Source organism: Stegastes partitus, unplaced genomic scaffold, assembly GCF_000690725.1.
Source record: "Stegastes partitus isolate 25-593 unplaced genomic scaffold, Stegastes_partitus-1.0.2 Scaffold85, whole genome shotgun sequence".
In the NCBI taxonomy this organism is placed as follows: Eukaryota; Metazoa; Chordata; class Actinopteri; family Pomacentridae; genus Stegastes; species Stegastes partitus.
In genome coordinates, this window is record NW_007577816.1 from 334,779 (window position 1) to 398,859 (window position 64,081).

General features: G+C 40.5%; 2 protein-coding genes across 2 annotated transcripts in view; one reads left to right on the forward strand and one right to left on the reverse strand.

Moving 5' to 3' along the window:
* washc5 (WASH complex subunit 5) overlaps nucleotides 1-10,357 on the reverse strand; it is a 14,304-nt gene extending 3,947 nt beyond the window's left edge. Inside the window, exons 1-20 of the mRNA XM_008276987.1 lie at nucleotides 10,294-10,357; nucleotides 8,573-8,837; nucleotides 8,112-8,257; nucleotides 7,800-7,884; nucleotides 7,478-7,578; nucleotides 6,882-7,074; nucleotides 6,567-6,719; nucleotides 6,266-6,379; nucleotides 5,670-5,841; nucleotides 4,260-4,387; nucleotides 3,743-3,872; nucleotides 3,308-3,420; nucleotides 2,641-2,807; nucleotides 2,125-2,200; nucleotides 1,871-1,981; nucleotides 1,420-1,560; nucleotides 863-943; nucleotides 615-716; nucleotides 295-474; nucleotides 2-126 (exon numbers count right to left, since the gene is read on the reverse strand). Of these exons, the coding sequence (XP_008275209.1) occupies nucleotides 2-126; nucleotides 295-474; nucleotides 615-716; nucleotides 863-943; nucleotides 1,420-1,560; nucleotides 1,871-1,981; nucleotides 2,125-2,200; nucleotides 2,641-2,807; nucleotides 3,308-3,420; nucleotides 3,743-3,872; nucleotides 4,260-4,387; nucleotides 5,670-5,841; nucleotides 6,266-6,379; nucleotides 6,567-6,719; nucleotides 6,882-7,074; nucleotides 7,478-7,578; nucleotides 7,800-7,884; nucleotides 8,112-8,257; nucleotides 8,573-8,758 (2,504 nt within the window). The 5' untranslated portion in view covers nucleotides 8,759-8,837; nucleotides 10,294-10,357. The remainder of the gene's footprint in view (nucleotide 1; nucleotides 127-294; nucleotides 475-614; nucleotides 717-862; nucleotides 944-1,419; nucleotides 1,561-1,870; nucleotides 1,982-2,124; nucleotides 2,201-2,640; nucleotides 2,808-3,307; nucleotides 3,421-3,742; nucleotides 3,873-4,259; nucleotides 4,388-5,669; nucleotides 5,842-6,265; nucleotides 6,380-6,566; nucleotides 6,720-6,881; nucleotides 7,075-7,477; nucleotides 7,579-7,799; nucleotides 7,885-8,111; nucleotides 8,258-8,572; nucleotides 8,838-10,293) is intronic.
* An 11,476-nt stretch (nucleotides 10,358-21,833) lies between these two features.
* LOC103353829 (exostosin-1a) lies at nucleotides 21,834-60,508 on the forward strand. Its single transcript, XM_008276988.1, has 11 exons — nucleotides 21,834-23,737; nucleotides 46,993-47,086; nucleotides 51,174-51,281; nucleotides 51,792-51,911; nucleotides 55,196-55,328; nucleotides 55,978-56,096; nucleotides 57,184-57,279; nucleotides 58,325-58,414; nucleotides 58,576-58,736; nucleotides 58,828-58,999; nucleotides 59,418-60,508. The coding sequence occupies exons 1-11, from the start codon at nucleotides 22,785-22,787 to the stop codon at nucleotides 59,601-59,603; spliced, it is 2,232 nt and encodes a 743-aa protein (XP_008275210.1). The 5' UTR covers nucleotides 21,834-22,784; the 3' UTR covers nucleotides 59,604-60,508.
* The last annotated feature ends 3,573 nt before the right edge of the window (nucleotides 60,509-64,081 follow it).

Sequence of the window (64,081 nt, forward strand, 5' to 3'; positions counted from 1 at the left end):
CTTGGGATCAGTGATTCGGAGGATCTCTCTGCAGAGGCGACCAATGAAGGTGGCAGACTCATCCACAGAGGGAAACTTGGGAATAGGGATGTGAGTCGACTGGTACACACTCTGCCAGTCCTGGATCTGAATGGAAGCGCAGAACAAACCAATCAATAAACTCCTATTAGTGACAAATAGCCAAACAAACATTTCCTATTGATCACGCAGGGATGAACTAGTGTCAGTACACTATTCAGGGTCATTCCCGGAAACAAACAAAAAAAAAAAACATGCTAGTGTGTGAAGCCTGACCTTGGTTCGGAGGAAACTGTTGCACTCTTGTTCAACATTGTAGTTGATGATGCGGGAAACTTCCTCCTGCCAGATTTTAAGGCCATAAATGCTGACGTAGTCCTGGATGTATTCAAACGACCTGTAGAAGCCATCCATGGTGGCTGCCATGTCCTTTAACTTTGGCATCAATTCGCTGGGCTGAGAGAGTTGAATATTATATTGTTGTTTAGTCTAATCTTTTAATTTTGCATGGCTCTTATCTTTGATCCTCACAGGACAAGAAGAGGAAAAGGTTTAAATACATAGGCTATCAGCAGATAATAAATCAGATGCTTCACCTTAGCCTTGGGGTTGAAGATTAAGCCTTTGTGCAAAGCATAAGCCACCCTCTTCACCAGCTCCTTCCTGATGCCGTCTTCCAGAAGCTGCTTAGGGTCCACCTAAAACATCACAACGTGTTATCAAGAAAACTGTACAGTAGCACCAAATTCCTGCTTGTACATTGGAACAAAGTTTTAATATTCTATCAGCTTGCCAACAGTGTAGGCTGACATCTTTTCCCAATTAACTTTATGAATGCATTTACCTTGATGATTCCAACTAAAGTGGTCTTCATCATCAAGATGCCCTCAGTGAAAATAGAGATGTCATGAGTGAGTTTTGCCACCTGGAATCAGATGACAGATAACAGATACAATCAATCAATCCTTTCATCAATCACATTGGTTGCTGTTTTGCTTTCAAAATTTAAATTGAAAAGTTACACTCGTGCATTTGACTGCATTTAAAAACACATCTCACAAAAATTGTAATTTTACTGCAGCAGGTCAAATTCTAACTAGTGCTATCCAAGTACATCTGCTTGCACAATCTGTTTCTACATCAAACTTTGGTCTTTAATTTCAGTTTCACATCAAAGGCTGCAGGTAAGATTAAAAAATGTTCAGAAATGCCAGCTTGGAGAATTGCCTCAGACTCCCCTACAGCAGATGAGTCGACATCAAAACAGAACAACATGGGGCCTCTCATCTATGTTCTTCATTTTTAAAGTAGATCTGAGGATTTGTTTCTTCTTTGTGTCAGTGACATTTTGAACAACACTCAAGGAGCAGGAGTCATTTTCAACCACAACAGTTCTTTTACTTCATAGCGAGCGCCCAACTGGGAGTAGTCCTTTAGCTTGTCCTTATCCAGCCGTGTGGGCACTTCCATGATGTCGTGGATCTGAAGCTTGATGATCTTAGCCAGAGAGGTGAACATGCTCTCTGGGATAATTTGCAGCACCTGGAAGCAAGAAGATAAAAACTCAAACACCAGAGAGTGATATCATCTTAAGGTAAACATCCCATGAGTATTTATTGCTGGGTAGATTTGCCAAACAGATGGTTCTAGAAACATTAATCATTACAGCAGCTGTTACCGCACAGATACCGATCAACACTTTGCAGCATGCAGAGCTCATTTGTTCAAGTTGTGAAACCATGTTCAACTACGAGCACCACAGAGAATATCAGTCCTCTCTGACAACAACATTTGCAAACAGCAGGCGCTTCTGTAAGATCTCAAGTGCAAAAAATACTCCATCACACAGCACCTTTCTGACATAAGCCACCAACTCTCCAGAGTAGAACTGTGAAACACTCAGCAGGTCAGCACTGTTGGCCTGGTTGATACGCAGCAACGGAAGATCCAATGCAGATGCCAGCTGGTCACACACACAAAGTAATTTTTTTAAAACGCCAGGTAACATTTCTCCCTATCAAGGCACAGCTAAGAGAATAATTTATGATTTCTTATTATTCTTTTATCAGCATCTGAGTATGTGCGTTGGACACAAACAGTCGTCACCTTCAGAAATGTAGCTCTCAGTTTGGTGACCATGGACGGGTTGACTCTGATGCTCTCCTGCATAATGGATGTAAAGCTGCGGAATAAAACATAAGCCGAGAAAAACTGGTGAAAGCTGCTACACAGACAAAAACAAAAACACAAGTGAGGTAAATCAGAACCACGGCAGCACTGTGGTCTTTTTGATGATTTAGGATATAGAAAGGTAAGCAGAACGGGTCGCTGCTGCAGCCTACTGAGGAGCTCTTAAGTGATAATAGCAGTGGTGGAACAAAATGTGCCAGAAAATCAGTTATTCATGGGCATTTAACTGGTCTACGAAGCAACTGCATTACCAAAGATTTACCTTCAGTTTATTTAGGGTTACTTTATTGTGTTTAATCTATTTTAGAGAAGCCATACTGATGATAAATCAATGCGATACAGTGTCTATATCAATACATGACACTGTACAAGTGCATCACTCTATATGGTCAGTATTTTGTATGCATTCATCATTTATCAGCAAGTACGTACCTGTCAATTATCTGCCATGCGTAAGACAGGTCTCCAACTATCTGCATGGTGATAAGGACTTCTTCTTTGATGTTGATGGTGCGAATCATTTGGTGCAGGAACTTCCTGGTGTCGGCAAGGAACTGACAGACCTGCAGGTTAGATTCCAGCTGGTGGAACTCCTGGACCTGAAGACCGAGTGAAAAACATTTTAAAGATAGGCATTATACTGTTCCCACTACGTGTTGTATACGCCCAGTATGTCAACGTAGATGAACAGCAAGCCAAACAGCACAGGCATAAATGTACAAAATACTAAATATTCCAGTCATACCCAAACACTGCAGACCTTTTTTTTTTCCTATTTTCTTGATTAAAAAAATATTCTCCATTGGTATTCATCAGATTTTTGTGTTTCAAGACTTTATATTTGGCGGTGGGTTAGAAAATGAGGTCATTGCAATCCATAAAGCCAACAACACATTTGTTATGCATTCTTATGTGTTTAAATTTGTCTTGGTTTTGTTACTACTTTGAAACAATGTCCTTTGAGTAACTTTTTATCTATACATGAGTCTAAATTAAAAAAGTATCAATGTGCAACCAAAAGGGAGTAATAACATCAGTATCTTTGCCTGATCTAATCTGAAAATGTAAAGCCATAGTGAAATAGAATTATCCTGCTCACCTCAACAAGAGCCTGTATCAGCTGGACCGTCTTCCTCCCAGCCGCCGTAGAGTCCTCATAGTTCAAAGACTCGATCTGCTTTGAGATTTCCCTGAACCAGGCCTGTAAGTTCTCTGTAAGGGATAGTATAGGTGTGTAAAACAAATGGATAAAAAATGTGTCTTTGTACTTGAGCTAAAAGTATGACTGGTGTAAATTTAATCCACCTCTTCCTGCATGTGTACTTTATTTACTTCTTCCCCCCATTGTGTTTTCCTGCCGAAACATTTTCCTTTGAACAGCTTCAAGCTTAAATTCATTTTAAGCATTTGTATTCCAACGTCGGAAAAATCCACACACACAGCACGGCTGAGGCTCCTGTAGTCAAAAACACTTTTTTTTGCCCTGTATGCATGTGTAATACTTCCCTTTATCGAGCCTAACAGTGTAACTCACCGTTTTTCTCCACCCTGGTAAGAGGTTTGACACCGGAGAAGACTTCGGCCAGCTCAGTCATTCTCTCTGATCCCTCCTTCTTGTAGCTCTCCCATTTGATCTGCTTCTCTGTCAGCATCTGTTTGAACATCTGGAAGAGGGACAGCACAGATGCCAAGTCGATGAGGAAGGATTAGTCAGATGAGATGCGTAATTAGAACATTACATTTGTGTCCTCTCCTAATGATGGACGGGCTGGCCATATGCGATCTCACGATATGCTAATATGCAAGCGGGCGGATATACCTGACAAAAACCACAACTGGATGGATCACTTTGGAATTAGTCAGGTAATAATTTCACACATTTCCTCTAAAAACGAAACAATGTGCTTTGAGGACGCACAACCCTTTTTCTATTACTGTATGTTATCTATGAATGTATGTATGCTTGTAGTGACAATTAACTGTTAACTCCTTATCTTTCTACGTTTTTCCCTGTCATCATTGACGTTACGTAATCCTGATTAAAGACTCACCTCTTTGAGTGTAAACTCAAACTGAGCAGTGTCGAGCAGTAGCTGGAACAGGATCTTGGGGTTATACTTGGAGTCATTGAGCACCTGGTCTTTGATCTGACGCAGCCGCTTGTTGTTTGGGTCATAGGCTATGAGACAAACAATAACCTGCTTTAGTAAAATACGAACCGACACACTAGTTTCATTAACATCAGTTTTCTGAAAGTATAGCCAAGTTTGGAAATACCTGGACATGTGCTGTAAAATTGACTCTGGCGAAAAATCAATCTCAACTAAGACAGCTCAAGCTAATTAAAAATTGCCAGATGTGATATGAAGGCTAAGAAAATGTGAAAAATAATCATTTCATTACCTAAAGTTTCTACACTTAGAACACTGAGAGTTATTTGGAGGACTATTAAAACATCACAAGACACATGACACTTACAGTACAACCCTGTGTGATGTCACTTCAATGTCAAATGATTCAAAATTGTATCACCTTAGAGTATGTATGTTACTTCTAAGGTGAACAGTTGTGTGTTTGCTCTTAAGTCAAACTAAAAACTAAAAACTAAAAAACTGTAAAGATAATAAAAATACAAACCCCACAACAGCAACTTGATGCAACAAAAGTCATTATAGCTTTTATCACTGAGATAAAATCTTTTTATTTTATGACCATCTCTACCTTTGATGACTGACTCAATCCTCCTCAACAAGGAGGATGCCAGTGTTGAACAAATTTCTGGAGAGATGTCTCAGAGACTATTTTTTTTTTTCAGCTGCTCTTTGCTGGAGGAGTTGACCTGCTCTACGTTTTCTCTTCAAAATCCCTGAGAGGTGTTCTCCTGGATTCAAGTCAGGCGACACACTTGGCCAGGTCATAGTTTTCTCTTTTTCAGAAACTCTGGTCGGATATTGGCAGTGGGCTTTGGGTTGTTATTGTGCTGGAATTTTTTTTTTGGCAAACTGTGAGTCATCTTGTCAGCCAGTATTTTTGGTATATCCACAGGCATTCATGGTGCCATCTATAAATGTCATCTCCCCAACACCTTTTGCACACTCATGCAGCCCCATATGATCACACTCCCACCTCCTCACTTCACTGTCAGAACCAAGCATTCACTCCAGTGGTCTTGACCAGTTTAATACCAAACATGCCGGACTCTAGAATTTCTCTAAGTCAGTAATTACAGATGTAGTCACTTTTGCTGCATGAAAATACTATTTTTGGGCCTGTATTTTTAATACAGTTTGTAAAAAATATTTGCTTGTTATTGTTCATATGACAAAATACTCCACTTAATACTACTCAACAATCCAACTCTCGAGAGGTGATACAGTTTTGAATCATTTGATATTCAGCCCATGTTGCACAGGGGTGTACTCACCTCTGTTGTATAATAAAGACATTTGACCAAAAATCACCTGACTCTGCAGAGTGCAGCATCAGCCAGCGAATTGCAACATTGCAGTCCCTCAGACAGTTGAGTAGTTTGGGAATGTTGTCCAGGATGATCTCCTCCCTGAGGAATCCTTCCTTTAGCAGCTGCTGCACCTGAGGCCTCAGGGTGTCCATGCTGGCTGCATAGCGAGTGGCCTAAACACAGAGATGGTAGTAATGATACAAAATAGCATCTTTCATTCTGGACAATTAAATAATCAAACATTCACTGACAATGTCTATAACTGACAGACTAAATAAGGACTGCATCCTCCAGCGGTGAGTGCAGAAGTCTTCAGAACTCTGTGCAGCTTTGTGAGCATCCATACAGCAGCTCATGAACATCCACCGTCTTTTTAACTAACTTTTTAAGAAAAGTTTAGAAATGTCACTCTAAAGTCACAGATTTAATTAATACCCTAAAGTTTCAATTTAAATTCTGCACAGCCACACCAGATGACTTATAAATTCTGTAGACACAGTCATCGGTACCAGCAGACAATAGATTAACGCAGTGAAGGACTGTAAACTGAGGAACCTGATGACTCTGTGACATTGAAACTAATCAATTTTTTAATACCTGCTCTTTGATGTTAGCAGAGTCCAGGGTGTAATTGAGAGCAGTCTTGGCAGCTTTGTATGGTTCCCAGGCCTCCACCAGGTTCACTGTGATCCCCATGTAAATACTGATAACCTGCAGACAGATAACATAAACACCTCAGGAAAGTATTGTCAATAAAAACTGAGACAGAACAGGAACGAAAACTTATGGAATGCCAAAACATTTCAATGAATGCTTATGTTCAGCTCTAATCCATTAGCATGGCAGAGTAAAGCATAAGCATGGAGTGGACACTTCTATCACATAACAAATGTCTTACCCAGTTGTCAGGGAAGTACTTGTCCACTATCTCCCTCATCTTGGCCTGCTGGGTCTGCAGTATGGAGGGGCTGAAGAAGAGGCAGACGTACAGCATGGCTGCCTGGTTAGCCAGCGCAGTGCTACGATGTTCTGGTAAAGGATAGGCAGAAACCTGTTGGACAGGAGGAAAATTAAAGAAGGACATTTTCTACAATCTACACTTACTTAGGTCACAGCCTCAGAAAATATGTCACAAATGAAAACTCTGATAAAAGGAGACAACATCTGTTACTGACTTTTACTACAAACTTGTATATTACTACATGCTTCTCACTTGGTTGTAAATGTCGTCTGAGCGCAGCCTCCCGATGACCATGCTGATGAATGTGCCACTGATGGGAACCCTCTGGAAGTAGCTCTCCGGGTAGTTGGATGGTCGTTTGGCTCCAGGCTGGCTGGAGTAGCCGGTGCTGCGGAGGAGCTTGCAGATGTCATCCAGGTTGGAGTCAGCTGATGAACGGGCAGCACTAAAGATAAAAGTAAATTTTGAAAAAAAAAAAAAACTGTATGTATTTTTGATACCCATAAACACAAAAATGCAACATACGACAAGAGCAATGACAAAAATCTGGGGCGAGTAAAGTCAGGTTAGCATGGTATTTACTGGTAAACATAAAGACTTTATGTAAGAATTTTTTGCCCAAAATGATTTAAATTCATTTCTGTTCCATTCAGCACGCCTCTGCATGTAGCTTCAATGCATGTGTGTGTTTTTCTTTGCACCTGACACAGGGGCGAAACTATGCATGAGTCAAGTAAGTGATTCGATTTTGGCTGCGATCGAGCTCACTAGCCAACAAGTAATTTGAGTTGTGAGTCACCGAAAGAATGTCATACGTCTGCCTGGGGGTGTGTGAGTCACAAGCGCACCTGTATCTATAATAGGAAACAAGCATCCTTTCCCTGACCTCCCCTTCAATTTTCTGGTCAATAACCAGCAGCATGACTCCGTACAGGTAGAGAGCTTCACACTAGGTGGAAAAAAAAACAAACATAATCAACATATGCAGGATCTTTCTGCGTTAGAGTAGGGCTAAACATTCACATGAATCTGTAAATTAGCAACACATTCAGCTAAATCGGAATATGGACTGATCAGAAACAGATGTTTAAAAGACATTAGCTTATGTGTAGTAATAATGTGTTTCATAATGTTACAAAATAAGGATGAATTTGCATTTGTGTTACTCACTAGGAGCTGTTTCCCATCCTCATTTAGAAGCACAGTCTCCAAGGTCTGCTGAATATAAACACCCTCATATAGGTCATCCAAATATCTGGAGAGAGGAGAAAATAATAGAATAACATTTTTAATAGTGTTTTTTTAATCATGTTTTTTGGTTTGAAAAGGAAAAAGAAAAAGGGAAACAGTGCGCCTCAAGGTCAAGGACTATGTTTTTATTATTTATTTGAATGGGACGAGTACAAAACATATTTTTGTATTCTGAAGAACTGATTAAGCTAAAAATGAAGCAAACCCCGAAAAATCTCTTTCCTGTCTTACCTGTTGAGATCCACAATGTATTTGTGGACACTCTCAAAAGCAAGATAGAACCTTGATAGAATCTCAATGTTGTTCTCTCTAAACTCTTCATCCAAGTCCTGAAGCTCAGGTTTGGCCTCCAGCTTTCCCTCGTAATACTCAGGACCCTGGAGAGGAAGCAACACAGAAGCAATGCAGTGCAGATGCAAATAATACTTACGTCTTTTGAAAGATTTACACAAAGCTACCCACAATAAGAGCAACATGATACAGCTGTTCCTATCAGTGAGATGACACATAAAGCTGCATTTTGTCATGTTTTACTGGGAAACCTCACAGCTGCCCAACAAAGTCCAAGCTGAATATGTATTTATTCGAAAAAAGGAACTCCCTCAACTTAAGCCATTATAACCCCTTACACGGACTAACTGAAAACTGAGAATGCATCACGTGCATAGTCTTCTCAAACATATAATCCATACCTTGAAGTAGCTGAAGTCACAGATAATGTCTCCATATTTCTGCTGGTCACTTTTGTCCTTTAGTCTATAAACTGCCGGGATGAAGTCAGAGAGACGCAAGAGTTCGGCAATGATGGCATTTCCTCTGGAAACTATCCTGAGGATGGCCTGGCCGCACAGGTTGTTCTCCGCCAGGAAGTCCACCATAGTGGCAGGAGGAGGAGGAGGATGTGCAAAGTAACCAGACTTTGATGCTGCTTTTTCACAGCAAGTACTCCAGATATTCCTAAAACAGAAAAGGGGGGAAAAAGAAGAATTTTGAGAACAATATTGAGTTTACTTCGAGATGATTTTCTTTTTTTCCCCGCAAACATCCACATTTTTGAAGTGGCCTCCTGAGCAGGACACTAAATTTCTACCAGCGCCCAGACTGGTCCTGAAGCCTGACTCCTTCTGAGACAGCCAAACAGAAGCGAGCTGTGAGTTGCAGCTTACTACATAAGCTTTGGCAAATGTGTAGTGCTAGCATAGTACTTGCATAGAAGCTCAAGAATGAATGTTTTATCACTGGTAGACATTTGAAAAAGCTGCTCTCACACGCCGAACTGGAAAAAGTAATTCACACATTTGATTTTCTCCAGACTTAACCACTGTAACTCCCTCCTCTCTGGCACAAACCAAAAGTCACTCCCTCGTCTCCAGCTAGTTCAGAAACTGGGCTTCTTACTGCTTTTAGCAGATGACATCACATCCCTGCAATCCTGGCCTCTCTCCGCTGTCTCCTCTTTCATTTCCGAATTGATTTTAAGATTTTATTAATCACTTTTAAAGCACGTCTGGGTCTGGCCACAAGCTACAGGGCAGAAATGTCGACTCCATACGAGCCGACTCGCAGCCATAAATCCTCAGGTCAGGTGCCTTCTGGCTGTTTGGAAATCAAGCATCAAGTCTAAAGTTGCTTTTGCCATCAGGGATCGTCACCTTTGGAATCAGCTGCCTTTGAAGACAAGGCTTCTTCAAAATCACTTCTTAAAACTAATTTTAAAGACTTGTTTGAATATCGATGTAGTCTATCAAATGCTTGTTAGGTATTGGTTCGCCTTATTGTTTAATAATACATTAATATGAACATTTTGTATTTTTGCTTTTCTTGATTAAAGTTTATCTTAAACTCCCCTTAATTTTGCCCTGCTTATTTGGTCCTGCTGTCTGGCTTTTTGCTTTTATTTTGCCGCAGAGGCATCCTGTTTTTGCCTTGTATTTCAAAGCACTTCGTCAGCCCTTGTTTTGTGTGCTATATCTTGACATATACATAAAGTTATTGGTAGTAGTAGTAATAAAACTACATGATTTATTTGAATGTATACCTGTCATTTTAGCACAACTTAGCACAACTTAGTCCTTTAGAGTGTACTGTTTGCAACATGAGAACACTCTCTAGTTTCCTAACTGTCCAGTATTTGGAAGACACATAAAAAACGTAATTCCGTGATGAATGAATGGGTTGTTTGGAGGAATTTGGAGGACTGTAGCTGTTACATGGTCATGTATTACCTCTCCCCACCGAGTTAGCGTTAGCATGTAGCCTGCTAGCTGCTCTCACTGACCGTGATGCTGCAGACGGCACACGACCACGTATAAAGGTGCAAACGTCTTATAACTAACTAACTTTTAATATTTCAATTATAATTATGTCGCATAGTAAAAGACTGCAGGAAATAACATTTTAAAAAAGTCCTTACCTTATTGGAGCTCCTCTTCCCTGTTTACTTCCTCATGACCGACCACATGACTTTGCTGCTGGGTGTGTTGGATTCTCTTCACGCAGCGCTCCGGGATGAGACGGGCGGGAACAACTGTGACAAACGCTTTGACCTCTGGCAGAAGTAAATGAGCAGCAGTTCAGAAAGCATTCTTCTTTATTTTGTCGTCTGAAAAAAAATCGGATTTTATTAGCTGATCATTTTGAAAGGCCAGAATCAATGATTTATTCTAGCTGCTTTGCATTCTACCTTATAACAAATCCAATTGTTTTTAGCTGTTGAAATTACATTAAAGATTGGCTCATATAATGTTTACCTGTAAAGTTTCTTTACCTGTCAAATAGTGACAGCAGCCCATGCATTTAAAAAGACATGATTGCTAAGAAGAGTTTTTTTTTATTGTTGTAAAATACATAAATACATTCATAAATCATGTTAATAACAGTCTAAACAAGAATATTAGACAGACCAAACACATACAGCTCAGACATCAGACATAATACTACAATATTGCCTATAACCTAGGGCTGCAATGATGATTTTTATATTGTAGATGAATCTGTTAATTGTTTTTCTCAATTAATCACATCAGTTTGTGGTTTGTAAAATGTCACAAAATGGTGAAAAATGTCAAACACTGTTGCACAAAGCCGAGTCCTCAGATGTCTTGTTTTGCAAACAATTTTCATTTTACTATCATTGAGGATTAAAAAAAACAGAAAATATTTAAATTTGATAAGCTGAAATTTACTCAATGGTTACATTTTAATTGTTGCAGGGCCAGTATCATCTTTACTCTCAAACATTTCTTTGCTCACAATTATTCAGTGACAAAAAACATTGTGTGCTCTCACCACAGACATAAAGTGATGTGTATTTGCATTTTATGACTGTTTGATCCACATAAAAGCAGCTGTAGATGCACATAAACTGGGCGGTAATCAGTTTTTTTGGCAGAGGATCAGTTTTTGGCACCTGTTTTCTCTGCAGCACCAGGCAGGATAATGGGTCGTGTGTTCAGATTTCTGTAGGTGGCGACAGAGATCCACTACACCCTCAACTCTGTCTCTCTCCCTTTCACTCCACCACACCGAGGGCCTCTGTGTGCAGATTTGTGGCTCCACAGGGGATGCAGTGATTTGCAGGGATCGAGTAGATAGAATAAGCCTGAAATGAAATTAAACCAACCTACTGTCTCAGAGATCAAACCGCTGTGAAGAAATGTAAAATCCTCTGGCCTTCAGGAAAATATCCCACTGAAATATACTTTCTTAAAGGCCTTTGAACTGGACTTTCTTTTCACTTCAGCATCAAACCATTCATTATTCATCCATGCAATAAAAATCAGCTTGACTGCAGTAATATTTGACCTTGCATGTAAATACCGGGGTGTGCTTCGCAGTGTGTGTGCTGAATAAAATTACCAAACCTGCATGACCATCATGTGACCAGCATGAATGAGTAAGCATAAGCCCTCATGTTTCCTTCAAATTCTGATTGAATTGGACTTTTATTGCCAATAAGTCTAACGCGCTGGCAGCCACTTCCTTTAAACAGTGTGAGCCAGAGGTTAATAACAGCCATATGGTGGGAGCTGTTTGTTTGACCCGTCGCTTCTCCATGCGCCAGGACAAGGTTTCATCTCAATCTTGTACCAGTTGATTCCTTTGTGCCCTGTAACAGATTGTATGTCCTCATCATTCAACTTTCATGCCTTAAGTCTTCTGATACCACCCTGCTGCTTCATCTTAATTATGTTTTATCTTTGACACACAAAGGATTCTTTGCTCCGGGGTATTTTTCCACAGATTATCTTCAACACTTTTAACTTTATTCATTAGTGCAGAGTGATGATTGACAGGAAAATGGGAGACAGAGGGTGTGACATATGGCACGGTGAGCTATGCCTGGCGTCCTGAATAAACGTGCGTCTTATCTCACCGAGCCACCGCTGCACCATTATTTCAATGCATTTTATAGTGGGGACATGAGAGACAGACAGACAGAGACAGATGCAATTTAGATTCATAGCTTGCCTCCTCATTGACCCGGCTGTCCACAAACTACACACGGTGTCCCTGCAGCCGCTGGATTTATTACCCGTTTACCATCACACCAAGGTCACATTCTCAGCATCACCTGGGTCAGCTATATGGGCTTCCTGGGAAGCATCATGAAAGGTTTTCACTAATGAGGTCTCTTATTACACACCTTCTTTATTAACCTTCTGTTGCCTTGAGGGCTTTCTCTTCTTGTTATCTTGATTGGTCTTGGTAGGATCTCTTCGGAGAATTCCTCGTAAAATGCGAGATTGTTTGCGATGAATCAAACGCATGCAGTTTGCAGGTAAAGTGCAGCATATAAACACAGCAACTGTGCAATGTTATACCTTAGAGCAATACTCCAAACACCTATTGTATATTCATTTACTCATCAACAGAAGGGTGACCAAATGACCCTCATGTCTCTGCCTATTAAGGGCTTTGGCAGTTTTCATTCTCATTCCCAGAGTGGCCTGGCGAGCATTTTGCATCGAGTAATTATCGTACGTCAGTGAAACCCCTGAATTGGCTGACAAATGAGAGTAGCCTCCTAACTACTTTATGTGTTAACTAACTTATCAAATTAAAAACTTTTGAAAAACAGTGATTCAGAGATTTATAAATTGAAGGGTATTGGCTGTATTCAGCAGCTATACATGGATAATTGGAAGGACATGTATGTGCATGCATGTGCAAATGCCAGGGCACCCACGGGTGAGTGTGTGTACATGTAGATGCAAACCCACATGTTTGCAGGTGTCCCCCTGAGGTCCTGTGTGCCCTTTATTAGCAGCAAGTTAACTCTATTCAGCGTGACTAGTGATTAAACCTTTTCATGGCTGGAACTTTCACACCGCTGTGAACTGTGTAAGGTGATTAAAGGCTCCTCGATTTGTAGTCCAGTCCCACTGCTATTCTTCCTCATTGATCTTTTTCAGGCCCTTGAAGTGAGAGCTGAGCACAGCAGGCTCCTCACATTGGAATAAGACAGGATGCATACTCTGCCTTATTCTGCCCGTCGCTCCGTGCAGCAATTACTTCACAGTCATGCATACAATCTAATTATAGTTATAATTTGGTGCCATGTGCAGTTGGTATTTAGCTACACTTATGTGATTAACTTTGTTGTTCTTTCTTTTGATACTGTTGTATGGATTGGAAAAGGTAATTACTACGAGTCCTGTAACTCATAGATAAACGTTACAAGCAAAGACGACTGATGTGTTTTGTCAATACCTAGATTTTGCATTGTCTATGAAGAAACATCAGGAATCAAGGTTGGACCCTGACAGGATAAAGCGCCACACACTGAGAAAAATATTCCACGAACTTTTCATTTCACTTTTCTGTTTTTTTTTAAAAAATAACCAACAAAGAGCCTAAAACCTGCTAAATGCTAACACCAGCATGCAAACATGCTTACAATGGCACTTCTGACATGCTGATGCTCAGCCAGTATCATGTTAACTATGTTCCAACTTTTATTTTAGCATATTAGCATACTAACATTTACATCTGATGAGTCTGCACATTTTAATCCAACAAAACCTTGAAAAACACAGATGTTATCTTCATGGTGTTGCCAGTCTCCATAACATCAGAATTTATCCTATTGGCAACATGTGTGTACAAAATTTCATAACAATTCATTCAATATGTTGAGGTGTAATTCATTCTGACACAGTTTCTCTGCACATATGGCAACTGTTACATGTCTATCCATCCCAGAAGAGGGATCAATCCTGCCTCAGCTGCTCTTCTTGAGGTTTCTCCCCTTTTTCCAGTTTTTTAGTTTTTCCATATATGAATCAAAGGTCTGAAGACGGAGGGTTTAGTGCAGTATGGTGTACATATTTTAAAGCCCTCTATTGGGATTTTGGTCCATATAATTACGACTGAATCGACCTGACTTTATGGAAAAATCTGTCAACTTTCAATTTCCCCAAAGTGTGTGCAACTGAAACACAAACGCAACACTGCTACACACTGCAGAGAGACAAGAAAAGGCCAGAAGAGGAGTTATTACATCACCAGCGCGAGATGCCAAAACACTTCCCACAAGGAGTTACGAGGCTAACAAGTGGTTTTCAAGACAAATAGCAAAGGCTGATTGTGGTAATGCTCTAATATCAGATTCGATCAAGCAGCAGATGTCTTTTTATTGCAAGTCATTACTGCTGTCATACTTATTAGCATATAAATGGTTTCTAGGCCCACGGAGACCTAAAAGTTATTGCATGTGTAATTGAACCTGATCTCTGCTCTGTGATTGAGATGTTCCGACAAACACACAGATTGCCCTGCATACGGTGGTGAGCATATTTTCCGCAGGCACAAATGCACCTTTTCACGTACAAGGGCTTTTATGTTTTCCTCTCATTTTGTCAAATGTACATGTATGGTTATATTTTAATTTTCTCACTGATATATAGCCTCAATACAAGCACAGAAGAAGAGGAAGAAGAAGAAGAGGAAGAGAAAGAAAAACAGGGAAGAGCAACATAATGATAATCAAGTTATAATAAACACATTAGTCTCCTGTAGACTGTTTCTAGCACAGTCACATGAATAACTCGTGATGATGACGATGGAAACTGCATTTTTCTCTGCATTAAACAACATTACTGCCAAGATGGATCAACAAAGTATAAGATAGACAGACTATTAATGGTTACCAGGGGATATTTCTAATGGATTTTATCAACAGATTGTATTTAGTGACACTTGCAGGTCTAAATTTTTGAGTATTTAGGTCAAAGCCCCTCAATGCCTCGATACAGAACCACAGAAACAACTGGCAAAGCCTTTAAAGCAAGAATATATGAGTTAACCAGTAAATGAATGGCTTTAGCCAGCAATTTAGAACCATTTAAAGTTTATGATCTCTGCAAATGAATTGGCCTTTACTCCCAAATGTATTAATATATTCATTAAACGCTATTATAATCAACATAGTTCACTAAATCAATTTGAAACAATTCTAGTGACACTGATGACTGGCAATCAGTGTCTAATTCTGAGGCTGTCTTTGCAACATAAAATAACTAAATTCTGGGGTTACCAGTCTAATGTTACATTGATAGCACTCCTGTACGTGTCTAGTATGAAGCTATGACCAAATGATGCTTAGCTTAGCATAAAAATGGGTAAACCACCACACTGACTGTGTCCAAAGGGGACAATAACTTTCAAGCAGCTCCTCAAAAGCTCATGAATTAACAGATTGTATGTAGTTTGACTAATCTGTCTAAACCCCGAAGTGGTAAAATGCTGAGAACAGTCGGACTAAATTTGTCTAAGACTTCATATTTAATGCTCTGATATAGGAGCAAAAAAAAAATGAGTGCATTTCCCCAAGCACTAAAGTATTACTCAGATTAAGAAATGGAGGTTACCAGACTGAAATATTGATCTGCACGACTCGTTCCCATGTAGACAAAAAGGTGCCAGATGCACAGTAATATTAAGTAGCCCTGCGCTTAAATCCTTGACGGTGATCACACTGGCCCTTTCCGCAACAAGACACACACATTTGTCACATGAACCCTTCATTTCACTGCTCGTCTTGATAGGCCGAAATGTGATTTGTGCATTTCAGTGTCAACACAGATGGATGAGGCTCCTCACCAAGGCTGTCAGTCTCAGTCGGGAGGAGACATTAAATTATCACATCCAAGGCTGCGCTCTACATGAAAGAGGCGCACACATACATAGCATTCACACAACCACAAATGTCTGTGTGTGCGTATCCATGCACATGTCCGCATGGGCCTCACACATACCGCGCATTCATATTTTATAATTGAGCATGTGGGTGGAATCTGAATAACAAATCTGCAGCGTATTACACTTATTAACAAACAGCAAATTAATGAAGTCAAAACATAGTCAGAAGGAAGTAATAAATCTCCATTTGGCTGTTTAGTTGCTTGGCTGGCTGACTTGCGAGCTGGCTGGGAAAACTATGCTGACCTGGGTGCATCCAAATTAGATATTGGCATGGTTGCATGTATTACACAGTGGGAGTGCTGCTCTGCCTCAGTCACCCTGCTGCTCTAAATCTGGCCAGTGCTCAGCTCAGCAAACACAATACAACAGCAGGGAGACGGCATCTCCACATTCATTAAGCTGCAGATAATAGTTAGACAAAAGCAGAACCCCACCGTTTTTATGCAGTTTTTCCCCGCAAACCAATTGTACGTATTTTTGTTGATGTGTCCCTTCCCTATCATCTCGTTGGTTTTGAAGTGAGGCATCTGAGCTCAAAAATCATTTTTCGACCGTTAAGTGAGAAACTCTCACTATTCCACATGGATGAACTGCTTAAAAGAGCTTGAATTAAAAAATCTGTGACTTATAAACAAAGCACATCTGATCGTCTTCGTTGCGAAAGCTGAGGAACATCAGTCTGTTCACATCAGTGGCACCAGTGGCACCCCCCCACCCCTCGTAAATCAGTTAAAGGGATGAAAGAGAGGAAAGATGGAAAGAATGCCAGAGAGCAGAAGAAGGACTGATAGAAAGGGTAAGAGGGGGAGAAGGCAGGAGTGGGGTGAGTGAGACAGAAAGAGGAGAGACAAAGAGAAAGGGAGGAGGTAGAGAATGAGGAGGTGGCCGTCATATCCCTCCCCGTCTTTGATCAGTGGTCCATGGGGTACCGAGGCAGTGCAGATAGCTGGTCCACAGCTCCTGAGGAACGCAGCTTCACATTCCTCCTTGCTCTTTCCCCGCTTCTGCAAAATCACTTCTAGTCTTTCAGACTACAGCAGCTGTGAAAACACATCATGGCTTACTACATGCCAGAAAAGACCTGGCTAATTCACTGCAGTGCCATTGTCCTGCCGGTCCTCATTCACCAGTGCAATTCCTCTCAGGGAGAACTCCATTCTCTTCTTGCCTAATGTTTTCTATTGTATTGTATTTCACTTTAGATTGAAAAGCATGGAGTTCTCTTGTTGTTTAACACCCAGCGGAGGGATCAGAGGTGATGTTCAGTTACACAGCAGCACTGGACACTTTAGCAGGACAGGAGCATGCTGGACTACAACTGTCCATTACAATGCATTGGAAGGTCCAAGAATCACCCAAATTTTGCTTTTAATTCTTTCAACAGACATATATCAATCTCTCAGCTGCAGAAACACTGGTCAATATTGGAACCTGAAACCAAGCCCTCTTTAAGGCATAACGTCACTCCACCAGCTCTCTTCCTGGATGGTTTATGGTGACAGAGCAGTGCTACAAAACTGTCCATCCTGCATTATTATGGACAACACTTTTGTCAATCTCGCTCCATTTAAAAAGCACATAAGAATGATGTGTTTCATTTCATGTCGTCGCCATATAGTTCCAACATTCTTTACAATAATCCCACTTATACATGTTAAAAACAAAACAAACAATACTGTATAATACGCTTTAGAGATGTGGTCTTCTGTCTGTAATGAGTTTGTGTGGTATTTTCTGTAGTTAGCAATCTGTTTTAACTAAAATGTAATGTAATAATAATGCTTAGAATAGTCCAAGAGGGATTTCATTTACACCAAATAATTCCGGATAACAATTATATTTAGTTGTTTTGTATTGTGGAGATTGTTTTGTCACATATTTCTATTGACTTAGCAGACCACTAGTTCTTTACTTAAAGACCGCCACAAGGGAAAATCAGCTTGTTGCTTTTATATTTTTTGTTTTTTATCTTGTTACAATATTCAAAATTACACAAATGTAGGGAAATCCCAATGCAAATAATCAATATTTTCACAAAACTACTGGATGTAAATGCAAAAATAATTCAACAAAAATTATGCATCACTTTCTACCTAAGAATATTTTCTCCTTTCTGGCTTATAAGCAGGAAGCAACAGAACGCTAGTCTTTAAAAGAGCATGGGAATCCACTCTGAATTCTAACTGGGTCATGACGGGGTGAAAGCATTTAGTAGCTGTCTCTCAAATTTATGTGACAGGCCTTCATGACTGCGGTGCAACACACAATTGATGGGACTGCTGGGAACACGAGCAGATCTTTCAAATCCACTGGAGTTCATCTTTTATTGTGGCCTCTTTACATTGGATTTGTGATAATGGTTCAAATTCAAGCAGTAAAATGTTAAGATTAAAATCCCAGAGATATCTTGTGGCCACGTCAGGTGTGGCAATGATGGTCTGTCAGTCTGTCAGTCCAGCACATTGATCAAGCCTCCAATATGTCAACAACTGATGAACGGATTGCCATCTGGCATTGCCGACATGTATTGTTCCCAGGGGAGAATGTCTACTGATTTCATTGACAACCTTCTCTTAGTGAAACCAACAGGTCAATTTTTTTAACATTTAATTTGTTGTTCAAAAAAAATTGATCACCCCTTAAACTTGTCCTCCAGATAACCTCAGGAATCTACAAGAAGTCATGGGTGTGCTCAGAAATAAATGAAAATATTACCATCCACAATTTCACTGACAATTGGGCAAACTCAGTGAGCTAATGAAGCTCATGTGATGGAATTAAAAGAACCAGAACAGGTAGTATGAAGCAGAAGTAAGTACACCCTTGATTGGTATCTCTAAGTTGAACAGTGGAGTATTTCCCCTTATGAACAATCAACAATGAATACTTTAGAAAGACCATATTGAAAATACAGGCACTGAGTGCAACAAAAATGAATGCACCTGTGATGTCACAAACTTAACTGAGTAATCCTGTGAATTCCAGTTAGCTTTACTGCATGAATATGGTTATAAAATGTTCTGTAAATACCAGAGCTTTCTCAGTTTTGTATCTAAGGGCGTTGCCTATCATATGGCAATGTCTGTATACAGCATATTGTCTGCATCATAGCTCTTCATGGAAAAAAATGCCAGAGAAAGTAAAAAAAAAACTGATTGTGGGCCTGATGAAGGACTGATCGGAGCGCTACTCTGTTGGAGCGACTCCTGACAAGGCTGAGTGTGCACAAGTGGGTAGTGTGTGTGCGTGTTTTAAGACACTAAACAGTAAATTTATCAACTGCTATTTCTTTTTAACAGTTCTGTTAGACATCTCTGCTTTGTGAGCTTGTGTCTAAAGTGTGTTTTCATATGTGTGGTATGTTTATTGTTGGAGCCTTATCTATCTATCTATCTATCTATCTATCTATCTATCTATCTATCTATCTATCTATCTATCTATCTATCTATCTATCTATCTAATATGGAAACAGGTGTTGATATAACCTTAACCCACCAGCCACATTGCCCAATAAGAAACCTAAAAGAAGGCTCAGTTAGGCTACAGCTCAGACAACGTGAAGAACAACAAAAACTTCTATTAATGCCATTCAAGACAAAAAAAAAAATTAAAGTAAAACTTGCTTGCTCTTTCAGCACAAAGCTGCAAGATAAAACTTTGCTAAAGAAGATGAAAAGAAGCCTAACAAATGATAAGAGCACACTCCTTGGTCAGATGAGACCAAGACAAATTTGTTTGGCTCAGATGAGGGCCTGCATGTTTGCCAATAACCTATCCAGCACTACCACAGTGAATGCATAGTCCTGACAGCACAACACGAAGCTCTGTGTGCGATTATATTCAGCTATGTGAGCGAAAAAGGTCTCAAGGAGGTGACATTTGTAAAGTGCACCATGAATGCCTGTGGATATACTAAAACACTGGCTGGCAAGAATACTTCCCGTCTGCAGTTGCTTGGCAGAAGAGGATGATACAAAGAACACTGCCAAAACCACACAAGAGTTTTCTAAAGAAGAAGAAGAAGAAGAAGTGAAAACTATAATCTGGCCAAGAATGTTTACTGGCTTGAATCCAGTAGACGTATTTTAAAACAAATGCTAGAACAACTTGACTGCTCAAGCAAAGAGCAGCTAAAAAAAATCTTCCTGAGGAATGGCAGAACATTTCTCCAGAAATTTGTACCAGACCTGAATCATCCAGGCCGAGGAGGATTAATTCTGTTAATTTCAGTAATGTACTGACTGTACTGTTACTGCCATGTTCAGCAATAACCTGTCCAGTACCACCACAGTGAATGCATAGTCCTGACAGTGAAGCACGTAGATGGAAGTGCGATGACATGGGGCTGCATGAGTGAATAAAGCATTAGGGAGGTGACATTTGCACCATGAATGCCTGTGAATATATCAAAACACTGGCTACAACATGACGCCCTGTTTGCAGAAGCTTGGCAGAAGATAAATATTCCAGCACAATTATGATCCGAGGCACACTGTCAAAATTACTCAATAGTTTCTTAAGGAAAAAAAAAGGAAAAATATTCCCTGACAAAGAATCTGGACTGGCTTGAACCCAACAGAAGACTTTTGGGGCATTTGAAAGACAAAAGGTAGAGTAACTCAGCTCCTCTAGCAAAGAGCAGCTGGAAAAATGTGTCTAAAGAATGGCAGGACATTTCCTCAAAAAAAAGGATGATTGATTCTATTATCAAAAATAAAGGTGGAAAAAAAATAGATTGTTTTTTCGGTAATGTACTGACTTTTGTTACATGTTCGTACTACCTCAGTGAATGTATCGTCTTGACAGTGAGACATGAAAACAAGTTAGTGGGGAAATAACATTTGCAAGTTGCACCCTGGGGAGCCTGTATTTTAAATATGGTAAATCTAATCTGTTAGTTTTTAATTTTACATTCGAGAAATACAATTCTGTTATATTAAAGAAAGTTAGGAAATTATACAATGTTGAATCATGTCATCCATCCATCCATCCAATATCTATACACCACTTAATCCTCACTACCATTGCAGGGGGCTGGAGTCTATCCCAGCTGACTCAGGGCGAAGGCAGGGGACACCCTGGACAGGTCACCAGTCTATCACAGGGCTACACTTAGAGACAGACAGCCAAGCACACTCACATTCATACCTACGGACAATTTAGAATCACCATCAATATGTTATTGGACCTTGTGGGAGGAAGCCGGAGAACCCGGAGAGAACCCATGCTGCACGGGGAGAACATACAAACTCCACGCAGAAAGATCCCGAGTGTCATCACCGGGATGTGAACCGGTGACCTTCTTGCTGTGAGGCAACAGTGCTAACCATTGGTTCACCTTCCAGCGTGGAATCATGTGACTTGTGAAAATATATAGCACAGAGGTGTACTCACTTCTGTTACAAATACGCTTTAGGGTAAGTTTGTTTTATTAAATATTCCTGCATTTAGCAATCGGATTACTTTTCAATTGTTCGAATGGATTGCCATTGCTCAATACGCAAACCACATAATTCCAGCTCACACTCCGTCTGCGGTTGAGTCACTACAGGACCCTGCTCTTCTTGTGCTCGGTTTCCCTCTGGTTGTGAATGGGTGCAGTGGAAGCCCCGCCCGCCTCGGAGGTGACTGGAGCCAATGGTAACGCACCGTGCGCCGTGGAGGAACGTCACATCATCATCAGCAGTCGTCCTGGTGGGACGGCCGTGCTGCTTTGCGTGGCTTGCAGTCTCCACAGCACTCTTGTTTTTGTGTGTGTGTGTGCGTGTATGTGTGTGTGTGAGAAAGAGAGAGAGAGCTACCACTTGAACACTTTTACACGACCGGAGAAATTCATGGACAAATTAGTCCGTCGGTTTCGCGGGAAGAGCGAAGGATAAGTGGCGGACGAACGGAGAGACATGTTTTTTAGGGGGAAAGGAGAGACTGTCCGGCTGCCTGCACTTCCAACCAGCGTTAAAGCCTCTTTGATGCAGCCGCTTAGCTAACAAGCTAACTCGGAATGTTTTCAGAAACTAGCTTGTTAGGTAGCCTGCTAGCTAGCTAAGTCGGCCGGAGACATTTGCGGTGTGGATTGAACAAACAGTGAAAATGATACTCGTGTCTTTCGATACAGTAAGTGAGAGATTTGTGGCAGCGTGTCTAACCGGGTATGTTGAATGTTTCGAGCTCCAGAGCTCGCTCGGTTCCTAATTTCCAGTGGGGACAATAGTTAACTGTCCAGGCAACAAGTCTGGCTCGCACCGCTGCTTTAACATTACTCAAGTTTGCACTCATTGTGTGCGGTGTTGTAGTTGCTCCGTGTGTGCTCGTAGCTCGCTAGAAACGACTCCTCTGTGCTAAAATGATCGCTTATGGCTAAGTAAAGGTGGCGTTATACAAAGGAAAGTAGGGTGCGACTTCAGATGCCCTGATTCGAGCGCATCGGGTCACCGTGTTGTATAGGAAAACCTGTTGTCAGTTAACCGATACCATTATTGACGAGGAGACGAGGTGGATGAACATTATAAATCGCCCACATGCGTTGGATCAGTTCCCGGACTTGTGAAAGGCATCTGAAGCAGAAGGAGGGAGAAGTGAGCGCACAACCCTTGCAGCCCGGGGGAAGATGGCGGAACGTTCCCGCAGGAGGTGGTGAAACCAAAACTTCGGGACTTCTTGGATTTATCGCCGGGCATCTTATCCCAGATCGCCGGACACATGCAGGCCAAAAAACGATACTTACTTCTGTTCTCCGCCGGTGCGTGTCTCGTCCTGTTGTTCTGTTTCGGGGGGATACAAGTCCCTCTTTCCAGACGGGGTCCCAACCGGCGTGATGACCGCAGCCTCGCCGGTTTTCACCCCGGGGCGCGGTGGCGTCGCTTGCCGGGTTACCTGCAGCCGTTCAGTCCCTGGGAGCAGGACCGGAGCGATGATCTCAATGAACACATATCTCCCAGGCAGAAGAGGGACACCCTCTCGGGCCTTTACACCGGGAAACGCTGCAGAATGGAGTCCTGTTTCGACTTCTCCCTGTGTGAGAGGAATGGATTTAAAGTTTACGTGTACCCGCAGCAGAAAGGGGAGAAGCTGTCCGAGAGTTATCAGAACATCTTATCCTCCATTGAAGGGTCCAGGTTCTATACACCTGACCCAGCTCAGGCATGCTTGTTTGTCCTGAGTTTGGACACTCTGGACCGGGACCAGCTTTCCCCCCAGTATGTACACAACCTGAAAGCAAAAATCCAGAGCCTTCCTCTGTGGAATGGAGGCAAAAACCACATCATCTTCAATCTATACTCCGGCACTTGGCCAGACTACACAGAAGATCTTGGCTTTGACATTGGTCTCGCAATGCTGGCCAAAGCCAGCATCAGCACAGAGAACTTTCGGCCAAACTTTGACGTTTCCATCCCTCTCTTCTCTAAAGACCACCCTAGGACAGGAGGGGATAGGGGCTATCTGAAACATAACACAATCCCCCCTTATAGGAAGTACATGCTTGTTTTTAAGGGGAAGAGGTACCTAACTGGAATAGGTTCGGACACTAGGAATGCTTTATATCATGTTCATAACTCAGAGGATGTGGTCCTCCTCACCACTTGTAAACATGGGAAGGACTGGCAGAAGCACAAGGATGCACGGTGTGATAAAGACAACGCAGAATACGACAAGTGAGTACTTCCTAACTTGAATTGTTAGCTTTAATGCATGAGTCTTTCAGACCTACACCATAAACAGATATCATATGAGTCTGATGTAGTTCCCACTCGAATGTCTTGTCTTTTCATCTTATCCTAATTTTTTGCTAGAATTTAAACTAGTTGACCTGTAGCTCTTATCAAGCTCCAGTAATGATAGTATGGACTTTAAGTGTTGAAGGTTTTGACAAGACACCTGTTCCCTCGAAAGCGTGAACCTTTGATTTTCAGTATAAACTTGGTAACCGTGGACGACTAGCATTAACTCACTCAATGATATATTAAATTGGCAGGGCTCAGGGTTTCAAGTCTCTCAAAAACACATATCTTACACAGGTGATTATTGTTCAGTTTTCATAAATTCTAGGTTTTATCAGTATTTTTTCCATGTTAGACACTCAAGCCTGCGATGTCCTAAAAATAATTAGTCATAGCTCTTCCCGGAGATGAGGAACTGTGATCATCGTATTTCTACACTCACTGTGGTCTGATGTCTGTATAAAGGTCATGCTTCCTTCATGTGATCGCTGTTCATATTGCATTTCTGCTTTACTCAACCAAAACCCTTTAATGGTCACTGTTGACTTGTTAATTTTAAATATTCCTCTCGGCATATGACATTATTTATCAAATTAGACATCACAAGGCACTGAAAAGGAGATCTGCTTTAATGTCAGCCACAAGAACCACTCATCCGTATCCCCCACATCTGTACAGCTTGCTCTTCAGCAGTGGGTGAATCTGAATCTTTCTCTTGCTCTTGTCATCTCCATCTTTATGCCTTTCATTGTATCATGAGTCCTGATACTTTGTCGCAGAAATTTTTAGGCTCTCCACTGATCACGCCCTCCAGTAATATTAAAGCACAGGTAACTGTCTTGTGACTAAACAGGTATGTGATGGTGAGTAATGCTGTCTCTGCAGCTCGTCATCATCCCCAGTGAAGGCACTATTGCACACTTCGATTGCCCAAAAAAGTTGCTCTGTGACCATCACCCAGTCCTACAGCTAAGCCGTACTGTTTTCTGTGCTCAAATCTGATGAGCAAACTGGCGTCTGTCTCCCAGATTTGGCCAGTGGGATTCATTTCGTGTCCCCCCAGACTGTGCTGTGTTGTTATTGGTGACTGTATGGCGCTGGGTGTTTGACTGTGGCTCTTTGGAGTGGATTAGTAGGGACAAAGCGCTGGTGCCAGCAAGGGGAAGCCACTCTGGCCCCTGTTTGCTCAGTCATTTCCCAGACAAACCCAACTGCATCAGCCAGGAATGCCCTGGCCCCAACCCGTGTCCTGCGTGACCCCTCCGTTGTTTGGGGGCTTGCTGTGATTGACCCCCATGTCAACTCTTTGCCATGTTGTTGTCACTTGTTCAGTTTGGATAACGGACCTTTTCATAGTTTCTTAAAGGGTCAACTATAAAACCTCGCTGCACCGTGTTTTACAGTGAGAACGAGCGAGAGGTGTTTTCCTCCTGGCCTTTAAATCATAAGCTGGTTCAGATGTGTTTTCATATCATGATGTTTGTTTACAGTGGCTCCTCATAGGATTCACATGTTTACTGTCTGGCTGAGTAGGGAAGTATCACCGTGGAGGTTCACATACTCAGTAAATAATATTCTCCATGTCACTCCTAAGACGTGAACTTTCTGCCACTCTTTGCCAGCTCACTGCTTGCTGCCAAGTGCTGCCAGGGAATGATTTAACATCGTGTGATGGGTGGCATCAGAGCCATAACCCAAAGGAAAAATTAATCCTCCTGTCATTAAGAGGCATTGGGGGAGAAACAGGCTTTGAGTATCTCTGTAGCCCTTGCCAGCTTAGTTTCATTGCATGGTTACAGTATGTTCAGTTCTTCTCAGTCATTACATCCTCAGTAAGCCACACCACTATCAGTCAGCAGGCTTTGGCTTGATCCCCAGTCATACAGAACTTCTGTAATATTAGATAAAACTCATTTATTAATTAAAATTTTGATCCCACCATTACCTTGTCCTTGTGCATGCAGAGCTACAACATTCAACATCTGTATGTCACTGAAAATAACATTGTTGTAAAAAAGTCCTTGAACCATTCTTGAGCCATTTTGCTTGTTTCCCATTTACAGAGCCAGGCCAGCTCCAAACATCAAATTTCTTTTAGTAGAACTTGAGGAGATCCTCACTAAATCTGACCAAAAGTGTGTTGGATTGCAATAACATGGACCACCTGATGATGATTACTGTTATTCAGCAAAGCTGACTCTTCTCCTTAAGTTAGAGCATCCTGTTTGTGGTCCCTTTTCCATCTGCCAGTCCTGTGCTGGGCAATCTGACAAACCTGTGTATCTACATCCTCCGTATGCCTGCTCACCACAATTTAGCTCTGCATCCGGCAGCTGCTGGACATGATCTGCTGCCATTGTGGTCTGTGTATGTGTGTGTGTCCACTGGGCCTGTGAGCCATGTGTGACCCTGGTACTTTCCTCCACTTTGCTAGCTTTACACACATATTTTTATTTATTTTTTTGCTAAATGTCATATGTTGTGAATGTATACACGTGTCTGTAATTATTGACAGCTGACTTAAAATTGTTGCTGACTTGTCTTAACACACATCAAACTAGTTTTATATGTTTGTAATTAGAGTGAGCAAAAAAATTTGAGAGAGGGGAAATGGAGACAGCCCTGTCTGAGCCCTTGTTCAGTCTCACTCTGTTGTCGCATGTAGCTTGATTCACAATATAAATATTCTGATCTACATCCTTTTCTGTTTCTGTCATCAGTCGATGGAAATAGTATGGATTGATACAAATATTTATGAAGTGGTATAATGACTTAACCAGCTCTGACCAAGTGGCAGCACTGCAGATCAAGTCATTATTTTGTGACCTTTACTTTGCCTAATAAAATAATACAGGTTAGCAGAAGCAGTTTTGCCATGACTTTGGCCACACTGACATTTTAAAGGAGTGATGAAGGAGAACGTTAGAGCCCCTAATATTTACTTCATACCCGATTTTCATGTTTTTTGTACATAGTGGAGGCAAAGTGAAAAGTGCATTTCTCAGCTAGATGTCATACATTTTTTATAAGAAGTTTGTTTGTACCGGATCTGGTAAAAATATCCTGCAGTATACAGTGATTTCACGGGACACAGTTTGAGGCTCCTGAGACTGATCTTTTGCAGTGAACTGCCTTTTTATTTGGGTATGCAATAATAGCACACTTTGTTTTGTACGAGGTGTGTTTTTAAATGCTGTGACAGACTGAAATGAATGCTGTCTATTCCATGCATTGAATTTAGTATTTTCTGAAATCACCTGGACGTATTGCCTCTGTGTTGTGTTGATGGCAGTGATACATGAATTATGAATCACATTTTATCCCTTCAGGTTTTTTCTTCTGTTGTGAAGGATAGTGTGAGGACATTCCAGGTGTGGTGTGTCTTGTAATATAGAGTGTAAGCAGTTTAAATAATCCTCCAGAGGGTACATGTTGTCTTCATATTGTGGGTAGCTTTTACAAATGGCATCTTTCCTGCTTCTCTTGCTGTATTGGTCTAATCTAGTGCTTTCTGGGTTCTAGTTATCAGTAATGATCTGATTCATGAATTCCCCAAAAGCTGCATTATTATTGGATGGCAAGTCATACCGAGACCTGTTCTTTATTCCCAGCCTGGCACCCAGCTGTGCGAGGCTTTCCAAGGGGGCTAGACTTGGCTGGACCAAAGATGTGGGTGGGACAGTAGTTGAGGAAGCCAGTTGCCAAGGAGATCAATATTTGTTTTTGGGTCATGATTCAACTTTCCAAATGAAAAGGGACTCTGACTTGTACTGTGCTGTAAACAACACACTAGTTGGAGTAAGCTGCTTGGAGGATGCAGCAAATTGGGAAAATATTAAATGGGCTGAGCTCTTAAAAATATCTCCCCGGATTAAGCAGCTGTTTGTCAGACAGACAGACTTAGTGCCTGGTTAAGACATTAGTCAATTTGCGAATGTGTCAAATATTTTAACTCATGTAGGTGTACAACATTAGTACTTGTTCCATACAGCATTGTTGTACTTCTTTAAGTCAGTAATCAAATGCTAAAAAAATTCTACGTCACACCATGTTTGATGAGTCCTAAGTTCTCTGTGAAGGTTGATGTATGATCGTGACTGAGTTGCACTGTCGTGTTACATAGCCCTATGGGTCAGACAGTGCAGTCTGTGGTCTAACTGGGTGGAAGTAATAGTTTCTGTGCCTGGCTGTGGCCCTTTGTGTCACAAATCCCTCTTATCCTCTCCCACTGACAACAAGGAAGTTGTGACAGACTGAATGCAGCCTCTCACCATAATTACCATGTAATGGCCGTGTCATTTTTGTGTAATAGTTGGGACTTTGTGCTCCAGATGTTGGCTTGGTATGGATATGAGATTTTGATGTACTGCATGTATACAATGCGCAGCCTGTTTGAAGGAAAACATAAATACATCTGGACCAGGGGTGGGCGATTTAGCCAAAAGATGATATGACAATCTTTTGGGGTAGAATCATGAACTCATGTGATTACGTGATTAGTTGTGCATATGGTTGCCTGGATACAAAGCCTTTCACTTGAGCTCAAGGCTACAAGGCTAACTCACAAATCTCTGCATCCTGTTTTCACTTTGATTTTATTCTGTCAGTTCTGACTGGAAATAGTGAGTCATATCTTTTTGTTTCTCTACTGGCAGACTCGCCAGATTGATGTTGTGACAGTTCTTAATGCTATTTAGCTCCTTCTCCAGGAAGTCTCTCATCCTGGTGATGGACTTCAGCTGTATTGTCATGGACTGCAGCTGGCGATGGTAGTTGACTGTCATGGGTGAACATTATGGCATCCTTGTTCTGCTCTTCAGCCTCTGTGAGCGTTGTTGCAGTACATGAACTAGTTCTCCACCTGCTACAGGTTCTGGTTGGAATAGCCCTCTAGCTCATAGCAGATGTCCTGGAGAGCAGAACGAGGACTACCATCGTACACTACTATTCTGAGACTGTAGAGTTGGAGTCCATCTGTGGGACAAGATTCTCTGGAGAGGCAGCTAAATAATTTTAAGAACTGCCACAACGGTGACCTGGCCAGCCTACGGGTAGAGAAACACGAGACAGGATGGGCCAGGGCTAGCTGGTTTACAGTGACTGAACTTTCAAAATAAAGTACTTACCTATAGCACCCTTAATGATGTGATCTGTGCGACTGTAAAAAGATCTGCGGCTAAACAGAATGAATAAGCACCAAGTTATGCTCCGTCGGTCTCCCGTGACTACCTGATTAAACATATCTCGTTTTAAATGTCTTGCAAATGAAAGAGGGTATGTTGATTAATTACTGAAAATGCCAAGTTACATCTACTATACAGTTTTTATGTGTTTTTTAGTACACTTAGTAAGCCTCCATTTTGCTGGTTTATCTGTGATGTCCTTTATATATCCGCACTCAGCCACTGTGTACAAGCTTGTAAAACAGCCAAAGGAGAGAAGAAAAGATGCAGCAGGAGGCAGGTCAGATTCAATTTTAACCTCAAACTGAAAGCCCTCTCACAGCTTGTTTCCAATTAAGAGGCCCTGCCAAGCGAGAGAGTATGAGCAGGATAGAGTGAGAGATGAGGGGAGAGTCGCAGAGGAGTGGGAAACAAACTGAGAGGAAGTTGGGGGGAGAAATAGGAACACAAAGCGGACAAACAGTGAGAGTCTGAGTAGATAAAAGATGAAGGAAGACAGTAAAAGTGAGAGAGAAGCAGAAAAGAGGAAAACACATGCCAGCTATCCAGCAGTAAGAGGTGTGTGCAGTAGCTGGCTGGATGGTGACGTTGGTCTGCTAGGTGTATTTATAGACTTGCAGTGTTTTAATCCTCGGTATTGGCCAAAGCCCCTGGCAGAGGGCTGCTAGCCAACTTGATGCAGGCTTTAGAGCTTTGGGAAAATAATAATCATTGGGAGAGGATGTTCAATTTCTGAGTTCCTGCACATTAACAATAAATGCCTTTTTTCACCATCTTATCTGCTTTTTCAACACATTGGATTAGCTGGGGTTTTTTTTCCCTTTAGTGTACTTGTTCAGAGTTGCACTGTTTATTTTGTGGCTGCTTTTGTTCAAAGTGCTTCTGGCCAAGTGCTTCTAAAAGCTAGATTGCACAATGGTGTCGAAAGATCACAAATTATACTGATGTTAAGCATCACTAAAAGGAAGGAGATTATTGAGCTATTCGAAAATTTGCTTCATTATGTCTCCACTCTCTCTAACCACTAGAAACACATTCGCAGTAATCCCAGTTCTTATGGTCTCCATGAGTAGCCCCTATAGGCCTGATGAATAGGAAAGGTTTAGAGGAGGTAGACAGAAGCTCCAATTGCACCTCAATTGCACATAGCCTCTACAGCACCTTGACATGCCGCATAGATCACCTGTAGGGCAAAAACGCCTACATGACCTTAAAGAACTGTCACTGGTAAAGGCAGAGCGATCAAATGCTTAATGTCAAATCATGCCTTTAGACAAAAGCTGCACTTGAGCAAAACGCAAAGACCAAGGTCAACGAGGAGATGACCACTGACATTCATGTACATTCTCTGTGTGTGACAAACTATAATTCAGCCGTATTAGATTCTCGAATGGATTACAGGAATAGAAATATGTTTTTAAAGGATATTGCTCATGTTTAGACCACTCATTTATCTAATATGTCTGACAAAAAGTTCAAAATTTCACTTTAAGAGTTAGCATTGCATGTGTGTTTTCAGTCTGTGGCCATTCACTTGGGAGAAAAGAGGTGAAATGATGAAAAGGAAAAGAAAGAAAAAAGCTGTTGAATATAACTGGACTAAAACAGGGAAACGCGATTCGGTAAAAGCCAAAAAGCTTGTCTGAAAAATCTCTTTGGAAAATTTTACACAGCTGGCTTGATGGTTGCCAGTAGATTAGTGCCAACAGTGCTGTACACGTCAAAGACACTCCAGGCCATGTTTGAAGGTGTTTTGGAGAAACTGGTAGAAAGTGAGACTGATTGTGCTGCTTCTGTATTAAGATGATGACTTCATTCTCTGTTTTGCCTGCCTGTTTACCCTGCTCAGTCTGCAGTCTGTTTCTATTATGCAGTGGTTTTGGCCGACTTTATCTTGAAGATTCTATGCCGTGATAAGCTATGTGACTTCAGTCTGGAAAAGATGCCTGTTTCAAGATGACTCTTTTATTTTGCCACCCTGCATAATTCAGCCCTGCCAGTAAACCAGAACCAGAACAGTTGGATCTGCTGGAAAGAGCTGAATGATACAGCAGGCATCGAAGGAGACTGGTAAACCGCAAAACCACTCTGCACAGATTGCATGTTTGTTCTTCATCGACGCTGACCTAGAAAGGACATTTACATGACCACACAACAATTTTGGACTGGTCAGTGTTTCACATACTGTTTCTGATGTATTGTCCTTGGCCAGTTTGTGTGTGGTAGTGAAAGCACAGGTTGTGGAGCTGTTAAGAGCCCTTTTCACCAGTCTGTTCAAGAAAGACTCAGCACCAACTCTCCTTGCTGAGTAAACTCAAATCAGTCATGCTATACATTACATGATTTATTTTTTCTGTTACATGCATCTTTACAATAGATGCAAAATTAGCTATTATTTTGCTAATGAACTGTTTCTCAAGAGAATAGGGTATTGTGGTCTATCACAAAAACAACAAAACCAAAGTGGCTATAGGACAAGATTTTGCAGTATTTATGTGACTCCCACACACTGTGTTGTCAGTTTAACTTCATTGCAAATGTCACCCTTAAAATTGTACAATTCCAGCATGATCTGATATTTATTCCACTGGCTATTTGTTTTCCTGTGTGTCGTCTCTAAGGCTATAAACAGATTTAATCCCACAGAGGAAAATGCTGGCACCATCAGCAACTAACAACAATGAGTTGAGATGAGCTCTTCTGAATGCTGGGATTTTGAAGTTTCATATCTTTGTCAGCTGGTGTTCATCTTTCGGAATGATGACAGACTATAAAACAGGAAATGTGTCAGTGTGACACACTGAGTTTTCCTCAAGCCTCCATTCTCCTTTTATCTTTGCAAATTTTCCTTCATATTTTTGTCTGACAGTATGGTTTGTTTGGATGTAAATTGGTAATATAACAGCTGATTGTTTGCAAGGCGCTTTTATCATAACAAAACAAACAAAAAAAGCTTCTGCAAGTTTTCTGTTTCAAAGTATATGATTTATGTCAACCAGAGGGTGTGAATAATGTATCCTCTGGCTGATGATTACTAGGTAAAAGAGGAATTATTTAGCTTGTAGTTTTAATGACCCATAGCTTGTGTTGTGTTGAGGGGGTGAAAGACCCAGCTACACACATCATCCATTAGACCGCAGGGATTAGAAACGGCTCATATTTGCAGAGCTCATGGTAAGTGATAGCTATGGAAACAAATGCGGTGAAAGTGGATCACTGAGCAGTCAAGCTATGGCATGGCCGCCATTGTTCTCAACAAAACAGAATCCTGTCGTGCAAAAACTGATTCTGACTTCAGAGTAAGGACAGAGGGACATGAGGCTGACCTATTGAGTCGAAGCTCATTCTGTTTACTCACAACATCAGGAGTCAAGCTGACCTGTGCAGAATGTCATAACCTTCTGTGCTGTTACTTTCTGCTGTACTTTATCTAGGAAAAAGAGATTATAGTTTTTAGGGTTTTCTGCAGTGCCCACCAAAGAAATTTTGATATCTATCATGCAAAGTGTGCTAAATTCAGTGTATTTATGTGTTGTGTGTGTATGTATGCTATTGCATATGTCTGCTTTATTCGGGAAACTGATGAAAGTGAGCTGTTTCCCAGAAGAGTTCAGTCCTCTCACTTTCCAATTTATTGCCATCTCGTTTTTCACTGCCAGGATTTATAGAGAGGGAGGTGGAGGGTGAACAGAGGGTATTGCCATCAGTGTTCTCATCTCATCACTCATTAATTACTACCACTGCCTGTGGAGTAGGTTTGTCCACTTTACCTTTGAATCCACTCTTGCCCAGTGACTTGCAGTGAAACAGTGAAGCCTCATTTAAGAAGAGTCTAAATCTGGCACATTATGGGATCACAAGTAGTCATCTTAGTCTTGTGTACTTGAGCATGTGCTTGAGTGGTTGCAGTGGTTTCCTTCTCTCCCTCTCTCTTTCACAGCCTCTCTCTGTGATTCAAATTCAAATATGCTTTATTTGCCTGAATGGGTTGTAGTCACACTCTCACTCACTTTGGAGGCTAGTTGTTCAGTACACAGGGCAGTGCCATTTGTTTGCCATGCTCCCCTTTCTTTCGCAGCTCTTGTCCTGACAGGATGATGTATGTCTTGTCCTTGGCAGCATGTGCAGGTGATGTATTCTACTTGGAATGCTGGGAGAGTGAAATAAGGAAAGGGATGTCCACATGCCAGAGTGTGATCCATTCAATCCATAGTATAGCAGAAGGTAGGGGGTGCAGCCAAAGCCAGCTTGGATCTGAGAGGGTTGAAAGAAGAGAAGCAGAAATGATAGTGAAATACAGGCATCCCTTCTGTGAAGAGTAGTAACAGTTCATCTTTATGGTTGCACTTTTGACAGCTTGACCTGATTGGGGAGGTTTGCTGAAGCTTTTGTTGTCGTAGGATTAAGACAAGTGCTCTCTGGTCCACCTCAAACCCAGTCTGTGCTCTGCTTTCTGCTCGTGTGAATAATGTGATTGTGTCAAGAAAATTTAAACGACATCTGAAAATGCCTTTCGTGACACACTGTAGAATAGGACAGAGAAGCTAAGAAATGACAGAGCAGATTTAATATTAATATTTGATAGGTTTCTCTACCAAAGTCATCCGAACCGCTGGCGGTGGAGCATTTAGGGACAAAGATGTAACTTAATGGAAGTGACTCATCATTCAGCAAGCCAGTGTTTGCGTGACCCGTAAGGCACATTTACAGTCCTTCAAACACTCAAATAAGTTGCTTGTTGGCCACGACAGGAGCTCAATTATCCTTCATGTACAATGGAATATGTTGTGAGAGCTACATGCAGAATTAAGCACCACTCTAAAACCAGTGCTTGTCAAATCCTGCGAGTTTTTAATCCCTCCGTCAGTGAGGACAGGAGACCTGCAAAGCCCACGGACATGGAGTCTCTCTTTGTCTGAGACTCTTGACGTAATATTTTTAATACTGTATGTATTATTTTTGGAAAGTAGGAGGTGATTTCACTACACTCGTAAGAAGCCGTCGTGTTTCTGTTTTGGGGAAACTGACTGACAGCCTGATGAGTTGGGCCACTTGTCCTTGTTTTTTCAAAGGTACTCTGGCATTGGATCATTGTCACCCTGTTAGACCAGTGCTGTGTTAACGTAACCACACTTGGCAGCATCGAAAAATTACCAGCCACCATGTTGCAGAGCTTGGCTGGATAGTGACTTGGATCATCAGATAAAACTGGCACACAAACACACACACACACACAGATACGCTATCTCTTGCTGTCCTCTTTGGACTCCACTTTGTCAGATAAGGGCTTAGCCAGCACTGTGAGAGGAAGAGAAGCTCGAGCACACATGATGATAACCCTGAGTATGTGATAGTCTTAACTCTCCTGTGAAATGATGGCCTTATTCAACATGTTCTTTGTTGCAGTCCTTAACAGATTGAGTGGCCATTTAGACTTACAATCATGTTAAACTCACCAAATTTTATCAAGATGAAAAGCAGCAGAATGGCTGAACAAGTAAAAATGTAAAATACTGACACAGTCAAAGCAGCTGTTGCCTTTGTGAACCACTTCTTGTTGTCTTACAAAAATGTTAGGTTGCAGTAATTCAAACTAAAATTCTTTAGACTATGATTTTGAGCCTGTTGGCTTAACTTCATACAGCTTCTTTCGTTTTCTCAGCCGGTGAAGTCTGTGACTTCCCCTTGTGAGGTCACAACCAGAGGGCGAGACAGGAAGTGTTGACTTTGATCTTTCCCGCTGTTCAAACTAATTACCTGCCTGCAGCAGCAAGTACTGCTGGCCGTGGAATTCATTAACAGATGATAAAGCTTTGTTCTAGGCCAGTGTGGCTGTGAGGATATGGAGGAATTCAGCTTCCTCAGAGAGTACAGTTGTGCAGTCTGGGTTCCTCTCCGAGATCAGGTTAACTTGTCTTTGGGCTCAACACTGAGAGGCCGGTGATAAGATTTTGGTATTTGTTGGGATACCCATGTCATACTAATTGAAGGTGATGACTTTGACAGGATATAGCATTGCTTTAAGTGACTCACAACAACTACAAACCTTCTCACCCCATCTCGTCACCCTTCAGCCTCCCTTTGACCTGAAATGTTTTATTAAAGCTGACAGTATTGTCCACTTCACCACATCTAATGTTTGTATATATCTCTTTGAAATAATTTAAGATTTGCACAGGAGAATTTGGGCTATCCACATACTTAATACGTTTGTGTGAGTAGGATTAGGTCGTCCTCTCACTCAGTCATCACATTAGTGAATGAGGATTTATTAGGCCAATCCGCATTGAAAGCAAGATGTCCGACATTCACCCATCTCCTGTATCAGATTCACTATCATTCTATAAAATCTGTCCGCAAAGATTCTTCAGACGGACATTTTTCCTGATTCAAGCGTATCTTCCCCGGGCTTCCTTTAGTCAAACATCTGTACAGATCAGGCTCCCACTGACATGATGAACTTTATCATTTTACTGTTTCAAATGAAGAAAGTCAGTAAACCCATACATAAAAAAACATTGTGGACTTCTTCCTGTTGAGCCAACATGAAAACTATTTTCATCTGGTACATTTCTGCCGTCGCTCCCTCTGTTGAAGATGGTTTGTCTGTCTGCTCTGCTCTCTAGCAGACTGGTTCAGAGGACAGAGATGCCAAACAGGTCGGTGTTCGTGTGGATTGAATGGATTGCTTATGGAACAGTGATGGAATGGAACACTTTAGCGGCACTTGCACTTACAAGTCTTGCTTTTAATGTGGACTCTCAGTAAGCCTTTATCAGGAGGAGTGCAGTGCCCATTAAAAATGTGTCTGTTAGAGGCGGGCCAATCATCCAGAGTACTTAACACTTGACACCGATTGTGCATGGTTATGAAAACTATATTAAAACTATAATGTAACATATACCCTGCTCCTAACCATTTTTTAAATTATTGGATCCAATTCAGTTAGTTTTAGTTCATATAATAACTACCTCGTTTGTTATTCCAAATATTTGTTTTTTATTAATTATCTAATTTCAAAATAAATGTCCCAATCTTGTCATTTGTATTTCAGTATTTTATCCAGTCATGTTATCATTATCATATCATTGTTCCATGTTCTCTTATCTGCTCATACCTCATACGTGGCCATTACATTGTACAGAAAATTAAAAAGAAAGACTGAATAACAACAACAGATGATAAATGATAATCATAACAGCCTACATCATGCTTGGCTGGGGACAAAAAGTAAACAGGACGGTGCTGTCTGTGGCTCAAGTGTGAGATACTTTTGGTACAAATGCTCGTGCAGCAGTTGTCATGGTGGGATCAGCCGTTTCCAGTTTGCAGTGTTTACAGAGCACTCTCTGTCTAAAATCCTCCCACACTTCAGATGATTGTGGTTAGGGCTCTGCAATATATCTCTTCGACATCGCAGTGTGGGCATGGAAGTGCGATGTCAAAGCAAAATCATGTTCGAACTTTTTTATTTTTTATTTTTTTGCTTGATTGTGGTCACTACGTGCAGTAAATGTCATGCTGAAAGTGTTTCTACAGAACTAACTACATTGGTTACCATGTAGCACTAATCAGCTTGTTCTCTATTAAATAATTTGACAGGCTTAGTGGCATATATGTGGAACTGAAAAATAAATTCCCTGACGCTGCAGAACAGCGCTACTTAACTGAAACAGAGCCTCTTAAAAAACGACGGTTGAACTCTGCAGCAGTCATGCAACAAGTAAGACATCCCCTCCTCATGTTTCATTTTGAAGAACATTGCCAATGCATTAGCCAAGTGCCACAAATTTCTGCGAGTTACTGCAGTTTTGTGTATCCTCTGGGATAAACTACAGTATTTTTCACTTTCCACATCATCATTAGTACTGCCGCTACCCTGTAATCTCTCTTTCTGTCACTGAGGCAATGGGGCTTCTCTCTCCTCTGTGGTCTCGTAATTGTGAGGTAATCATCTTTTCCCTCTTGAGAGCTAAAAGACTGTGTTTACACTTCATTTTTGGCAGCTCGACTTGGCGAGACACTAATTTACTCTCTCAGCAGCAGAATGAAGGCGCTCTTCTCATTACTTCACACTGGTTTTGCACTTTTAGCTTTTCTTTTCCCAGAGCATTTGAGCCTGGTCATCATCAGCTGGTTGGGTAAACCGCTTTCATTTTTTTATGTGGTGTTGTAAAAGGGTTAATGTACCGGCATTACAAAATAAGATGTTTTCTGTCTTTTATGTATAATGGTATCTACCATCTATTCTTGTTTCAGTTATTAAAGTTCAGAGATATCTGTCTTTGAGATGTTGTTTTAAAAAAAAATGTGTTCAAAATGCCATACAAGTGGATGGTTGTTTGAATACTCTACAGAACACCAGTGAGTGGAGCTTTTTTTTTTCTTACTTTATGAGGAAATGGCGCCTGTGAAAATCTGCTGAATACACACTCTATGGGTAGTTAGGGACCTCCCTGAGGACCATTTGATGTTAAATGACCAAAAACTATTCGTTTTTGTGGTTGCACTTCACCCTTATTGCCCATAGGGGTGAAGGTCCAAGATGTAGATAGCCATCACATGTGGCGTTACATAAAAACTTCCTTTTTCCTTTTGTCTCACTACACTTTAAAAAAAAAAATCTCTATCTACTCTGAAACACTTGCATAATTCCTCCTCGTCCTTCTCACGCTAAATAGAAAAAAGAACTCGTGCCTATACACATTCACACTCTTGCACGCAGGCCTCGCATTTTGGCTATTGCATTACTCCTCAGATACTGTCCAAAATCACACCCACACACACAAACAAACACAGTGCTTCAAAACAGACTTCTCGGTCCAGGCATAGCCGAGCTTCAGTCGCCAGGCTTTATCTAAATCCCTCTCCCAGCATGATGGATATTGGATCAGATCAGACACAGCCCACAAGTCCATTTGATGCTGCACTGATAGCAAACTCGCTTGATAACATCCCATATTCTGAACTAGGAGAGGCATTACCAAGCCCCCTTCTCCCTGTCATGGCTGTTGTCATGGTTGCTTTACCATATAAGGGAGGAGGCTGTCTGTGAAGGGACAGGGTTTTTCACCCTTTCGAAAATAAATGAAAAGCTATCAACATACTGATGCATTGAGGTCTACAGATAATTGAACAGCTGCACATAATATTTCTCCTAATTTCAACCTTCTTCACGTTCCTTGTTTTTGCTGATTAATGTCCCTCCTATTTTCTGCTCTCTTCTGTTTTTCCATATTCACTGTCTGTTATTCTCCTCTTTCCCTGTATCCTACCCCACCTTTCATCACTCTTCCTCTGCCTTCCACTCTCCCTTTCCCTTCTCAGTTCTCATCCATTCATCACTCTCTGCTTTCCTGTTTCCTTCTGCCTCTCCCTCCACCTCTGTGTCATTCAATCCCTCTCTCCATCACTATCTGCCCTCTCACATCCTTCTATCTCTTCCTCCATCCATCCACCCTGCTTGGCCCAGGAACAGAGACATTCCTGACCTGGACTTATCTCTCCTGCAGAACAGCTCCTGCACCAGCATCACTAGCAAGGCTCTGTCTCCAACATAAGTCAGCTATTGGCTGTTTGACAGCATTCCTTTAAGCTCAGAGGCTGCTTAGATTAATCTGCTCAACTTCCACCTTTGTTCCTAATAGGACACACTTACTGGGCATCCAGAGACTATTCATGCATTCCTTCATTCAATTAGTCATTTGCCAGAGCCATGCTGTTGGTTGATCTGTATAAAGAGCCAAAAAATGTGGAGAAGTGGCTGACTTGGATCCAAAATGATCATTTAACAAAAGTGAGCATATAGTTGAATAAACAGTAGACCTTTCCCTTTTTTCCTGAATGTAGGCTGTAAAAGCTTTAATGATTAGACTATAATACTCAGGCCTAATGCCATGTTTAGAAATACAGGATATAGTCTGCATGAATTTATATTACTCTCAATCATTATTAACTATTGCCAAGGAGGCCAGGCACTCCATGGATGTAATTTGACCCTAAGCGTCGGGCCTGACATGTTTATGTTGCCTGATTTTACAAGTCATCCCTGACATTCCAGCACTAATGGCTGTTCCATTAACAACAGTCATTTCATTATCTCCAAGAGTCCCTTGTTCTAGTTATGGTGTCCAGAGAGCACTTCAAAGCATCCTACTCATCAGACTCATCAAGCTGACGGACGACTGATTAGGGTTGTAAAAAATGCTTCTTTCATGCTCATAAAGGAGTCGGTGAAATGTTGCTCTTTTAGGACACAGACAATTTCTAGCTGGATGTTGATTATTCTGCTTGATTCGGTCAGTTTGCGTGTGGAGTTGCTCGTTGTAACTCTGGGGCGTGTTTGACTCCATTTTGTGGAGCGGCATTTGTAGAGATGAAAGGTTTCTGCTTTTAGGCTCTCCTGTTTAGAGAGGGCTTAAGATGGATAGAGTTGAGAAGGGGCAGAAGAGAAAGAGGAGTGATAGAAGACTCAAAGCATAGTAATTAGGTGAATTAACCTGGGGTCGTGTAATATGGTGGAGCTTCAGACCCCCCTCTGTGTGTCTGTAAATGTTTTATAAAGCTCTCTTTGAACTCATTAACCAGAGGAAGATGAGTGAGCCCAAGGTGCCTTGAGGAAATGAGTAAAGGCTTTGTTTTTGAAAAAGCCATATTGGTACTAACATTCTCTTGGCTCCATTGACTCAGGGTGGAGCATATAGTGCTTGTTAAACCCCATTAAGCAGCAGTGTTCATTCTTGTACCATTGCCAAAAGTGTCCTCTTTTCTAATAAACTTATGTTGTAGAAGAAGCTATACATTTTGATCTGGAGAACACATGTACTGAAAATGATCACATATAGTGACTCCCCTTCTTTCCACATATTGTCACAAAGAGGGCTTGTAGAAATTAGAAAATGATCCCAGTATTCAACTGCCTTTGTTTCTGCTTTGTCTTTATTCTGACAACAGATTTCATTTTCTCATTCGACATAACTTAACAATTACCGTATTTTCCAGCATGTTTAAATTTTAGTTTTCTTTCAGAATACATCTGAGATAACGTCAGTGTCAAGAGGATCTAATATGCCTCCAAAGGAATGTCACCAGTGAATGGCTTACTGTGGCAGTGTTCGCTTTCATTGGGAAACCACAGACAACGATAAAGGACAAACTGGAATCTTAATTGTGCACCATTATCTTTCAGATTTCACAGAAAAGCCAAACCTGGGGGATGTGTGCATGTGATCATTGCATGTGCACACATTGCAGTGTTGATGCTTAAACAATGAATTGTGTGGCCCTTGTGTAGTTTTGCCAATCCTTCTGAACAGGTTTATTTCAATTAGAATCTGTTTTTCCCCTGAAGCTCTGCACTCTGTGCTCTCCACTTTTTTTGTCCCAGTATTCTGTCCCCATCCTAGCTCAAGGCAGTATTAGCCAGCACCAGTGCTTCAGAAAAGTTTCTCATCTATCATGGCTGCAGGTAAAACAGTCAAGATTAACTACGCCATTAAATACAAGATAGTGCAGTGAATCTCATTCATAATAGTCTTAGCCGTTAATCTGTAATGTCCCATCCTGAGGCCACTGGAGTATTTTAAGCTCCATAACTTTAGGCAAGTTGGTGTCATGCTCTTTGCAGTTATTCTGGCCACTAAATTGTGTGTCTTCATCTCTTGAGGTTCGTGGGTTTTGACTGCGTTGCATTGCTGGAATAGAAATCAGTGTAATTTGAATCCCCACGTACACAGAAAAATGAAACTTTCTGTCTGTGGAATCAAATATTGGATTGGTGTACCAGTTCTCCACAAGCTCAATAAAACCACAGCTAATGTATTATGTTTCCACTTTCCTCAGGGATTACTTTCTACAGCGGTCTAATACACTCCCTATATAGACCAGCCTGCTTTCTAACATGTGTATTGACTACAAATTAACCTCATGTAACATGAGAATGAGGGAAACTTATGGATTGTCTTGCGGAGCTCAACATGGTCATGCAATCATTGCTCCCATGCCTGAAAACACAGTGTATGTGGATTTTTATTATAGGAAAAGCAAGTCTTCAAGAAGGAGTGTGTTTGGTTTTATTTGAACTTTCTGAGTTTTTGTATATATAAGCAAAGTCTGTTAGTTCTCCCTCCCTGGGCCTGTCACTGTGTGTTGTACATGTCTACGTCCTGGTGTTCTGGCTTGTCAAGAAACAAAGCAGCTGGGTCTATGAGGGTCTGGCAGTGTCTTGAACTATTGAAGTTGCTCTGATGTGTGTTGAGATCAAAATGAGGCTTTATGTGTGTGTTTGCATTGTGTGTGACATTCCTGCCATGGGTGGCTCTTGCTGTGTGGGGCTTGGATACAGTGTGCAGTTGTCAGCTGCTGTTTTTCCTTCTTTCCCCTTTTTCATCCGATGACACTCACTTTCACTCAGTGCCTCTCAGGCTGAAATTCCTCTGGCTTGAACTCATGGTCCTGGCAACAGCCAACTGCCTATCAACTTGGCTCAACTGTGACAGAAAGGAGGAAGCAGAAAATTGGATATGAAGTTAGTATAGGATAGAAGTGAGGTGAGAGAGCATTGTGTTAGAGCTGCTTTAATTTTTCCCTCTGAAGCTCATCTTGGGGAATTCTTCTTTACTGAGGATTCTCCCTGTGACCAGGATTCAGCAGTTTCAGCTTTAGAATCGCACCAAGTAATGCTGCTTTTCTTTCTTTTTTCCAACGTTAAGGACATTGTCATCTTGTCTGAATAATTGGAAAAATCACTGGGCCAAATCAACCTCATCTTCATGCATACACTAAGCGTGAACTGAAGAAGCTGCACGATTAAAATGTTTAGAGTTAACACACTGTACAACCTGAAAATATGTCCCTCAGTGTTTGCACAGTTTTTAAAGCTAAGTTTACTAGCATTCTAAAACTGAGAAAATGGTAAACTACAACACCAGTAATAGGTTAGACCACAGGGTATATGGAATAGAAGTGTCATAGCTATTTAAATGTCCCATACCCAGCTGTTTAACATGATATGAACATGTTATTGTCATTGAAGCACAATAATGAGTAAGATTATATTGTGAAGTGACAATTTTTTAAAATCTGTTTTTTTGTTTTTTTTTTTATCATAAATTGTAAAATTCATTCTGGTGCAAGAATGTAGTGCAATTACATGTAATACAGTAAGAATTGCAGTTTCTTTTAAATTTCTAATATATATTCATTGGCTGTTTTATTCTGAATGCTGGAAAATAGCACACAAATGGAAGGAATTTTTTGGGATGAAAATATCTCTTAGCCAATTGCGCCCTACCTAGTCTGTATCATTTAGAAAATAGCTTGGCATAGTGAAGAGATAAAATCCAAAAATCAAATAGTCTGTTGCTGTGACACGTTCTTTAGATGACAAACAAACAAGTAATTGCATAATTAAAAGTAGATGATTCCATTCCAGGGAGCTGTCCCAGGACAGAAGACAGTTTGGGGAAACCCACATGAGCACTTAAACTTCTCATAGAGCTTCTTTGATTGCATTCCTCTCTGTGAGCTGTTGTGCTGTATATGTGTGTGGTCTCTTACTCAGATTATGGGAGACAAACACTTTGGCTGTTCTTCTGAGTCTCCTCCGGCACTTGACAAAGTGAGCCATGCATTTCTTTTTCACACCATCCATTCTCGTTGCTAGGAGACTGGTTGATCTTTTTTCTTGACCCAGCTCACTTCTTGTTATTCTTTTCTCTTTCTGAATCATACTGTGCTCCTTTCCTGTAATATTAATAAATGACACTTAATTATATCCATGAATGAATAGGTTTATATAAAGATGACATAACAGTAGGACTCTCGCAGCATTAAAACTGAAGGTTTGCCATTTTACTGGCAAGTGCTTCTCATTATTCCTTTTTTTTCCCCAATGAAGGACATACAAAAGTTAGAAATGTGCCAGGACTGAATCATTATTGATCCCATGGAGGGAAGTATTTGCATCTATACTGGGAACATGGTCGTATTTCTATTTTCTTCATCTTATTCAAAGCTATGTAGAAGTTCACTGTATACAGTGATCCACCTTATTGTTCAACCATGGCTTTGAATCTCAAACATTTAAGTTACAAATTACATTACAAAAGCTACAAGATAGAGGTACCATAACTGTGATTTTAGTTTAGTAAATGGTTCTTTAGTTTAGATTTCTCTAGTTTTTGCTCTACAAGTTGCAGACTTTAAATGTCATTTATGTACTTCCTTTATTTCTATATTGATGTTTCAACTTGGGTGGCATGAATATAGCCAAAAGGATAAGCACAATTGTCTTGATCAATATTGTAATCACAATTGTCATGATTGTTCTTTGATTTTAGGGACAAAATACATTTTTTTCCACTTTTACATTCATATAAAAGAAATGCTGCTGTTAAGTCCATGTTGTGCTATTACTGCAAATGTACAAATCTTTGCTTCAAAATAAGACTTATAATGAGGTTCTTTCATACCTGAATTCAGAACCTATTCTAGAGGCAAAATATAAATAAAATTATATCCAAGATAACTGCTTATTGATAGACACTGTGAGTTACTGGTGTTTCATAAAAGCCAAGATAGATGCTTGTTAGGGAGCTGTACACAAAGTCTCCAGTCTCTCCACTCTGCATGCATGCAGCTTAAATTGTGTGACCAAAAATTACTTTGAAAAGACTGAAATAAGGCATCCTGTGAAATTTATTAACGTTGAAATGAAGAGATTTGATTCATTGGGCTGTTTCCTATTAGTGTAGCGCATTTTAAACATATATATTGCGGAAGATCATGTAATTGTGGGACGCCAAAATCAAGATTGTGATTATTATTTGGTTAATTTGCAGCCCTAGTTCCAATTAAATGTGCTGTGGCCCAGCCAGCTACTACTTTAGACCCTTGACTTTCCTCAGCTCAACCTTTCTTTCCTCCCACATTATATCCATTGTTTTGAGTCAGTGATTCCAGTTAGCACAGTACATGAAAATTACATTCTTATAGCACTGAAGCTATAGCTCTAAGGTGTGAAGGTGTACTCTTGTAAAACACATAGAAGACTTTTTAAGTTCCCTTTTACTAGTCTCCACTCTCACTCACTCTGTCGCACACACACATGCACACACACATGCACAGTGGTCATATAAAAAGCTGCCATTCCTAAAAGATGGTAGTTTCTGACCAAGAGCAAATGGATGGTCAGGAAATGTCAACAGTGTGGTCGGTCTGATTGAACAGTTGGTCGAGCTTAAATCCTGAGTGAATGTGACTGCATCTGCTGCATGCATTCTCTGAGGCTAAGCATTGTATGCAGCTCTGCAGTAGGTTACACTGTTTGACAGTTCGGTTTGACTACTTGCATTATTTTCAAACTAGTGCATTATAAGCATTGTTTTAGATTGTATGGTAAAATAATATTTATGATTCATTTTGAAAGCCCACAGCTAGATAGTAGTTTATCTTTATATCATTCATGTGGTGTCAGTAGCCTTAATAATGACTTGATAGTTTAGTTACAGCATGTATTCTAGCATTTTAAATTAGATCAGCATAAGGAAGTGGCAAAAAAGACTGACTTAAGCTTATTACATTAACTTTGTGATGACCAATCTGCCACTGTGAGACTACTCTGCTCACCAGCAGCCATCTGCACATTGGAGCACTGAAAATATGGGACGAGGCAGGATTTACCTCATATCATGCAGAGTTAATTGCTGACATTGCTGTGAGATGCAGGGTATGAGTACCTCCTCGCTGACGTCTATCCCTTTTTTCTTTTCCTTTTTTTTTTTAGCAACGATGACACTTGTCTGTTGAACTCCGACATACACAGCACTTTGACAGTCTAGGAAAAAGTAACACAAAAAATGTACACCGAGGCAGGAGTTGTTTCAAAGGGAAGATGTTTTTGAACACTCATCCTTAACGTCTCCACTGACATGCGGTAGCACACTGTGAGCCTGCTCCTCCCCACGGGCAGCCATCTGGAAGAGTAGGGAAGAATGGAGGTATGCGGGGAGAGGAACATCTGGTCTTCTCTGAGTTTGCACAGACAGGAAATATAATGGATGGGAGATTTACACCCAGCTAGGCACAGATACTGCACCTATACTTTTGTTTTTATAGGCGTGCAAAAGTGGTCAGTTATTATGTACCTCACACTAAATTATTTGTTTGTCATACTTAATGATGGCCTATCAAATCTGTGATGGAGTCACACTGATGAATCAGATCGCTGTTTCATAACCAATGCACAGATCAGAGCAGCATCTACCTAGTCTGTAGCATTATTTGCTATGATCTACTAATACGTACTGTGTTGATAATGGATTTCTGTATGCATTACACTGTGTTGCTTATAGTGTATGATTATCAACAACATCAAGCTTAACTGCTGCTTTTATGCTCTTTGTGGCTGTTAATCGTATCCAAAGTCATTGTCGTGGCTGTTATTTTAAATGGCATGGGTGGTCTCAAGTGGGATTATCTAGCTATATTTCCTCATCACAAAGCTGATTCAACACAACAGTTAATGTTTTGCATTGAACTCACTTGTAGCTCCCATATGTAGTACTGTAGGATGCTCAGTAGAAACATCTCAGTAATACCACATCTTGTGCTTGATGATAAATCCTGACATGGCTACTGCAATGGATGGGACTAATGTTAGTTTATATGGTAATGTTTAAAATGGAATTGCATAAATGTAACTGTTTCCCTTGTGTGTCTGCACTATTCCTGCAAATCTCGGACTTAATGTCCTTCTCTGGTCGTTGTTTTAACCCCTAAAACTTTATCTCTGATTAAAAGTTACATATTTAGAATTTTTTTCATTATTATAATCCCTCCCTGCCAAAAAATAGGTTTAAGTTAGTTGATTGAAAAATATAACGGTATAAATATAGGGCGGCTACAAATAAGTATATAATGGTCAAGCAATTTGCTGGGATACATTTTATGCTGCATAGAATATAGCTTAGATTAATGCCTGTGAACCATACCGAGGGATAGACTTCATATCATGTTGTTCTAAATAAGAGCTGCATCTATACTGCTGTGCTCTGCTTTTACCAAATGTGCATGACATAATGCTGACATGTGTCTAGGCTGTGCAGTGACCCGTCAAGTTTAAGTGGATCTGTTGCTGCATCAGGTCTGCAGAGGATTTTACCTTACTATTGCCGTTTAGCAGTATACTTAGGCACACAGGAGTGCAGCCTCAGGCATAATAAATCTGTACACACACACACACACACACACACAATAGAGAGGCTAGGGAAATGGCCCACACAGGATACAGACACAAATTATCGCTCACCTTTACATCTACATTAGCATTCTCATGCAAATGTGACCACAGCTTGTTTTATATATAGCACAAATTTACATGTATGTTTGCTCACAAAGAATATACTGACAAATAAAAGTCACACTTCCAGTCCTACTTCATAGAAACCCAACCAGATACACAACCTGGCAACACAAATATGCACACTTTTTTTTTTTCGCACTCTCTCCTGCACACGTATAATATTGACACCGAAGGAATTTCAAGCAGCTCCTTAATCCAAGCAAGTGCTGACTGAGGCTTAGATTGGATGGAAGAAGAACGAAAGATGTTTAGATGTGCAGGTGAGAGGGCAAAGGGGTTTAACGATGGGTAGAGAAAGGAGAGGAGGAAAAAGTTAACATCAAAGAATGGGATTTTTCCTGAAAATACTGCTGCTTTCCAGGTATTCAGTTGTTAAAAAAGGCAACTTTTTTGTTCTGCCTCTGCACTGTGAATCTTTCAGGAAACTTTGGCCTCGTGTTTGCTGTATTCCTTATAATGAGGAGTTATTTTTCTATATTTTTCTTTTCTTTTTTGCCTCACAAACCAATGCACAATACCAGTGTTCTGCATGGCTGCATATAGTCTCTGTCATCTTCTGTTAGTATGTTGTGCATATGAATACATAGTTTGCTGCTGGTTTCTTTAATTTGTTCTTCTGACTTTTTTTTTAAACCATTCTGCAGGTATGACTACAGAGAGATGCTGTACAACTCTACATTCTGTCTGGTACCTCGAGGACGACGGCTGGGTTCCTTTCGCTTCTTAGAGGCCTTGCAGGTCAGTAACACAAATACAGATGTTGGTTGTTACTGTGAGGCAGAATTCTTATTAAGTCTGAATTTACGTCTGAATTGGTTATTGTGAGCATATTGTAGTACTGGAGAAAATGCGATGTAGCTGCGACATTATCAGTTTGATTCCTCTAAAAGAAAATAATTTATGCATTTTATGAAGGAATTATTGCAAAATTCTAACTCAAATGATCCCAATCAAAGACTGATCTTATCGTTTTCTAGTTTCTAAAAAGCTTAGCTCAATAAGGTGCATTTTGGCAACTTGGATGCGCAGCTGAACAGACAATGACCAAACACAAGTTGAACCCTTCCTGGAAATCTTGTAGTGCATCAGCCCCAGAGCTGTGTGACCAAACAATAAAGCCATTAATCAGTGCTCGAGAATGGGAAAAAGTGAAGTACTGATTTAGTTCGAATTGCTCTCTCACCCACTGCCAGTCATTTTGTTATTGTGCAGCCAGTGTTGCTGCAGCTGCCTCTGAGTCAGTCTTACTGCTGTCCCTGCCATCTTGTTTCTCTTTTTCCTTCTATCTTTTCAATTCTGGTTCTGCTTTCTCCTATTCCTTTGACTTTCTTTGCCCACCTACTTGAATCTTCTACTCTGTTCTTTCCTCTCGTGTTTTCAAAACTTGCATCATATCGGTTAAATCATAGATTCATCTGTTATATATTAATCGTATCTGTGCATGACTACACAGACTGGAAATACTACACTTACTGTTTGTGCGTTTTAGGGAGTGTCCCTAATTCATCCCTATCTCACTAATTGTCTTATTTGCACAATCTGTCTACTCCCTTTAGGTTTAACCTTCTTTAGTGGCTTAAGAGGATATATTTAAACCTTCCCCAAGTTTATTTGAATTTGCGGTTTCACCTGATGAACAGTTTCACTGAAGAGAATCTGCCTTCCAAAGCTTTTTATTCACTGTGAGAACAGAATAGGGCTTCTTGAATTGCCCTTGGGCAGGGTGTAACTACAAGGCATGTCACATTTCAAGGACTGTTTTTTCTTCTGTAACAAAAGTTTCTTTACGTATTTCTAATGTTCTTCGTGGCTCACGGGAGAAGGTTTTATATGTATGTCTGTAAACTGACAAACTTCTAAAAGTTATCAGTCTGTATTAGATTTTTATTCAGATCAGGTCAGAGGTCTGGATCAATTGGTAATGAAAAAACAACAATTAATTAACTAATTTACACTTCTTAAGCAGCATCAAAATAGTTCAAGAAATGGCATCAGTTTCATCTGTGTAAGTAAAATTGTATTTACATAATACCCTTTTTTTAACAAAGTTACCAAGTTCTGTACAGGATATACTGACAAAGAAAATTAATACACTCAAAGCAAAAAACATAAACAAGTAACAATTAAAGCAATTAACATAAAATGTAACCCCTAAATTCTAATGGGTGTTTACACCTCAAACAGCACATCTCTTATGAGCTGGGCAGCACAAAATCGAGGCAGAAACGGCTCAGCCAGCCAGCTCGTATTTGTTTTAGACATATTCTTACATTTAAGCTAGCTGTACAAAATGTGTAGAAGAGAAAACAAGACAGCAATTTATTGATCAACTGCAAATGTATTTCTAAGTATAAAACACTTGACTTCATAATGTATAGCTTTTATAGTGCAACGTATTGACTGGGTCCAGATAGACTCGCCAGTCTGTCTGTATTCAGATTTTGAAAAGCCCAACTGTACACTGTAATTACTCCCTTGTAGCAGTCTTTTAAGGAAAACAACAGGCCAATCAAGGAGGCTGTTTCAGTGATCCTGACCAGTGATTAAGATTTATGGCAGCGTTTTGAAAGCTGGGCCTCGTGACAATGCCGTAACTGAGGATTCTCTCAAGATAACGGCTGATTAATTAGAATAAATGTGGTCTAGTATTTGACTGGTTGCCCTCAGTCAGCATTTGAATGTAAAGAAAGGTTAAGCAGTTTTGCCCTTCAAATAATAATGCGGTATCTTAAGTGATTATTTACTTTTTATAAACACTTCTGCTGGCAATGCTTCAGGGTCAACTGAACTGTTAGCATATGAAGTAAATAGCATGTCACATCTTGGATACATTGATGATACATATTACATATGTGATGAAGAGATCAAGTATATGAAACATAAATTACTGGTTTGTTGAATGTGACATCCTACAGTTGCAGGACGCTGAAGGACTGATTTAAACATTGTATAAAGACTGATAATAAACATCAGAGTGAAAAGGTCAACTTCCTTTTTGCCTTCTCACATCGTGAGCACCAGTGTGAGAACATATCTACATATCTACACACACACACACACACACACACACACAAGTGTTTTAAAGAACATATGTAGGAAGGGGATTTGACGTTGCCCTGTTGTGTGATTAGATTTGAGATATTTGCCTTCAGATAACAGCTTTTTTTCTTCTTTGGTGGCTGACTGTAGATTTGAGTGCAAAGGACAAAAAGGAGTCAATATTTATGTGATCAAAAAATCAAAACAAGTCAAAGCCGTGGTGTTTTCTTTGTGTGCAAGTTATGCTTGTGTCAACTATTGTAAGCAGTAGTCCAGAGAAATAAAAAGAAAAAGAGATGTTTCTGAAGAAGAATAATGACTTTTGAGTTTACTACAGGAGATGGACAGTGTCTCTGTACTGAATCGAACGGCAAAATAATTGCACCACAGGGGAGCTAAGAGTGAGGGAAGGTGAGACAGTGGGCTGATGACCTGATCTACACAGAAAGCAGGAGGAAGCAGTGAAACTGCATTTGAGTTAGCATGCAGAAGATGGCTATGGTGTAAGGTTGGACAACGGCCTGGAGGTATTAGTGTGTCTATCAGCTCACAGCCTTATACTGGAAGCACAGAAGTTGGGTAGAGCTGACAGACACTAGAGAATTAAGGAAGGCAAACAGGCTGTGGTATGATATGCTGCTGCAATGGCTAAACTGAGTATTCCTAATGGCCAGAAAGGAAGCAGTGCAGTAGTCAGGAGTGTAGATGTATGCGTTATTGAACCTAGTGCTGTGTTGTTGAGCAGAGGTGGACTCATTCAGCAGGTAATATAAAGCACAATGTAGAATCATGTAGAATCATGTTCAGTGCAGGTATCATGTGACAAATATAAAGCTGTTGTTGCAGTAAGATTCTCTTTACATGTGTACTTGCAAAATGCAGAGAGTTCCTAGCACTGACTATTAATAATGGCCGTTCACTGTGTGCGTGTGTGCGTGCATGCGCGTGCGTGTGTGTGTAATATGCTGAGTTAGGAGAGGATTGAACCACAGGAGTCTCTAGTTGATTGCTCTGTGAGTGCAGATAAGTAGGTAAAGCATGGCAGCCTTTCAGCAGATTGCTACCTTTGCTAATGACACCAAGGAGATTAGACGAGCACTGCAGCACTCTGATGCAGGAGTGTTTGTGCCTGGACGTATGTGTGGTGACCAATCAGTGAATGGGACCCCGCTTAACAGATTATAGGGACGGTCACTGCTGGCAGAACACTGCATGTGTTATGCAGCTCCTCCAAACACACATGCACACACACACACTTAAACTCACAATACAAACGTGAATACATGTTTGCGCACTCACAAACAAAAGAGTGAATGGATTCACAAGGACATGCACAAACACACACACATTTCAGTGCAGTTTCATTAATCTCTAGTTGCAGAGGTTTAATGTTCAAGTATGTTTCAGTGTACCTGTCCTTCCTGGTACTGCAGTGGTTCTGCAGTTAGTGGAAATGTGCTGATCCTATTGTACGAATTGCATGATTTGATTAGACAGTGCTTTTTTTTTCCTTTAGATTTTTCCTTGTGTCAGTTTGTCTTCATTTTGTTGCCTGTATACATACAAATTTTAGCACAAGGATGATGTCTGTTTCCTTTAAACATGCATAATTTAAGGAGTTATTGCACTAGAAACTTCTCTACACCTCTGATTTGACACATTGACTATATGTTTGTATTAATCCCACGCTGTGGGTGTCATGAACATCACAGGTTCCGCTCTTAAAACTGTTCATCTCATTAACCAACGGCGTGTTTTGTGTTTGTGTGTGGTGTTTGGCTTGCAGGCAGCTTGTGTGCCAGTGATGCTAAGCAATGGCTGGGAGCTTCCCTTCTCAGAGATCATCGACTGGAATACGGCAGCCGTTATTGGGGATGAAAGGCTGCTGTTACAGGTATGCACAGCTTCTACTACTGCTAGAACTTAAATGTTGAAACAATATACATTCCACATCTAAATTTAGCTTGTATAATAGTATTAATACTGCTAAAAGAAAAAAGGGAAGGCTTATCTGTGCTCCACTGCCACATTACCCATTGATATCAGTTTTTTTTTGACCACAGACAGATTTCAGCAGGTCTTATCTTACAAAGGGTTGATAACACAGCAGCAGTGTGCAGGTGTTCTTTGCTTTTGCATTTTTGCCACCCAGCACATGCAAAGTAAAAATGATATTGTGTGTCTTTTGAAATCAACATTGCTGCACGGTGCATTCAAGGACATATTTTCTGTGGTTTTCCTGCATAGTTGAGGGATAATTTGTTCATTAGGACCCCTGTCTTGTCAACATTTGAGACTCACCCAGTGCATTTACGGAACTTGGCAGACTAAATGGCAGTAACCAGGGTGCAGTATTGTTTTAGTTGTGTTCTCTCCGGGTTAACATGTGCCACTTCTGTTGCAGATCCCCTCAACAGTGCGGTCTATCCACCAGGATAAGATCTTGTCCCTGAGACAGCAGACACAGTTCCTATGGGAGGCTTACTTCAACTCTGTGGAGAAGATAGTGCTGACCACACTGGAGGTACAGGCACACATTCATGTTTATACATAAAAAATACAAGCACACATGTATACTTGTATGTCTCTATATACGAATGCAGTGCGCATTTAAAACTTACTTGGCCTCTTGTGTTGCTGCTTGCAGCTTTCTCAGTATCACTGACTATCTGCTGATTCAGATGACCTCACACTCCACACTGACTGCATTATCAGACTGTCACAACCACATGTAACATTAGCTTGAGCTATTTTCTCACTCATGTATGGCTGTTACAGCAAATGGTAAAATCGTAGATGATGCGTGGTGTAAAGTTACTTTACCATAACAGCAGCAGTGCAGAAATTATTTTGCACATGGGAGTGATGAAGAAATATTTAGAAAATTAATTAATTTTAAGTGTTAATTTTTTAAAAGTTTTTAAAATTAATTTTGAGTGATACTCCTACCAGAACACGTTCCGCAACAGAACATGTTCCTAATACACTGTATCGTGCTTGGCTGGTGACAGAAAGTAAACAGGATGGTGCTGTCTGTCGCTGCAGTTTTGACAAAGCCCTCCAGGGTGCTTTCTCTTCGAGTGCTCGTGCACAACAGTTGATAAGCCAATTCTAGTCTGCAGTGCTCACAGAGCGCCATGTTGTTGTCTCTGTCTAAAACACTCCCACGCGTGAGATGATCGTTGGTTAGGTGTTTTAGCTCCCACTTTTCCTGCGCGAAAACCTATGCTTTGACCCGGCACAGCCACCATAGCGATGCGCTGTTGTCGCGATAAAATACGCTACTGCAGCCCCACTGTCGTCACCAACTGCTGTTTTATGTTTGTTTCTGGAGATACGCTCATCTAAACGACTTCAAACCCGACACTGCGTTTCTTTGGATTCCCAGCAATAAACCTGCTAAGTGTGAAGCAAAACAACACACACAATAAACGCCTTGATTCATCACTTGGATGCATATACATAAGTACTGTGTAATGTTTATTTTTTAGTCATTTTTCATGTAATTGGATTCTCTTTGTTATACACATGATTCTGTTTTGCAAAACAGAAAATCTTTGGGGAGGAAAATCTGATGCCAGTGTTCAGGATTTGCATGTTTGTGTAAAATGGCAGCAATTTGTATGCCAGTGTTTATGCACTTAAATTGAATCATTTTTAATTTTTAGAAATGCCTCTTCAATGTGAATTCTGTTTACTGGACTGAAAACTTTGCATGCTTGCACACAAACACAAGCAAGCATAAAAATACAAATACAGCTTGTGTTGTGTAAAGTCACTTAATCCTCTTCATCGTGGTTATTGAGTTTGTACTGACGTTTTACAAGTGCAGACGTAATATGTGCAATAAAAATGCTTCAGACTAGAATGAAAACCAAGAGGGATGATATATATTGCTAAACACTGCTGTCATGTTTTGAGGCTGCATCGTGCTGTGGCTTGGCTATCAATCATGTCAGTAGTTTGTTCCTGTCAGAGTCCATTTATCTGTATTCTTCCTGGTGAGGAGCAGGCTATCATTCTGCTCTTGGGCTAGAATTACAAACAGGCAAAGATGAGAGCAGGGAGGAATGGAGAGGGATGAGGGTGCAAGACAGAGAGGCAGACAGAATGTATAAAGTTGCCTCTAAGTAAGGCAGGAATTTTCGCTGCATTTTAAGTCGTTCTGTAAACATGGTTAAGATTATTGGTTGTAGCTTTAAATTCACCAGCCACCATCGCTATTTTAGGCAGCAGATGGCATGGTAAACTACCTGAATGACAGGTGAGATGGAAGAGCTTATCAAATCACCATTTTGTGTTGCATGGAAGCCTTTCTCTGACTGCAGTTTATGCCATCGGTTGCTATCCTCAGATAGTTTTACAGACGCTTCGTCCTGACGGATAGGAAGTCAGGGCACAAGAAGTTAGAGCTGGAATTTCTCTGTCAGCAGGGTAAAGTTACAGGCTCAAGAAGCTGATCTTCAGTCTGTTTACACTCTCAATATGTTCCAATGTATGCCATAGCATAACACAAGGTCAGTTGTGTGCGGGCTTCAAATGCTCTTTATAGTGAGCCAGGTATGTAACACGAAACAACCAAGCACTCTATTACCACAATATCCTACGAGAAATATAGACAGTTTATGTTGCTCTGCAGCTGCACCACAGCTCCTGAGAATGTTTTGGAATTTATGGACATTCAAACAGCTTAAATAACAAAATAAAAATGTAAAATAATGTTGGAAGGAACTGGTTAAGTCCAAAGATTTTCTAGCAGTAAATATAATCCAGAGAAGCTGATCAGACTTCAAAGCTGCTCATGTTTTCGCAGTTTTCACGGATGAGAGGCTCGGATGATTTCATTAAGCCATGCCTACCACCTGAGCCAAGAAAGACTAATTTAATTTTAGGAATTAATTGTCAGTATAGAGAATCTATGTTTGCTGTTGCTTTACATTGACACTTTACATCCAGAATCCAAATTAAATAGTTTTTCATTATTGAGCCTTGTTTTCACCTCGTGAAAGTTGCGAAGCGACTGCTGTTTCTGCCTCAGTTTATGTGTGGACTTAAATGATGAGATTTAGGGTCTTAAAAAGAACAATCATTGTATTTGCCACAGTTGAGAAGAAAAGAGAGCTTTAATGATTATATTAAAATGATTCCCCTTTAAGAAAGATAGTCAAGTTGCGCTTTATCAGTTTGTTGCTATGTGTTGAAATGTGGTGGATAGATGTAATCAAACTAACAAAACTGTAAAATTCTATATTACTGTTAAATGTATAAAATTTCAAGGTGGTGTGAACTGTGATCTGAATTCATTTAAATAGACAGAATAAAGATAGAAAACAGCACAACCAGAAATAAGCTCTCCAGATGAAAACAAAGGAAAATTAGATAATAGGATAATAGAATTTTGTTGTTTATAAGAAGACATGACAGCATAATAAAAAAATGTAAAAACGCTCATTTGTAGACTGCAGGATCCTACTTTATTTGAAGTGATTTGTTTTTTCAGATGCTAATTTGAGAAGCGCAAGAGGATCTGTGTCTGCACTCAGTATCCAAACAGCATGTTAGATAATTCTGGTTTGGTGTTAAGTGAATAGACATCTAAGATATTGACACAAAAATGAGTTCCTTTTAACTGATCTCAACAATCCACATTGGTGGTACAAAAAATAAATTCATAAAAGTTTCATTAAAGCAGCTTTATTGTGATCTTGTTTTCTGTGAGTTACGTAATAACAAGTGTTGTGAACATTTTATCGATCAGCTGACAAATGCACTGAACAGTCTGTCTTTTCTACTCCCATATCTGTGTAGATCATCCAGGACCGGGTACTGCTGCACACCTCAAGGAGCAACCTCATGTGGAACAGTCTTCCTGGAGGTCTTTTCACCCTGCCTCAGTACTCCACACACCTGAGAGACTTCCCCTTCTACTACGCTAAGCTGGGTCAGTTAATTAATCATGCACGTGGTGTATGCTAAGAGCCACGATAATGGCACGCCCTTAGCTTTATTTAGACAAATTTTCATTTACAACATCACACAGGAACAGCTGGCGTGTGGCAGCTGTTAAATGCTTGTAAACTAACACGTGAATCAGTCACAGTTTTATGCAATTTCTGTTTATTAATTCCTGTTTTGTCATTGAGAAGACCACCTATTAGACAAGCTGTATTTGCGCTTTGTTAATTGGCCAGATATGTGACTGGTTGCTGACACTGGGATTTGGGTAGCGCTTCCTTTTCAAGTCTAATTAGCTCGGTTCAGCTATGCTTGACACATAGCTTGATGTAGGTTTACACAGAACAAAACATGCACACAGCTGTCAAAATGGCATCACAAATTAAAAAAATGTCAATATTCAGTTCTTTTTAAAGATTTTAATGGAAAAGAGATGGCAGCAATGGCCCAAAAAAAGACTTTAATTTCTTAAAACCTACTTGCAAAATTTGTAACTGTAGGGTTAAGCTTTATGCTACTGCATATGAAAATGGTTCCATGTAACAGTAAATACAAATTAGAAAACTGTTCTCATACTTTAATGCTTAACTGACAAATCTGAATGTCTTCTTTTAATACCTTTTTTTCCCCCCCAGGTATCAAGCCTCACCCCAAGTTTACAGCAATCATTCATGTGGTCACCCCACTGGTCTCCCAGTCCCAGCCAGTCATGAAGCTGCTTGTGTCTGTGGCCAAATCCCAGTACTGTGCTCAGGTAATCATACTCTAAGCATACAACAATACACGACACATCTCAAGCAGTTGCGACCAGGATGATATGACCCATAATGGTTCCGACTTGATGCTAATGTGATGAAAGTAGCTCTGTGGAGCCAATTTATTAAAACCAGGAAAAATGTTTGACATCTTAAAACACTGAAAATTTCTAACACAGTATTTTAAGATGTTAAACAGCAAGCAAAGGGAGCAAAGCTGCTTTGGGTGGAAAAAGGGTTTGTTTGTCACTATGTTAATGTCATTTCGCAGGTTTAAAACATCACTGAAGTGCTGCTGTTGGCTTAAAGCTGCTTTTGAACTTCAGTGTTTTATTCATGCTGGAGAGATGAAGGGAAGCTGTCCAAATACTTTGCAAATATTCCTGCAGCAGCAGATCCACCCTCTTTCTACAGATACCTTTATGCCACACTAATGTACGCTGCTGGAAATATAGCAAACCATTACTTGCAGAACCATGTCATGTACAGCTGTTCAGCTGTCAAACCTCATAACTGCATGTAATAACTGTAATGTATGAATTCACACATAAAGCTGTTCAACATATTAGCGGTGACAGGGATGAGTTTGTACTTATGTTTTGCAGCAGGGGTTTCAATGTGCACTGTCAAGCTGTCTTTTTTCAGTGGAGATTCCTTTACACTACCCAACATTATGACCTTTTGCAAATTAACTAAAATTAGCAAGTCAGTTTTCCAGGATGTAGAACAGTACAGAGAATACAGTACGCAGTACATTTTGTTTCAGCATTTCAAGTGTGATGCTGTCATGTAGGTGGTGTGACAGCTCTGAAAATAGATATGCAGTTTCATGAGGATGTTGTTGTCTTCGACATAAATCGTGAGACGAAAAAAAAAGTCCTTTGAATTAAAGCAAAGGCCTTATTGTAGGTTTGTAGATGTCTTTCTAAACCAGACAAGTATTGTCTTTTTTTTTTTTTTACTTCTTTTTTTAAACATATTCTTCATGAGATGCACATACATTATAAGGTGTATACTGTAGGTGAATCTGAAAATGCCTCTGTTCAGAATGGTGACTAAGCGTTTACGTGTTTTCCATATGTGCAGGTGATGGTTCTGTGGAACTGCGACAAGCCTCTTCCTGCCAAGCACCGCTGGCCTGCCACCTCAGTCCCTGTTATCGTTATAGAAGGAGAAAGCAAGGTAAAAGCCATATCCATATACCTCTCTTGTTGAGTATGTTACTGCAGACATTTTGTGTCCCTCACTGGAAGCCTTGTCTTGGTGAGATAGAAAATATTATTTGACGAGAGTGTTTTGGACTCCTCAAATCATTAGATGAAAGAGTACAGGTGTAAACTCTATTATGCCCAAAATTTTGCTTTGGGCCCATTTTTAACTTTATTCAGACGCTGCAGCTTTTTCATTTAACATTCCCCACATTAGACATGTCTTATATTTCGACATAATTAATGTGACAAAACAAACATAGATAGAAAAGCTCCCACAAAGGTGAGTCCCTGCCAATCAGAAGATATTGACAGCTATAAAACAAGTCTGCTGATGAACACTCTGATGCTGTACACAATTTCTCAAGGCCACAAGAAGAAAACTGCAGAATTATCTAATATGCCAGGTATTTGACTATGATGCAGGAACTAGACAGAGATTGCAATGTAGACTTGGTTACATTGAAGTTCAGGTTCTTTTTCTTCAAGTGTTTGTTTAGCCAAAGCCTCGTGGGTTGAATGCTGATGTGGCTAACAAGGTCGTTGCTATCAGGCACAAAAACCCACACTACATTTCGATTGAAGCTGGCATTTAGATCAGTATGCACATATTTCTAAAACTGGAAACCACCTCATGAGCACTTGTTAGACAGAGTTATTTGCATAGATACATGCCAAAAAGCAGAGGCTTCAGGGCTCATCAGGGAGGGAAATGCACTCTGCTGCTTGTAGATTTCTATCTGTGGTTTCAAGCTCATCAGTAAAACGCTGTACTTGTGCTGTCATTGATGTTATGTGAGCTTGTATATGTGGCTGACACTGCTGTCATCACAGCAAGATGAAAGGACTCTCGCACAAACAGATGTGAAGAAACTGGTAGTGCTGCTTGTCAAACAGATGCACTAACTTGTGCTCATATGTTCATACATTAATAGTTGTTAGTGAACTGCACTGTAAAAGTGTTGACTCCCTTTTTTTTTCTTTTCTCTTTTTGCTTATGTATCCGCAAATCACACCAGGTGATAAGCAGCCGCTTTCTACCCTACGACACCATCCCCACTGATGCCGTGCTCAGTCTGGACGAGGACACCGTACTTTCCACCACAGAGGTCAGACTGCCAGAAAATTACATCAAATGCGTACAGTAATTTTTAATAAAGAGCACATTTTGCAGTATTTGATTTTTTGGATGCAGTTCTCTGGAATGATCTGGTTTCTTGGCCTCACGTCTCCGTCTGTCTGTCTTTGTTTCTCTGTGATCTCGATCCAGGTCGACTTTTCCTTCACAGTGTGGCAGAGTTTCCCAGACCGCATAGTTGGTTACCCAGCCCGCAGCCACTTCTGGGACAGCAACAAGGAGCGGTGGGGCTACACTTCCAAATGGACCAACGACTACTCCATGGTGCTCACTGGGGCCGCCATCTATCACAAGTACTGGCACTCTGCTCCGTTTCCATTTAGTTCAGTTTCTGCATTTTGCATTAGCAAACACTCCACTCACTCTCTCACACTTCTCCCTTAGATACTACCACTACTTGTATACCACCTACCTTCCAGCCAGTCTGAAGACCATGGTTGACCAAATGTCAAACTGCGAGGACATTCTGATGAATTTTCTGGTGTCGTCGGTGTCTAAGCTACCACCAATCAAGGTCACGCAAAAGAAACAATACAAGGAAACCATGATGGGACAGGTGAGGAGGATTATTCATCTTGCAGAAGTAGTTCATTTTATTTTATGCGTAAAGCTTCAACAGGCACAGCATTAGAGAGATTTTTGTGCAATTGTATATGATCATTCAGGGATTACTGATAGTACTGTCTGTTGTTGAAGCTGATGGCCTTTAAACACATTGCACCACTTAATCCCTGATAACATTTGCTGTCAGAGGGAAAAAAATAAAACCGCACAGTAGTCATTTGTAAATTTAAACTGAAATTTGTTTTCCAGCAATATGGCCTTCAGTAAAAAAAACAACTCATGAATACTTACAATAGGCTCTGAAAGGTCACAATAATTGGTGATGCATTATTCATATTGTTGATCTTTTTTTTCCTTTGCACCGCCTGTATCTCACCCTACCCTCTCCACTCTGTCACCTCCATCCACAGAGCTCCCGCGCTTCTCGCTGGGCTGACCCGGACCATTTCGCCCAGCGTCAGACCTGCATGAACAAGTTTGCCAACTGGTTTGGCACCATGCCCCTGGTCCATTCTCAGATGAGGCTGGATCCAGTCCTGTTCAAAGACCAGGTGTCCATATTGCGGAAGAAGTACAGGGACATCGAGAGGCTATAACCCTCCTGAGCCCCCCCGCTCTCTGGACACAACAAAGAAAGAGCGAGGGGGTGGACTTATGGAGAAGCGGAGAACCTTTCTGTGATTGCATGGATGGATCAGTGGAGAAACAAATTGGATTGGGCACAGGGAAAGACAAGGAATGAAACTTGAACAGTAGTGGAGGACACCACATTTGTCGGCCTCCTTTGTTGTCCTTCCTCCATTTCTCCTTTCTACCCCTGCTCATTATGTGTACTGGGGAATAGCGGAGCACACAGGTCCCACTATATACATCACGACTACCAACCACTGAAGGACACCTGAGGACTTTTAAAGACTCGACTTTGAACTGAAGTGGTCACGGAGTCAAAAAAAAAAAAAAGTCACAGCTTGCCGCTTCAGTGTCCCAACAGCAGCAAACCACTCCCGACTCCAAGCCGCTGACAGTGACTGTGTGTTCTGCTCTGTACACTATGCACAGGTACCTGAAAGTTTTTGTTGACAGAATATTATTGATAAATATGAAGAGGATAACACTATTTTGGATTGTGTTTAGCTATTTTTTATACAGTGAATGAATGGCCAGCACTACTCTCTCTGTATTGTCTTAATTAAAACCAATAGTAGGGTGGCTTAAGAGAGGAGTGACAGCCCCTCAACCACAGAACTGAGTTATGATCATTGATCTGACATTCACAGTGCCTCACAGATTATCTAACGGCAGTGGGATCTGAGAGTCTGAGACAAAGACATGGTGCAGAATGAGCACCTTGATCGAGCTGCTTTCTCGTTGTTGTTTTTTTCCAGGTATGTGATTTTCTGTATAATTGATGAAATTACGGATCTTGTAGTAAATTTTCAAGGTCGGCATTCGCATATGTTCCTCAACAAAACAAAAAAATAAATAAAAGCAGAATGAGATATGTTTTTATTCAGTTGAGCAAACAATTACGTGCCATTTTGAACAATTTTTCCTGGTAAAATGATAGCAGTCTCAAAGCCACCTTGCGCAGCTAGATTTGTAGAAATCCCCATAAACTGAATAGGAATGCAGAGAAAATTCTGTGAGATTCCCTGTTTCCATTTTAGCAAGAAATCTTCTCCTCGGCTCCTTTTTTTTTTCATTTGTACAGGCAAAAAACAACAAGCTAGAATCGGTACTTGAATACGTGCTGGCCTGAAGAACAATAGAGGATCATATGAGTTGCCTTGGTTATGGGAGGCTAAGCTTGCCAATGGTCTGTTTGAAACACAAACCACTGTGAAAACGAGGGCATGAATCTTTTTGGGCTGGAATATTTATATTCTGTAATTGTCTGTACGCCATAGACTCAATTTCATTTTGTCCAGTGACAAGTTTGGCAGTAGCTCAGGTTGACAGGTACTTGACATTGGCTAACATTGCTTTCATCTAGACGGTTAGAGTTTGGCTTCATATTAGGCACACTACTGTATTTTTTGCAACTATTATGAACAAATATGAGCAGACTGACGAGAATTCTAACCAAAAGATTGTTATACCCCTAAAAGGCTTTGGAAATTTTCAAATCTTGGACAATGTGCTCCAGTAAGTGATTATTCTTATTTGTGGTATTTCTTTAGCTTAAAATTCAAAGCCTTTTGGTATTTCTGATGACGACAGATGTAAATAGCCATCACAATATCAGATTGACTGGGCCACATTCAGGAAGCAGATGTTAAACACATGTTTCGTAATGCGGTATGTCTCCTAAATTCCATCTTTATCACTTTCTATATAGTGGTTGAAATCTGAGAGACATATCTCATTTGCTGCAAATCTGTACATTGATTGCCAAATGTCATTGGAACATGAAATTAGGCTTTTATGCTGCATGGGTCAACAGGTTAAATGACTGACTTTTTTATGTTGATATATCATATCATAGTATCTAAAAATGTTGTAAATCAATGACTCTAGAATGGACACGGTTTTGAAATCACTACATGATCAAGTTAAAGTTCAACACACTGCCCTTAAATTGTAAATTTAGCAACATTTCTACAGCGATCTAATCACACAAACCCTCACACATGCTTTGGTAGCATCAGCTTCTTCTTTTTTTTTTTTTAGCAGAAAATAAAGCAAATCATTGTTTCTTTAAGCCCTGCAGTCCTTCACAGACCATACTATGTGCCAATAGAGCATTCATGGTTTTGTTTCTTGTTTTCATCTGATATGTGGAATTCCATGCATTCCCATATTTATGTGGTTCATTAAATATTTTCTGTCTATATAGGAACGAGAGAGAGAGGGAGAGTGAAAAAGGGAGGAAAGAGTTTATGTGTGAGAGGCTGAGAACACGGCACAGAAGGCTGCTGCATTGTATTTTTCCCTTCTGAGAATGTGCTATCAGTTTGACAGCAAATAAACAGTCCTAGTATAACTACTAAACATAGTGCTATCAAGACAACTGAATATGGTCGTGAACAGTATCACATTTCAGAAATGAACTTGGTGCAATATTTAAGCTGGCATTTTCTCTATCTTTTTCTTTTCTCTTCCCTTGTGTTAATGTTTCAGAGGGCAGGAGGTTATAAATTGATGTGCCTTCAGAAGAAATACACTTACATTTTCTTTTTAAATGCTTTGTTCAAGAAACAGGTCCCTATTTTCATTTCATAGGAGTTTTGTGTTTTCTTTATCAACATCCAGTAACTCATAATGGCACCCTAATTTATATTGTTTAACACTGGAATGCTATTAAGACTTACCACCATACATCTGATACTAACATTCCTGCCTTTTCTGTTATAGGAACGTTTTTCAAAGTCTTGTCCTGACATACATACTGCCTTGTATTACTGTACTTGCGAGCTCCCAAAAGCCCCCTCTTCCTGGTTGTCACAACTACAGTAATACATGTAATATACATATAATTCTCACACGCGCAGTATATATCAGACAGGATTGTGTCTCGAATGAATCTTTGCCTGCTTCCTTTACTCTCTTCTGTAACTGCAGACCTAATTTTATAGAGATTAAAATGGAAAGATAGAGGAAAAATCACAATTTTGTAAATGAATTTTATAGAAACAAATTGAAAAAAAAATCAACAAATAAAATGTTTGATATAAGTTGACTGTCTCTTGTGAGTGTGTTTCGGTCTTGAGCTTGAATTTTGTTTGGCTACTACAATTACATAAAGCTGACGGTGTGCTTTGCAGCACGTACTTACCTGGATATATGTACTGCAGAGTTCCATTTGCTCCATTTTACCTTGTCATCCCTCTTCCCCTCTGACCTGCCCGCAACCCAATTTCCAGGCATCCCAAACATATTTTGCGTGTTAGGTTTTATGCACTGCACCCACTGAGAGAGAGCCAAACTAAATAATACCTTTAGCTTCCTCCTCGTGCGTGTGTGAACTTCATCCTATGCCAAGAAACTGCAGTGTTTACATAAATCTGTGTCAGGATGATTGGTTTAGACACGCTGCATAAATAACAGCATCTATCCAGGATGATCCCATGGTGCTCGAGAGCTGCCAACTCAGCTGGAGCAACAGCTACAGGAGAAATTGCTACCCCCAAAACACGCACAGACACAAAACTGGGCAAAACTCATGAAGCAAAAAGATCCGCAGCATCTGAAAGCTGGACGAATGCCTGCTCAGGATGAATTATGTTGTCTTTCGCCAAAAGGAAAACCATTTGGACGGTCACGCCAAGACCACATCCACTCTGCACGGTGCGTTCCAAATCAGACAAAAAACAAAAATCATACAAGATCCAGATGTTTAGTGAGTGGAAATACGTGATTTTCGATAAACCAGGGAGTGAAACTTCACAGAGGTTGCCGCTGGAGATTTCCACTGCACACAGGGGGGGCCTATCCAATGCCAAAAGTGTTCTTGTATGATTTAATGGGATGCAAATTAGTTAGACTTCTCTTAATCCTATTGATGAGATGTGTATCTGCAGTGGAGATGGATCTCAGTTTGCAGGCAGCCAGGACTCTTCCCTGCTGTTGGATTAAGCACCATGACTCAGAGCCAAATTTGAGAGAAGCCCCTCCTTTTCTATCATCTTTTCATCAGATATCGCTGCACAGCGCTAAGTGAAACGTTTGAAGATGCACTCAGTCTTGTGAAAGAGTAGAAAGATTTTTTTATTTTTTTCCTTCTGCATTTGGTCTCATAACTTATACTGATTTCTATAGATTTGGATCAGAAGTTACTTTCTCGGTATGCGGGAAATTATGTTGTCATGGTGACATCTGTTTGAATTGACTTCATTTTGAGCACTGCAACTGAAAACACACCACATGATAAATTATTTTGTCACCACATGTTCCCTCGGTGCATTTTGCAATGTAGTTTGAAGCATGACGGCCTGAATTTAGGAGGAAAAATGTCTCATTCTCTGTAACAATCTTTTTGCAGTAGATAGATAGATAGATAGATAGATAGATAGATAGATAGATAGATAGATAGATAGATAGATAGATAGATAGATAGATAGATAGATAGATAGAT

Coding starts and splice junctions, on each gene's coding strand:
- LOC103353829 (XM_008276988.1), top strand. CDS start 22,785: ATGCAGGCCAAAAAACGATACTTACTTCTGTTCTCCGCCGGTGCGTGT. Junction 56,097..57,183: donor AATCCCAGTACTGTGCTCAG/GTAATCATACTC, acceptor CCATATGTGCAG/GTGATGGTTCTGTGGAACTG. Junction 57,280..58,324: donor TTATAGAAGGAGAAAGCAAG/GTAAAAGCCATA, acceptor AAATCACACCAG/GTGATAAGCAGCCGCTTTCT.